Source organism: Pristiophorus japonicus, chromosome 4 (assembly GCF_044704955.1).
Source record: "Pristiophorus japonicus isolate sPriJap1 chromosome 4, sPriJap1.hap1, whole genome shotgun sequence".
Classification (NCBI taxonomy): domain Eukaryota; kingdom Metazoa; phylum Chordata; class Chondrichthyes; family Pristiophoridae; genus Pristiophorus; species Pristiophorus japonicus.
Genome location: NC_091980.1, coordinates 194849742 through 194920122, shown reverse-complemented (window position 1 = coordinate 194920122; position 70381 = coordinate 194849742). Strand labels below are relative to the sequence as shown.

Here is a 70381-nt window from a genome sequence, read left to right as displayed (position 1 = left end):
CTGCCTATGATGGTAATGGCAGTAAATACAAAATTTCCGGGCAGCATCCATGATGCTCACATCTTGCTTGAGAGCGCTGTATCTGACATGTTTACCAGTCAGCCACAAGGTCAATGCTGGATGCTTCGTGACAAACGATATGGCCTCGCCACCTGGCTGATGATCCCCTGCGTAACACCCAGACAGAAGCCGAGAACCGATACAATGAGAGCCACAGAGCCACATGCAATATCGTCAATAATATTTTTAGAGTGCTTAAGCAGCGCTTTAGATGCCTGGACCACTCAGGAGACGAGTTACAATACCACCCTGAGCAGGTAGCTCAATTCATGGTGGTGTGCTGCATGCTGCATATCTTGGCTAAGAGGAGGGGACAAGGATTGCCAGAAGGGACTGCCAGTCCACCTCAGGAGAGGGAGGAAGAGGAAGATGAGAAGGTGGATGCTGACCTCAGGCCAGACAATCAGGCTGGCGATGAAACCATGCCCCACCTCTCTCTAGACCGCAGGAAAGGGCCCATGATGGCTACATAGCTACAAGACTCTTACATCAGCAGCTCATAAATGAGTGCTTTGCTTGAAATAACATTGGTCGTATTTACAAAGCTGCAACACTGCTGTGTCTGCAGCTCGTACATGAATGGTGTGCATTTGGTGACAGTTAAAGTTTTTGGTGATTCAAGTGACGTTGAATTATCCCCTTTCATGTTAAGGAATCACCAGTGTGTAACGGTGCAGCTATCTGAGACAATGCGCAACAAGGTTATGTGAAATACAAAACATTTAATGAGAACATTTGTATAAAATCATAATTATACTGTAAAAAAACACCCCACCCCACCCCACAACAAATGTATAACATTTATATCATTCATTAAATGTTTAACATTTCTAACAACACTTCATAAACATAGAACACAAATGCAAAAAAACAAGGTACCCTCCTCCCCACTTCCCCCAAATCTCCCAATAAAATAGCAGAAAAAAAACAACATAAAAATACTGAGACCAAGACAACACCTGCGGCCATGCACCTCACTTTCCTCCCCCACTTCTCCCTGCCCCCCTTCCCACCTCTACCCCTTCCCCTGCCCCTCCTAACTCCAATCCGCCTGGCAGAGGAGCTCCTCAGACGCTGCTTCATTGGGGGGGATGACGGCAGAACCGCTGGTTGGATGGATACGGGAGAGGACGGTCCCGAGGTGGGAATGTGCTCTGAGCCAGAAGCAAGATCTTCCTCCTGGCTCTCATGTGTCGTTGGCAATGGGAGTGCAGCACCTTAGGGTCCAGTGCCGCCCTCCGGGACTACTGGGAGGCCACTGCCACCAGTGTTCCTGGCTATCACCTCCAGGGCCCCCGCCATCCGGCATGTAAACTCGCTCATGGTGGCAGACATGCTGGCCAACCTGGTGGGATATGCCCTTCATTGTCTGTAGGATCTGCTGACCGATGTCAACACTCTTCCTGGACAAGTGTACCATGTCCCCGCTCTGGTCTGACGCTCGTGGTGCAGACCTGGTGCGTCGAACCAACCTCCGCATGGTCGGCGCTGTCTTGGAGACACCTCGGGCGCCCTATGGTAAGGTGCTTGGGCCCGGTACCTCCACAGCGGAGGTGGGAATGGCCACAGGAGCACTAGATGTAATGGGTGTTGACTGCATTATGGAGCTTAGCGAAGTCCATACTCTCATCCGTGAAGAGGGCACCTTGCAGCTCCATGGGCGAGAATCTGGACTCGGTGGTGTTGCATGGAGCCACGCTGTTGGCTGAGCTACAAAACATAAATGAGGTTATTAGAGGAGAAGTGGGTACTTGGGTCACAAGGTGATTCCAGCGCTACACACAGCATAGGCACAACAAAATCACCACCGCTATCAAAATCATCATAGACATCACATTTCATGACCATCACCAAATTCTGCATTGCAATGATTCTCATGAGGTCATCATTATTTATATTACTCTTTTATCAATCATCTATCATATATTATTGGTTGGATATGAGTGGGTGTGGCATCTATTGACTTTACATCACGCAATGGTGTATACTTTACTCACCTGGCATCACATCAGGTTCTGCTGCTGCTTGCGTGGCCAACCTGGGGTGGCTCCCCACTAGTGCCAGCACCCACTCCTCGATGTCGGTGAGCTTGATGATGACTGGTGACCCCTCACCCGTTCATCTCTGCTCGGCACTATTCCTCGAAAGCTTCTTCTGTAAAAGATAACACCAGCACGACATGGCATGAGATCATTGCGTGAGATCATTGCTAGGTACTGTCACAGTAGAACACATAACCGACAGATGTAATCATAATTATCATTCTTTACCTAAAGATATACACCATCAATGCGGGTTTTGAGTAAAACATTCCCGGTATAAGTGCAAGACATCACATCTAATTTTAATCAATCATTACACTTACAATTCAAATTATATAAATATATAAGAACATGTAAATAAATGTAATACTTACTCTGGCGGATCCGACAAGGTCTTTCCAGCACTTGCGGCATTGGTTGCCCTCACGCACCTCGTTGGTCGCTGATGAGACCACCTCGGCTATGTCGGCCCATATCCTCTGGTAGACCTTTGGCGTGGGCTTCCCATGCCCACCCCGGGTCAATTGACCCCAGCATGACTCCACCTCCTGCAGGAGGGAGGCATTTGCCTCGTTGGAGAATCTCCTCACTCGCTTGTGATCTCCCAATTGTTCCTCTCCCATCTCACTGCTTTCGCCAGCATCCTCAGTCTCCACAGCGTGCTCTGTCGCCTTCTCCATCTCTTCCATTTTAAATTTTTTTTTGCCAAAAACTCGGTGGGAGCAACATTCTTTGTGCTCAGCAGTCTTTTTGCTGCTGGTAATCTCCCTCCTACCTCCCACAACAGCCAAACAACCACACAACACACCCACACACCCTTTCAGTTCTTCAATGCTCTCCCTCTCTCTCTCTCGCCTCTTCTGCACATGTATTGATGACCCCTGACCTCCTGAAACATGGGAAATGACCGTTGCCATGCCGCTGCGATGGACGCCGACACTTTACGGCAGAAGGTCAAAAAATTTAACACTAACGCCCATTTCAGATCGCTCGCGGTAATGCCCATTTTATAAAATGGAAAGTTGAGGTTTTGAAAATGGGCGATAATCTTGCCACCTCAAAACCCATATTTACTGCCAACGCTGGAAATACCGCCCATTTTTGGATGATCTGCACAAAAGTGGAAAGTCTAGCCCATGAACCTTGTGCAGAATGAAGAGATATATAAAAACAGAAGAACACCTGAAATATGGGGGCAGTTCCATCAACATCTTAGTAAGGTTTCCATTCCAAAATGGTGACTATCTTTTCACTTTTAGATGCTATGTTTTTCCAGAGCTTTCTGTTTTATTTCAGATTTACAGCATTTTTTCTCAGGAAATTTCTTGCTTCCACTTCTGAAGGCTTTGACTGTTTGTTGGGGTATGGTTCCACACATGACTGTACCTGAACAGTCTTCATGTGTGACCAGTCTTCACACAAGTCTCCACTGTAAGTGTTGGCAGAATATGCAACTGCCTGATGCCTCGCAGCCAAGCACAATCCCAACCCCAGGATCTGACATCCACACATAAGCACTTTCAGAAGAGGTCACTGGATAGCATTAGGAGCAGGTCTCTGGAAGACTTTCCTCAAACTCAGGGGCACTGAGGTCAAGTGTAATGTCACTATCACGGCCCCTACTGAGATCATCTATATCAGCACAGAGATCAAACTGAGCATTATTATTGTTGCTATGGTCAACTGCTCACTGGATCAATTTGTGAAACTATCAAGAAGACAATAACACCCCTTTGGGGCCTTTTGGAGTTAAAATTCGCTTGCGACTATGTTCGGGCCCAGATTTGGTGCTGCACAAACAACACGCTCCCAAACGAAGAGGCCCAAAGAACAATGGAAATCGGTCCTGGGACCTCATCGACATATTCGGGGTGAGCTGCTGGCACTAGTCACATCTCCACTGGCAGCTCACCCGAGGGAAGACATTCAATGTCCGGCTACCTGCCTCACCAGCAGCGTCTCTCAGAAAGTCCCTGAGGGGATTAGAACGGACCACAGGGCTTCCCACTGCTAAATTGGTATGCTTTCCACCCATTTTATGCCCGAAAAACAGGCCTATCATTTTTTTACCCCTTTATACTGTCTTTAAACTGTTTGGATTGGCTAAAGTGTAACAATTGAAAACAGACTAATTTTATGGGTAATACTAAGAGTTATGCCATTTTCAGATTTATTTCAGTCTATTATTGAGTGACAAGGTTTAAAAAAGAATCTACCACAAAAATAAGAACAGTTTGTAAGTTCTTACTTTGTCAAATAAAGTGGCCTGCAGATCAGTGAGAAGCAATGTTTGCACTTCATTTGTGATGAGTCTAATTTTAATATGTTGGGGACAATGTGGCATGAAGATAAATGTTGTTAAATTAAGGCAATTGCTGCCTGGTATGCAAAATATGTGCCAGTTATTTTTTTCAGCAGCCTTATCTGTCACAAAGTATTGCAAAGTAATTATCTATGACCTATACCAAACTTGACCTGAAGCCTCATTTACACAGACTTAAAAATATCCATCAGGAATCCAAATGACAGGACTGAAAAGGTTATAGCCTTCCGAACACAAACCTTTAAAGGGGCCACTGATAATCACATAAAGGTGTTTGTTAAATCCTTTGGCTTTCGTTTGTCAAACACACAATGCGGTGATACCATGTGCATTGCTACACATCATTGCGTTCTGAATTCATCTGTAAACAGCACATAATGTCATCGTGATTAAAATGATGATTGCTCTTTCCACACCCTGGTGACAACAGTGGCCCTTTAAGCAGAATATTTTAAAAGAAGCACTAACCACCTCTGGTATATCCGCACCAAACACAACACTTCATTGTCATTCTAAAAAAAGCATAATTATCAGCCACTGTGGCACATGTCACATAAAGAGGAAACCCTATATTCAGATTATAACCACAGAGAAATAAAAGCAGCCTGGTTTAAATTGTTTTTACCCTATTTGTGGTCTTTTCATGTAACAAAAAGCATGTCTGACAGCAAACAATGCACTTTCAATTTAAAGGTGTATACAATAGTCAAAATATTTTTAAATTGATTTTCATGATATGAGCATCATGAGCAAGGCCAACATTTATTACCCATCCCTAGTTGCCCTAGAGAATGTGGTGGTGGGCCACCAGTTCCAGGATTTTGACCCAGTGGCGATGAAGAAATGGCGATATATGTCCAAGACAGGATGGTATGTGACTTGGAGGGGAACTTGGAGGTGATGGTGTTCCCATGCACCTGCTGCCCTTGTCCTTCAAGCTGATAGAGGTCACTGGTTTGGGAGGTGCTGTCAAATTTAGTATTGATTGTTCTTTTGTACAAGATCTCTTTGAACACTCGCAGCATCCCAGGGGCTAAAGTGAGAGGCAGTAACATTGGTCTGAAGAGATCCTGTTCAAAAGAATAATTTGTAACTAATAACCACAGACATCAATCTGAAGACGCCCTGGTCAATACAGCTCATTACCAGCTCAAAGACTGGTGACCTGCAACAGGCATACGATGCAGCCAGGAGCTATATTTTCCCCCTTCTCTAATTACAGCAAAAAAGTAGGCATGCCTAAAAGTGATGAATGTCGGGAGAAAGTGTTGAAGGACTTTGTCCATGTTTAGTACTCAGCTGAGATACCTACTCCATCAAAAATTAATCCATGAAATTTAATGAAAATTAGTTATTTGTTGAGGCATTCGGCACCTGCACAGTGAGGTGATAATGGCCATGACCATAAGAGGGAACAGCGTGTGGCAGTGGTGTTCCTGCCTGCAAGACCATCAGCAGGCCGGGGTCATCAGAGGGAGTATCGTGCGGCGGCATACCACTGCAGGAGGGCGACGGCTGCGAAGTCAGGTCGCTGATTGAAGTGTGGGCAGGCACAGCAGGAGGAACATAAGAACATAAGAATTAGAAACAGGAGTAGGCCATCTAGCCCCTCGAGCCTGCTCGGCCACTCAACAAGATCATGGCTGATCTGGCCGTGGACTCAGCTCCACTTACCCGCCCGCTCCCCATAACCCTTAATTCCCTTATTGGTTAAAAATCTATCTATCTGTGATTTGAATACATTCAATGAGCTAGCCTCAACTGCTTCCTTGGGCAGAACATTCCACAGATTCACAACCCTCTGGGAGAAGAAATTCCTTCTCAACTCGGTTTTAAATTGGCTCCCCCGTATTTTGAGGCTGTGCCCCCTAGTTCTAGTCTCCCCGACCAGTGGAAACAACCTCTCTGCCTCTATCTTGTCTTTACCTTTCATTATTTTAAATGTTTCTATAAGATCACCCCTCATCCTTCTGAACTCCAACGAGTAAAGACTCAGTCTACTCAATCTATCATCATAAGGTAACCCCCTCATCTCCAGAATCAGCCTGGTGAATCGTCTCTGTACCCCCTCCAAAGCTACTATATCCTTCCTTAAGTAAGATGACCAAAACTGCACGCAGTACTCCAGGTGTGGCCTCACCAATACCCTGTACAGTTGCAGCAGGACCTTCCTGCTTTTGTACTCCATCCCTCTCGCAATGAAGGCCAACATTCCATTCGCCTTCCTGATTACCTGCTGCACCTGCAAACAAACTTTTTGGGATTCATGCACAAGGACCCCCAGGTCCCTCTGCACCGCAGCATGTTGTAATTTCTCCCCATTCAAATAATATTCCCTTTTACTGTTTTTTTTTCCAAGGTGGATGACCTCACATTTTCCGACATTGTATTCCATCTACTAAACCTTAGCCCATTCGCTTAACCTATCTAAATCTCTTTGCAGCCTCTCTGTGTCCTCTACACAACCCGCTTTCCCACTAATTTTTGTGTCATCTGCAAATTTTGTTACACTACATTCTGTCCCCTCTTCCAGGTCATCTATGTATATTGTAAACAGTTGTGGTCCCAGCACCGATCTCTGTGGCACACCACTAACCACCGATTTCCAACCCGAAAAGGACCCATTTATCCCGACTCTCTGCTTTCTGTTAGCCAGCCAATTCTCGATCCATGTTAATACATTTCCTCTGACTCCGTGTACCTTTATCTTCTGTAGTAACCTTTTGTGTGGCACCTTATCGAATGCCTTTTGGAAATCTAAATACACCACATCCATCGGTACACCTCTATCCACCATGCTCATTATATCCTCAAAGAATTCCAGTAAATTAGTTAAACATGATTTCCCCTTCATGAATCCATGTTGCGTCTGCTTGATTGCACTATTCCTATCTAGATGTCCCGCTATTTCTTCCTTAATGATAGCTTCAAGCATTTTCCCCACTACAGATGTTAAACTAACCGGCCTATAGTTACCTGCCTTTTGTCTGCCCCCTTTTTTAAACAGAGGCGTTACATTAGCTGCTTTCCAATCTGCTGGTACCTCCCCAGAGTCCAGAGAATTTTGGTAGATTATAATGAATGCAAGTGCTATAACTTCCGCCATCTCTTTTAATACCCTGGGATGCATTTCATCAGGACCAGGGGACTTGTCTACCTTGAGATCCATTAGCCTGTCCAGCACTACCCCCCTAGTGATAGTGATAGTGATTGTCTCAAGGTCCTCCCTTCCCACATTCCCGTGACCAGCAATTTTTGGCATGGTTTTTGTGTCTTCCACTGCGAAGACCGAAGCAAAATAATTGTTTAAGGTCTCAGCCATTTCCACATTTCCCATTATTAAATCCCCGTTCTCATCTTCTAAGGGACCAATGTTTACTGGGACGAAGGAGCGGCAAGAGTTTGTAGAAGGAAGTGACTGGGGCCCAGAAGAGGCGAGGGCCCAGGGGCAGCACGGGCCCGGCCCACACTGCGATATGTGTGCGCACCGTCCGTGCAGCAGAGCTGGTCTCCAGTCGTCTTGGTTAATCCTTGCCACTGGACCAAGACCTAGCTCTGTCAAGCCCGTGTGGTGGCTGGTGTGCAACGGCCACCACACATTAAAAAAATCCAAGCACAGGCATCTTCCACCTTCCAAGATGTAGTTCGGGACCTGGAATATCAGGTCCTTCATTGAAACACCTGTGAACTCATTCCTTTTTGGCGTGGAAGCAAGTCATCCTCGTTTCGAGGGACTGCCTATCATCTTGATGATGATGATGATGATGATGATGATGAATGTACAAATTGGGCGATAGTGTAAAACTGCCGATGTCGGATCAGCCACCCATTACACAACTCTCCCGATTTTCACTTTATTTGACTTCAATGGAAATGAAAATCGGGAGAGATGTATAACAGGAGGCTGATCCGATATTGGTCCTTTTGCACTGTCGCCCGAAGTCTAATGTAGCCCCTAAAATCAAACTGTGCATACTTTACTCCAGGTCAGAGCAGGCATTAGAGAGGTTAACAAAGGGGACAGCAATTAAAGAGGTGATTAGTACAGAGTAATTTTCCGCCCGAGAGCATAGGTGCAGACCCCCTTGGCAGATAAGTCATAGCAGAGTGGAGGATGAGGAGAAGAAGGTCCAGGGGCAGAGACAGCATAAAAAGCACCAACTAACAGTTACTAACTAAGGCAATGGCCCATCTGCAACCAAGTGAGCCACCTGGGAGTGGCAGATGAGGGTGTGTTTAAGGAATCTCCAGCTCACCAGAAAGGCAGTGACTCAGGTGTGCCACCTGTTCTGTGTTTTTGTTAGTAGTCCACAAATGATTTTTTCAAGCAGAAAAAAACAGGGCCTCGGGTGACAAAGGCATGCGTCAGAAATGAACACTCAGGGCAGCTGATGAGCTGTCAAATACATCTGGCTATTTACTGGAAACACAGCCAGAAGCTGAGGAGGGCAAAGCAGCCAACTGAATGTGCTGGAAACATTCCCACATCGTACTAAAGCTAGAAATGAAGCAGAAACTCAAGGTACACGTACGCACATGCATTAGACATCTAAGAGGTTATAAGTTCACACACGCAGCAGCAAGCCTTGCCCACTGGAAGTGCGTGTTGGGTACTCCGGCACATTCTACCCAGGATTATGGTCGTAAAATTGTGGGCAACACACTCCCAAATTGCCAATATGCACTGCCAGCAGGTGGGACTCCTGCCAGCAGCACAGGCTTGTAACATTACTCTATATATTTTACTCGATATATCATAGGGAGAATGGAAGCGAGGGTGGGGGGGGCGGTGGTGTGGAGGGGGGAAACATCTTTCAAATGTTTGAAACACATGAAGGAGTTCATCTCACATCATAAACAAGAGTGAAGCTTGAGCAATTTATCAACGTCGCCTGAAATAAAAATGTATGAAACATACTGCGCTGTATTGGTTAACCTTTATAAAGTATATAGGCAAAATATAAAATGCCTGATAAAGATACCTGAGGTAAGAGTTGAGTAGCAAGTGGATACTTTTGTGAGTGCACCATGTGAATCTAACTGCAACGATAAAGGTTTTTTTATTGATTGAGTAGGAGAAATAAACTAAAGAAGGATAAATGGATTGCTCGGGTGGGAGGGTAAGCACCGGCATGGACTAGTTGGGCCAACTGGCCTGTTTCCATGTTGTAACTTCTATGTAAATAGAGACTTATTCCCTCCAGGATACTCCTGAACTGATTTAAATATTTTTCTCTTTCTTTCTCTATGGAAACTGTAAGTGCCAGCCACTAAATTATTATTTTAACAACTACAGTAGTTGCAGGAGACATTTTTTCCATATAAGTCTCCCTGGGTATCTGTTGGTATTTCCACAGAAGCCCTTTGACTATCTTTTTATTAGTTCCAAATAAGTGCTCTTAGACATCTGCTGTAGTGTGCCAGCTAAAAACCCGCACAGACTTTGTGAGCAGCTCGTTACACAGCAAACCTCACGGTTTACAGAAACAACAGTAGCGCTGTTGACTATGAAGTTTCCTTTGCCACAGTCACCTCCAAGGGCTTAGAACTCTCCCTAAGGCAATGGCTCAATTCAAAAATGATTGTTTATAGGGGACAAAAATACTTCCTAAAGTAATGCAAGATTTACTAGACAATTGTTTTCCAAACTGAGACACAAAGTGTCAGAACACGTTAGCCTGTGATGAATGAATGCGATCTTCCCCCAAACAAGTCTGGCCTATTATCCAAAATAAAGCAGTGACTCATGACTGTATAGGCATGCCTGTTGAAAAATAAATAAAACGCTAACTTACTTGAGGACCTATTCTCCAGGTGAAGAATGAAAACTAAATTGAATTTTATACATTTATTATATCAGAAGAGACAATTTTCTTTAACAGGTTAAGTACAGTACACTTTTTATTTCTTTGTAATAATTGAATTTATAAAAGATCTATCAAACTATGTTACTCCTGTTTACTATCACCTGATGAAAAACATTCAGGAGAAAATTAAGGCATTCTGCCATTAACTTTGTAAGTGCTTTAACAACCTATAATTAGGCTTAATTAATCTTTATTTTAGTGATAGGTCATAAATATATGTTTAATACAGAGATGGAAAATCTTTAAAATGGCACACCAGTGAGTAATTTGCATAAGCGGAAAAGAATTCCGTGTTTCCATGCCTGCATGCTTGCTTTTTGGTTAAACAGATAGCCACAAAGAATCCAGAAGCCAAGAAATAAACATACTTCATCTTTCTCTCTTATGGGTGAAGGAAAGATCAGAAAAATATTTGATGAAACATGGGAGACGACATTCTAAAATTAAGTGAACATAAATACACTTTGTGCATAAGATCCTCTCAGTCAAGTGTATTTATATTTTTCATTTTCCACCTGAATTAGATTAACTAAAATCTTAGATTAAGTAATCTTCACATTATGTAAGCAAATTCCAGTGAGTCAGGCAACACTTTGTTTGGGCAAGACTTAAAGTAAAGCTCTAACCTAAAATTATTAACAGAAGAGTCTAGTTCTGGATTTCTATTAAATTTATAAACATTCCACCATTTCAAATGCTGAATATATCAAATTTATTGCCAAACATATGTTGCTGTCCCTGTTCTCAATTCTCTAACCCACTGATTGTGTCATGGGTTGAAACACAGCTGTATTCTTTGTATCTGTTCCACCTAATGTCCTGTGTCCTGGCCAAGATTTATCTCTCAACCAACATCACAAAAACAGATTATCTGGTCATCATCACATTGCTGTTTGTGGGAACTTGCTGTGTACAAATTGGCTTCCATGTTTCTTACATTACAACAGTGACTACACTTCAAAAGTACTTCATTGACTGTAAAGCGCTTTGGGATATCCTGTGGTTGTGAAAGATGCTATATAAATGCAAGTTCTTTCTTTCTATATCATCCCCTAGAATGTTGGATAGCAAACCAGAGGAGCGACATCATTTTGGAACTTAAGTTGCAAGTATAGATTCGGGGCTAAGGACATTTGGTTTGATAGATCAAGTAGATACAAGGATAAAAAGAAATTACGATTGCACACACTTTAACTTCAGAAATCTGAAATGTGCTCGATCCTGTCAATATATGTCAAATATATAAAAAAAAAACAAGCTGCTCTATTACAATATGCCCCAAGAAGGCTGGCAAAATTACATGCTACATAATGTTGCCTTAGACAGAGATTTAACGATAGGCTTCATTGAGGAGCAGGTACAAAACCTGGAGGGCAATGATGCAAACAGCCACCAGTAGCAGACTAGCAGCTGCAGCCAGGAAGTTAGATAGTTGAAGATCCCCATGTCCACACCTCCGACAGAGCAGCACACCCTCAGTACTGCATGGGAGTATCAGCCTAGATTTTTATGCTCAAGTTTCTGGCATGGGACAACCTTCTGATTTAGAGGTTAGAGTGCTACCCACTGAGCCAAGGCTGACACATGTGGAACTCACTACCACATGGAGTAGTTGAGACGAATAGGGTAGATGCATTTAGGGGGAAGCAAGATAAGTACATGAGGAAGAAAGGAATAGGAGGATATGTTGCTGGGTTAGATAAGGTAAGGTGGAAGGGTGATCATCTGGAGCATAAACACTGGCATGGACCTGTGGGGCAGAATGGCCTGTTTCAGGGCTATAAATTCTAATTCTATGCTGTCTCTATGTAGCCAACACATCTGGTGAAATGGCTTCTACTCCTGGAACCAACCAAATCAACTCCGGCATGCTTCAAAGTTCCATTCTTACCCTCTCCTGTTCCTCACGAATATGCTGCCTCAGAAACATTATTTGTAAGCATGAGGTCAGATTCCAGTTGTATAATGCAAAACTCCATGATTAGCTCTTCACAACCACCCTCAACGTCACAAGTGTTGTCTGATTGCCTCTCTGAAATGAAGTCATATATAAGCCAGAATCTTTTATACCAGATTTCATTCCCACCTGTTTGCTTGCACAGAATGAACTTCAGAGATTTGACAGCCGATGTCTTGGCCAATCATGTGCCATGCACGTTCAGCCTTAAGGGATTTAAGGGAGATTTTTACAAGGGAGGATGACTGGGTGAAGAGTTTGGTGGAGACAAAAGCTTTGAAAGTGGAAACAAGGGAGGTATTAAACAGGTCAACGGAGGCCGCGATGTCATGCTAGGTGGTCAGTTTGGGTTTCACCAGGACCACTTGGCTCCAAACCTCATTACAGCCTTGGTCCAAACCTGGACAAAAGGGCTGAATTCCAAAGATGTGATAGAGAATTCAAACAGGCTGCATTTAGACAGGCTGTGAAAATTCACAGACAACAAGTCAGTGAGTGGTAGCGTGTTGCATTAAGCCATCAATCAACTTGACATTTTAGGACCCTTGGGTAGTGAGCCAATAAGGTCAAAGAAGGCGAGTTCTTTTCTGTAAATTGAACCCAGTATAAATACAGCCATTTTGACCATGTGGTGCCAGAAGAACAAAGACCTGGCTTAAAGCCAAGAACTTGTTATTGCTCTCTGGCAAGATTAAAAAGTTAAAACTACAATCGGAGTTCGTATTTCATTGGAAATTAAGAGATCTAACAATTTTGGCGCTGCGAACAGGATCGCTGAGGAAAGAAACTGAATTTTGGACATCGGACCTACATATTGAGGTAAGGAATCCTCTTTTTAAAAAGTCCTCGGTCAAAAGTCTAAATTCGCCTCTCCTTCTACGCGATTCCGAAAGCCTCTGGTTTGCGAACCCTCCGGTTGGTAGTCGGCTCGAGGTCCCATAGACGTCTAAACTTCGGCGGTGTGTTAGTTAATTAATCACCGACCTATTGATCGGCTAGCAAGCCTACGACTCGATACCCCAGTAAAGAACTCAGTATAATGGCAGCAGGAGATAAGAGCAAAGAATTGCCTACAACTGTTAAAGGTGGGCAGGCACCACCTGAGGTTTCGATAGATGAAATCCTCGAACAGTTGAAAGAATACATAGAGCAACAATTCAACTTATCTAAAATCTGTATTAAGATCGAACAAAAGTACGGAACCTCCAAAGGACAATGGTCCTTGGACAAGATTAAAAGGGTCTGGGGAAAAACGACCCGTATGAAAAATAAAGAGCGAACTAGATGGTCCCTAGCGGTTATGGGCCAGATTCGAAACCGGAATGAAATTATAATGCGTTCCCAACATGATCGAGAACTGACCAGTACAAAGGATCAATTGCAAGCAGTTTGTGCACAGCTGCAACAGAAAAAGCTTGAACTTGAAAAGCTGGAAGCGGAAGTTAAAGATCTTAAAGGTGAAATTGAAGAATGGAAAAAATCATTAGGTCAAGAGTCAGTAACAGGAAAAGGAAAATGTATTGATCAATTCCCAGGGTACCCATGTTTGGATAAATTAAAAGCGCAAACCCGAAGACACGACCGAGGAATAGATACGGATTCCGAATCCTCCGACAATACAGTGTCGGAGGATGACGAATTAGGGGTGCGCTTTGCCCCGTTTAAAAAAAGAGGAGTTGTAGTCAAATCAGAAGAGACTGCGGATGAGGGCGGAACCAAAAAAACAAAGAGAAGGGTGTATGCAGAATACTTAGTTCATGCTCCGGCAGACCCAGAGAAAATTGATAAATGGTCCAAGGAATTGCCCAATCCAAAGAAAGGGGGAGTTAAAAACGTGGGACCAATTGGACCGCTTAAGAAATATATATCAACTTCATCCCTGGAACGGAGTGCAAATTTTGACCATAATGGTGCCAAAAACACAGGGAAGAAAATTGCACGACAAGGTAGATGAAGCTTTGGGGCAGAATGAGCAAGAATTAGACGCAGGATGGGAGGCGATTAAACACTGGCTGCAAGCCTTCAGTCCAGCTAAGACAGATTAGGGAAAAATTGCAGCCTGCCAACAGAAAGGAACAGAGGAGGTCCTGGAGTATGACGAGCGGTTTAGATGCACGTGGCTAGAACATTCGGGTATGAATAATACGGATGAGGAAATGGATGAACAAGTGTTTGGACCCCTGAAAGCAGCTTTCGTGGCAGGTCTAAAGCCAGGACTGTCCAAAATGCTTAAGGTAGTGTTACCGAACTGGGAAGGTAGAGGAACTACCTTTGCAGCATTGGTGGATCGATGTAACCAGTTAGATCGGGATATGGGAGCTAAAGTCCGAGCTGTACAGGCTATGAGATGGAAATCCCAGGATTCCGATAACCAGTTATTAGGAAAATTACCCGGAAAATGTCATTATTGTGGGAAAGAAGGTCACTGGGCCAAGACGTGCAGGGCAAAACAGCAAGGTCGTGGCTGGGGAAGAGGACGCAGCCAGGAATACAATTTAGCCAACAAGCCAGGCTTGTCACAAGATAACGACCTCATAGAAGCATTTAAGCGACTGACAATACAACAACAGAAGGAGTTACTTGGGATAGCAAAAAACGATTAGAGCCCACCCTGGCCCCCCTCCTCGCACTAATACAACAAAGGGGAGATGGGCTATATATAACTGTGAGGGTGGGCGATAAGGATGTGGACTGTCTTTTAGACACAGGGGCGGAATTAACATGCTTACCCCTACAATATGGAGACTTTTTGCCGTTGGATGGTAGGGCACGTACAGCCTATAGAGTTGGAGGCCATAAAATGGAAATTAAAAGGACAACACTGGTACTTATAGGGCTGGGTCCACATGAACTAACCACGCCGGTCTGGATAGGCCCAGTAGATCAACCCCTTTTGGGAATGGACGTTCTAATCCAAGTAGATTCATCATTGCATTTCGAGGATGGTCGGGTGACATGGTCAATTAGAACTTTGAAGAAAGAAGAATTGAAGGAACACCCGATATGGGCTAAAGATAAGAACGATTGTGGCCTACTCCAGATGGAGCCTGCGTCATTTACATTATGTGGGATTTACACTGTCCTTATCATCCACAATCATCAGGACAAGTAGAGCGAATGAATCGAACTCTGAAACAACGGCTTGCCAAATATCACCAAGAAGGAACACCATTGCCCCAGGCACTACCAATAGTGCTATGTAGCATTAGAGCAACCCCGAACAGAACTACAGGTCTAAGCCCATTTGAAATGATAACAGGAAGACCCATGTCGCTGCCAGGAACTATCGATTTACGGAAAGCTGATGTCCACTTAATGAGTGACACTTTGTTATCATACTGTCAGAACTTAACCAATGCTATTAGTTCTGTTTCCCGACAGGTATCGGCAGCTTGGGGTAATCCACCCGAAGGAGGACACGACATCATCCCGGGAGTCTGGGTGTATGTGAAAAAGTTGCATAAAGAACCTTTGGGTGCCAAGTGGGAGGGATCTTATCAAGTGTTATTGACCACCCAGGCAGCTGTTAAAGTCCAAGGAAAGAAAGCCTGGATCCACGCTTCACACGTTAAACGAACACCCGTAACTGAAGCTGAAATCTAATAAGGACAATTACTTTTCGCGAAAATGTATACATTTACTGTATTATTGATTTTAGGTATTATAGGCATAGGTCTACTTCTTACTAGCCGACCCTCTGCACCAAAGGGAAATAGTAGGGTAGAAAGGGAATTACATGTAAATACCTTTTTATATATGTCATACATTTATGCCAAACAAGGTAACATTTCTAGTTGTTGGGTGTGTGGCCACAAGGCCTACCCTTGGCTGCCCCAGAATTGTGCCTTATATGTATCATATAAAGTCACTGTCGGAACATTTACACCGGCCTAAGAGAGCTATCACAGAAACAGAGAGGTTGTTTGCCATTCTGATCCCTGGGTATGGGACCGCCAAACTGGCAAGGGAATCCATTAACATGGCATCCGTTGTGGAACGAGTAACCAATGATACCTCAGAGGCCCTAGTTAAAATCAATGCAGAAATGGTAGCAATCCGCACAGTAGCCCTACAGAATAGATGGGCCCTTGATTACATCCTGGCTGAAAAGGGAGGTACTTGCACCCTACTCAGAACTGAGTGTTGCACATATATCCCAGATAGCTCTGAAGAAATTACCCACTTAGCGGAGCATATCCAAAAGGAGGTAGAAAAACTTAAGCAACCCCCATCATTCACTTTGTGGAGTGGAGCCACTGAATGGCTAGGTTCAATAGGAACTTCATTGGTGGAAGGTTTAATTCTATTTGTTGTAATTGTTTTACTTTTATATTGTTTGTTTATGTTGATTAAAGGTTGTTGCGACCAGGCGGCTGTAGCTGCTGTCCCGCAGGTGAGACACCTTGCAGGTCCCAGCAGACTGTCTGTACGTGGCACAGGGGTATATTATGCTTAAGGAAAGGTTGTTTACTGGTTGAATTAAGATATTGATTTGGATTAAATTGGAATAAGGTTAATTAACCTACTAAAACCAGACTTCCATTGTGGCCACGATGGAACTCGGGTTGGTGTAAATTTGTGTGGAAGCTACTAGTCCGGACATGTGGCGAAACACATCAACAAATTTTAGAAGGAAACTCTATTAACATGTCTGAAATTATTTTGTAGAATGTTTAACCAGTGACACTTGATGTTTTATGATTCAGTTTGTGAAAGAATCAAAGGGGGGATTGATAGAGAATTCAAACAGGCTGCATTTAGACAGGCTGTGAAAATTCACAGACAACAAGTCAGTGAGTGGTAACATGTTGCATTAAGCCATCAATCAACTTGACATTTTAGGACCCTTGGGTAGTGAGCCAATAAGGTCAAAGAAGGCGAGTTATTTTCTGTAAATTGAACCCGGTATAAATACAGCCATTTTGACCATGTGGTGCCAGAAGAACAAAGACCTGGCTTAAAGCCAAGAACTTGTTATTGCTCTCTGGCAAGATTAAAAAGTTAAAACTACAATCGGAGTTCATATTTCATTGGAAATTAAGAGATCTAACAGATGAAATGAGAGTGACTGCCGTTGACATTAAGGCAGCATTTGACTAAGTGTGGCATCAAGGAGCCCTAGTAAAACTGAAGTCAATGGGAATCAGGGGGGAAACTTTCCACTGGCTGGAGTCATACCTAGCACAAAGGAAGATGGCTGTGGTTGTTGGAAGTCAATCATCTCAGCCCCAGGACATCACTCAGGGCAGTGTTCTAGGCCCAACCATCTTCAGCTGCTTCATCAATTACCTTCCCTCCATCATAAGATCAGAAGTAAGGACGTTTGCTGATGATTGCTCAGTGTTCAGTTCCATTTACAATTCCTCAGAAAAGGAAGCAGTCCATGCCCACATGCAGCAAGATCCGGGTGACATTCAGGCTTGGGCTGATACGTGGCAAGTAACATTCACACCACACAAGTGCCAGGGAATGACTATCTCCAACAAACGAGAGTCTAACCACTGGCCCCTTGTCATTCAACAGCATTACCTTTGCCAAATCCCCCACCATCAACATCTTGGGGGTCACTGTTGACCGGAAACTTAACTGGACCAGCCACATAAATACTGTAGCTACAAGAGCAGGTCAGAAGCTGGGTATTTTGCGGCAAGTGTCTCACCTCCTGACTCCCCAAAGTCTTCCCACCATCTACAAGGCACAAGTCAGGAGTGTGATGAAATACTCTCCACTTGCCTGGATGAGTGCAGCTCCAACAACACTCAAGAAGCTCGACATCATCCAGGACAAAGCAGCCCTCTTGATTGGCACCACATATGCCATCAGGTTGGCACCTTCAACATTCACTCTGTCCACAACCGGCGCATCGTGGCTGCAATGTGTACCATCTACAAGATGCACTGCAGCAACTCACCAAGGCTTCTTCGGCAGCACCTCACAAACCCATGACGTCTATCATCTAGAAGTACAAGGGCAGCAGGCACATGGGAACACCATCACATGCAAGTTCCCCTCCAAGTTACACATCATCCTGACTTGGAAGTATATCACCATTCATGCATCGTCGCCGGGTCAAAATACTGGAACTCCATCCGGAACAGCACTGTGGGAGTACCTTCACCACGCAGACTGCAGCGATTCAAGGGCAATTAGGGATGGGCAATAAATGCTGACATTGCCAGCGATGCCCACATCCCAGAACAAAATGTTTTTAAATGAAAGGAAGGCAGTTGGGAGTTAGAGAGTGACGGAGAAGGGGCTGTGAATCATTTGTCCAGGGTCAGAGGCAGGCAGAGAGATGTGGATGGGAACGGAGCAGAATTGACCAGAGATAGCCCTTCCAGTATATGAGCTTGGGTCTGGCAGGGCCAAAGATGTTGAGTGAGTGATTGAATGAGTTGAAGTATGGGGTGGGGTTGAGTGTGAACAGGAGGCCAGAGAAGACAAAGGAGATGGATGAAATTTAGACACACCGCAATAGCATTGATAAATCTCATCAATAGAACCGCTTCCCAGTCATTTTATACGAGGAATTTTATAAAGGGAATTCTGTTATGACCAAATACTTATTTTTTATTCTATGAAGGCATTTTGGAGTTAACTGATCTGATTCTTGCACTAAGTAGTGAAAAACAAAATTCAGTCCGCGTTCCTACTCCTGCTCGCTATGCAGCAACCTTTGCTGTAAAATGCCCATGTGCGGGCGTCGCGTGAACACGGAGCAAGCTGTGCTGATAGCATGTGTAGTCAACCAGGCTGCCACTCACTGTCAACGTTCATTCGTGAAGAATCGCCACTTCAGCCAAGTTCGCGGGGGATAACCAATATGTCAGTGTGAGTCACCACCCTCAGCAGGAGAGCAAAGAAAAAGTGCTGCACCTTCATAAAATGACTTCATGGTGGATTTGTACAGTTGTCTGAATATCGCGTGATATTTTCGCTATTAATTGCAGGTTTCGGTACAATAAGCTGGCAGTGCAGAATGGTGAAGTGTGTGCTGAGACCTGCACTTCCAACAGCAGGAACATACATTGACTGATGCTCCTGTCCAGACACAACCGGCTTCTACACATGCCAAACTAATTAGTGTCTGGATTGGTGAAGGTTTAGTCGGCGTGATGTTCCCCAGCTGACCTTTAGCACATTTGATCAACTGTAGAGTTGAAGCTCTTTTATTTTTGAGAGAAAAAGCACTTAACAGCAATTAGCCATAACTAGAACATCCAAAATGGATCTGACATGATTTTTGTTATCTCCGGCTGCAGATTTATTTAGGATACCAATCTTACACTATCTGTTGAGTATGATGGTTCGCCGCATGTCTTGAATTAAACTACCAGCTGCCTCCTTGTTCTTTGTGTTACATTGAATAGCAAGGAATCTGCACATATATATTTGGATGTATGTGCAAAGCTGCACTCCGATGGCTAATTTTAATGCTATCAGAACATGGGCAGGAGTGCGATTTTTTTGAAATATCCAAAACATTGAAGATAATAGGGGATGGGGAAGAGGGGTAGGGGAGAGGGAGAGAGGTTTGGGAGAGAACAGGGGAGAGAGCGGGGAGGGGAGGTGTGGGAGAGGACGGGGAGTGAGAGGGAGGTGAGGGAGAGAGAGGGGAGGGGAGGTGTGGGAGAGGACGGGGAGAGAGAGGGAGGTGAGGGAGAGAGAGGGGAGGGGAGGTGTGGGAGAGGACGGGGAGAGAGAGGGAGGTGAGGGAGAGAGAGGGGAGGGGAGGTGTGGGAGAGGACGGGGAGAGAGAGGGGAGGGGAGGGAGAGGAGAGAGAGTGGAGGGGAGGTGAGGGGGAGGAGAAAGAGGGGAGGGGAGGTGAGGGAGAGGACAAGGGGGGGGAGATGGGGAAAAAGAGGGAGAGGGGTTTGAAGTAGAGGACTGAGTGGGGTAGGGGAAGGGGGGTTGAGGAAGGAGGGGACAGGTTCTAACTAAGGTGTCGGTATGGTTGCATAAGCCCGGGATCGAATAAAGCGGAGGAACTGAGGCCGAACCCACGCACAGTGGTTTACGTGCGGTGTGGGTGAAAGTCTCTGTCGGCTCTGTCTGTGCGGTGAGGAGCCGCCCACAGGAACTCGGCACAGATCCTATTCACCTTTGGCCGTGACAGAGACACAGACCCGAACAGGAAGAGGTCTCTCCCGGAACCCAGACACTCGCCGCGGCCCCAGGAATGCCCGGAATCCTGTCCCCCACGTCGCGTCTCTGCCGTTCTCCGCTCCACTTTACCCGCTATGGTGGCACAGGCCGGGCACTGAGGCATTACCCTGGGGGTGGCCACGGGTCTATTTATTGTTCCTCCCTCCTACACCCACCGGCCAAGTGTCAGTCCCACAGTGATGGACAAACTGAAGCACCACTTATTTTAAGGCTAATTTTTAAATTGGCTCCATGGATTAGCATTTGTGGGGGGAGGGTTAAATACCAAGTGGGCGAAGGCGCTGTTTTGAAATGTGGGGATTTGTTGATTAAAGAGGTTGAATGTTCCCTGGTGTGGCAGAGATACGAGTCATTGGTGTGGGATGCGTGGCGGTTGTGAAAGAGGCGTCATTGCGTGTTGCTGCCCTTAAACTCCCCCTTTTCATTTTCTCCACCCTGGATTTTCCTTTCACAAAGCAAGACCTTTTAACAAAGAACAGTAGAAGCTACACAATAGGTCGGTCAAAATCTATAAAGTGAAAAGCCGTGTTTAAATTTTGGATGTAACTATATATGATTTTTCAGACCTGTTCTGGTGAAGGGGGTTAACACTTGACAAATGTTAATTCAGCCTTTCTCTTTACAGATGTTGATAGATCTGCTGTGTTTTTTCAGTATTTTCTGTTCTTATTTCAGATTTTCAGAATTTCGGTCACTCTTCCTATTCACAAACGTCATTTCCAACACTTGCCTTAAGTTGATAGGTCTACCTTAATGGTGGGTCTATGTCTACCTCCACCCCGCCCCCCCCCCCAATTATTTCTTCTTACTGCTGTGCTTCTAGAAGTAATGAGTCAACTGGATATTGCTACATTCCAGCATCCAAAGGAGAACCTTAATGGAGAGAAGTCAGCAAGCTATTTGACACGTGGGTGTATCTCGGGAGCCTCTTATCAACAAAGGCAGACATTGATGAGGAGATTCAACTTCGCCTCCAGTGCGCTAGGGCAACCTTCGGCCATCTGAGGAAAAGAGTGTTTGAAGACCAGGCCTTCAAATCTACCACCAAGTCATGGTCTACAGGGCTGAAGTAATACCCGCCCTCCTGTATGGATCAGAGGCATGGACGATATATAGAAGGCACCCCAAGTCGCTGGAGATATATCACCAACGATGTCTCCACAAGATCCTGCAAATCCCCTGGGAGGACAGGCGCACCAACATCACTGTCCTCGTCCAGGCTAACATCCCCAGTATTGAAGCACTGACCACACTCCATCAGCTTCGCTGGGCAGGCCACATAGTTCACATGCCAGATACGAGACTTCCTATGTAAATGCTTTATGTGGAGCTCCTTCATGGTAAACGAGCCAAAGGACGGCAGCGGATGCGTTACAAGGACACCCTCAAAGCCTCCCTGGTAAAGTGCGACATCACCACTGACACCTGGGAGACCCTGGCCGAAGACCGCCCAAGATGGAGAAAGTGCATCCGGGAGGGCGTTGAGCTCTTCGAATCTCAACGCAAAGAGCGCGAAGACGTCAAGCGCAGGTAGCGGAAGGAGCACGTGGCAAACCAGCCCCACCGACCCCTTCCCTCGACTAATGCCTGTCCCACCTGTAACAGTCCGATACGAGAGCCACAGACCCTGTGGCTCTCGTATCGGACTGTTCAGCCATCAAAGAACTCACTTTGAGAGTGGAAGTAAGTCTTCCTCGATTCCGAGGGACTGCCTATGATGATGATGATGTAACACAGCTGAGCACCTTCACCAGGCACTCATCTCCACATCTGCACTTTGCAGCTGAGGGCACTGGAGAGTGATTTCCCCCTCCCTAGACTCAGGGTAAATGACCACCAAAGCTGAAATTGGGTCATGCAGCACAGATCAAAGGACAGAACCAGGAACCTTTCTGCTCTGGATGGCTCAGTAGCATAACACAAGGTGCATTAACTATGTTTTATATATTTATTCTCGGGATGTGGATGTCACTGGCAAGGCTGGCATTTATTGCTCATCCCGAGATCCTCTGAGAAGGTGCTGGTGGGCCACCTTCTTGAACTGCTGCAGTCTACTTTGCAGCAGCTTTATACAACTGATTGGCTATTTAGGTCACTTCAGAGGGCAGTCAAGATTTAACCATGTTGGTATGGGACTGGAGTCACGTATAAGCCAGACCGGGTCAGGATGGCAGGTTTTATTCCGTAAAGGATATTAGTGAACTGGTTGGGTTTCTTAAAGAAAAACTTGAAATAGCTTGCATTTATATAACGCCTTTCACAACCTCAGGCTGTCCCAAAGTGTTTACAGCCAATGAAGTATTTTTGAAGTGTAGTCACTGTTGTAATGTAGGAAACAATCTGGCAGCCTCATAGTCATGTTTACTGATTCCAGCTCTGCATTTCCAGATTTAAAAAAAACTGAATTCATATCCTCAAACTGCCATGGTGGGAGTAGAGCTATTGGAGCAAGAGATGTGTCTCTGTTCTTACATAGGAACATAGGAATTGCTGGATGAAAAAGGAGCAAAGTCTATCTATTGTGCCTTCTACCATCCTGGTAGTCACATAATACAACAACAATAGAATTGTTGACTAATCACAGCAATCAATCTTTAGTCTACAATCTTTAGACCCAGACATACGGCAAGGAAAACTCCAGTGGTGGAGAGCCACAGGCTCAGAGTCACCTGTTCCTTCTAAGCAGGCTGCACTTAATTCATGTCATATCTTGAATTGTTGATATACTGTGACACAAAATATTATTTCCTGAAAGAAATGTATCAAATTTGCATTTGAACGAATCAACACTATCTGCTTTTATCGTCACTCGAGGTAGCCTGTTCCATAAATTCACCATTCAGTCACTGAAATAATATTGCCACAGATTAGATGAAAATTTATTCCATTCCAAGTGCAGGCTGTGTTCTCTGGTTCTACTGTTCTGGACAAGATGAAATAGCTTGTCATGGTCTACAATATCTCGTCGCTTTAGAATCTTAAAAACAGCAACCATATCACCGCTCAACCTTTTCTCAATGAGAACTTTATGTAATTGCTTCTCTTAATCCAATCTCTCCAACCCCTCAATCATTGTGGTTGCATCTTCCCAATAGTTGTAATATCCTTTTCGTAATATACTGTACACAGTATTCTAAGTGCAATCACATCAATGATTTATAAAGTGCCAATTGTTCCTCACTATGTCAGCTCAATATTGACCTTTCAATACATGCCAACATCTGATTGGGTATATTCACTGCCACCTAATATTGTTGCAATAGCTTCAATTTATTGTCAATCAGGAACACCCAGATCTCTTTCATTTTCCATACACATTTTCTTTCTATTTAAATAATAGGCCCTTACTTCATCTACTACAGCAGTCAGTGTGTCTCTAATTGTTCCTGTCCAAAAATATATCTGTCTGTCCCACTTGCGCTGTCTGTTACCCATCACTGGCCAAGGCTATGAGTGTATCATAACTTCTTCTTAGGCAGGCCCTCGGAGTCGAGGATGACTTGCTTCCACTCAAACATGAGTTCTAAGGTGACTGATGAGTCCAGTGTGGGGTCGACAGACTCTGTCACAGGTGGGGCAGGTGGTGGTTGAAGGGACGGATGGGTGGGGTGCTTGGTTTGTCGTACGTTCCTTCTGTTGTTTGTACTTGACTTCCGCATGTTCCCGACGAAGAGATTCAATGTGTTCGGTGCCTTCCCGAATGCTTCTTTTGCACTTTGAGCGGTCATGGGCCAGGGATTCCCAAGAGTTGTTGGGGATGTTACATTTTTTCAAGAGGGCTTTGAAGGTGTCCTTGAAGCATTTTCTCTGCCCTCCTGGTGCTCACTTGCCATGACGGAGCTAGAGTAGAGTGCCTGTTTCTGGAGTCTTGTATCAGGCATGTGGTCTACGTGGCCCATCCATCAGAGCTGATTGAGCATGGTCAATGCTTCGATGCTGGGGATGTTGGCCTGACAGAGAACACAGACGTTGGTACGCCAATCCTGCCAATGGATTTGCAGGACTTTGTGGAGGCAGCATTGGTGGTACTTCTCCAGTGCTTTGAGATGCCTAATGTACATTGTCCATGGCTTTGAAGCATAAAGGAGGGTGGGAATCACTACTGCTCTGTAGATCATGAGCTTGGTGTCAAGTTTGAGATCTTGGTCTTCAAACACTTTTTTCCTCAGACCGAAGGCTGCACTGGCACACTGAAGGTGGTGTTGGGTTTCGTCATCGATGTCTGTCCTCGCTCACAGGAGGCTCCCAAGATATGGAAAGTGGTCCTCGCTGTCCAAGGTCTTGTCGTGGGTCTTAATGATCTAGGGGCAGTACTGTGAGATGGGGGCAGGTTGGTAGAGACATCTGTATCGCATAACTAATACTGTGTCTGTATATTTTCCATAATTCTCTATAACAAGCTGTTTAACTAGCCTTAGAGATTGTTCCCTCCAGGGTAGAATTAATGTGAGGCTCGGCTCGAATGCACATGCTGAAAGGCAGAATTCTTGTTCATCTCAGGGCAGGATCAGTTTAGGGCTGTGCATATTTAGAGGGGGCAATATTACTCACCCCAGAATAAGACCAACAGAGGATGTAAGAACATAAGAACATAAGAATTAGGAACAGGAGTAGGCCATCTAGCCCCTCGAGCCTGCTCCGCCATTCAATAAGATCATGGCTGATCTGGCCGTGGACTCAGCTCCACTTACCCGCCCGCTCCCTGTAACCCATAATTTCCTTATTGGTTAAAAATCTATCTATCTGTGACTTGAATACATTCAATGAGCTAGCCTCAACTGCTTCCTTGGGCAGATAATTCCACAGATTCACAACCCTCTGGGAGAAGAAATTCCTTCTCAACTCGGTTTTAAATTGGCTCCCCCATATTTTGAGGCTGTGCCCCCTACTTCTGCAAGTTTAGGCAGTGAAAACATACTCCAAACTAACTTAGAATGGAGTAAGTGTAGATTTTTGTACACTCAGTGATGTATACCCCACCACACGCACAATCAGGGCAGGGGCTATTCACTTCAGAGTGCATCAAGCTCAGATGTGCACAAATCCAAGCTGTTAACCCCAGGGTAAGTCATTGTGGAAATGGGCATACAAATGTTATGTAAAGGAGATACATTTCAGGCCTGTCGAGGGGTAGTATGGGATATGCATCCATCTGGAGAGATTGAGAAGGGGGTTACTTGAGGACAGTGTTGTGCACTATGAGCCCTCTACTTTCTCCCCACCCCTCCCCATCTGCCGCACTAACACTTGGCTAGAAAGTGAAACCTCAGAGTTTCAATTGAGATTTTCAACCTTTTGACAAGGTTAAGTAGGACAAGACACTTGCAGAAACTACAGCAAATGTATTTGGCTTAGGTAAACATTGCACGTTGTTTGCTAATCCTTCTTTAAACCCGTTGACGACTGCGTAACAGTCTCAGATATCATTAAAATCGAGCAAATGTGACCAATTATCAAAGGAAGAAATTACGTTGGTATAAGTATTTGTCTGTGCGGAAGACTTAGAGATGAGTGTTCATATGTGCAAAGATATAGAGCCAGACATTCATGCTATTCCAACAAAATCTCGATGAAGCAAATCTCCGACTCTGTCTCTATCGCAACAGCCAAAATACACCGACGTCAAAAACTATTTCCTGGATCAGATTTTTCTCCAATGACGTAAAGCACTAATGGAAAACCAAATAAGTAGAATAGCAAAGAAATATATTTTCTGCATAAATATATATCAATGAGTTGCTTTGTTACATACTTTTTTGAAATATAGTACTTCCATCTTGAAAACAAAATTACAATAACTATAAGGTTGCTTTATGATTAAGAACTGCAATAAATACATTCTCGACTCTTTTGTATAGCATTAAATAAACGAAAGTTTACATGTTTCTGTTTGCACGACTAATATATCAAGCATATGTATTCGGAAGGCAAGTTGTGGTGTGAGACTGATGAAGTGTAGTTTGGACTATCGGTGTGAAATGCTCGCACTGTCTGTCTCGAAGGTGAGACACTGAGAGTGGAGACTCCATTCAGACACTGCTCCGCTCGAAATAAGACGACACACTTCCCCCTAGTGGAGGATTTGATAACAGCCCGCAAACTCTGGATCTATTCATAACTGTTTGCAAACTAAATTCTTGAAGTATTAAACACATATTTAATTTACTCGAGACACATAATTTCATGGAAATGCTTTTTAAAAATTATTTTCTTAAACCACGCATCACATCCCTATTATAGAAGACTTCAAATATATTTTAGCACATGTTTCTAAAGTTTTGTTAAATGAAGTCTGTGTTTGTGTGCTGAACACGACTGTCTGGGTTAAGGCGAAAATAGGGATCAATTGTGCAGGGGCTGAGCCTAGCTCGTATCTCTCGGTAATATTATTTGAGTATTTTGGCTCATATCCACTGGAATTCGCCTAATTGCTTTCCTCGCTGCGGTCTGACTGCTTTGGAACTGTATCCCTCTTGTTGTGAGGTAACTGAACAAACACAAGCTCGCTTCCTCCCAGGCAGCCGGTGATTGGCAGAGGCTGAATGCGAGGAATGTGAGAGGGTATTTAAAGGAGCCACACTCCGGCTCCACCGTAGTATCGATCTCCGGCACCCACAGCTTCAGGGGGCCGCTTCTACAGTGAGTGGGGGGGGAAAGAGACAAGTACCATTTCGAGTCTTTGGGAAACCAAGTTACCAGATCGGCAGAAGGACTTGCTCCATTTAGGATTTGTCACTGGCACCTTTTACCTTAGGCGGAGCTATTACTGTTACACCGTTCATTTCGTTATCTGGAGACTGAGAGGCTTCTGTACCGGTCAGTGAAAGTGTGCTTTTATCTCTTGATTGTAATAATCATAGCTAGCACGTTAATTTTACTGTTTTCAAATCATTTTATTGTTGGAAATTATATGCAGCTAAAATAAAGTTTTCCCTCTCATCTTTTTTATGTCAGGTTTTAAGCCCTTTTTCTAAAATGAAATTACTACAAGGACTCTTTCTCCTGCTAATGATCGCTCCCTTCTTGACCAAGCACATCCAAGGTGAGTTGTTTGCTTACTGCACACAGTTAGTTCTGTGTTTGGTGGGACGGGCGGGCAGATGTCTCCTCGGAGCTCTGCTGCTGTTGCGATGCGTTGATTTAAGGGTGATTCTGTCGGTAAAATCTGTGTCCCCTCCCTGCTCCTCTACCCCACAGATTCCGGAGTGGATGGGGTGTTCGATCTGTTCGACATCACTGGGCTAACTCGTAAAAATGATGGAGTGCACATGGTCAAGGGACCCGAGCCCAGCAGCCCGGCGTACAGGATCCTGAACCCCGATATCATCGCCCCGGCTTCAGATAACAGCTTCCGGGACCTGGTCGACCACATACAGCAGGAGAAGGGATTCATCTTCCTCGCCACCCTGCGCCAGATGAAGAAGACCCGGGGGACCTTGGTGGCCATCGACACGCCGAAGGGGGGACGAATCTTCGAGATCCTGTCCAACGGGAAAGCAAACACGCTCGATCTGACCATCACCATCGAAGGCAAGCAGAGCATGGTGTCCATCACCGATGCCCATCTCGCCAATGGCCACTGGAAGAACCTCACCCTGTTCGTGCAGGAGGATGTGGCCACTCTCTATGTGGGATGTGAGAAGGTCAACCAGGTGGAGCTGGAGGAAGTCATCCACAAAGTGCTGAAGAATGGCGATTACAAATTGAGACTGGCCAAAGGAGGATTGGGTCTCAGGAGCAACTTCCAGGTATGGGAGAGACAGCGACACACACACGCACACAGATAGACGGAGAGACGAGCAGGCAGACAGAGCAAGACAAAGGCAGAGAAGGAGGTGTGGATAGAGGGGCAGACAGATTGAGACAGAGACGGACAGAGAGACACAGACAGACAGAGAAGGGGCAGAGACAGAGATAGAGGGCAGAGAGAGAGACACAGACAGATAGAGAGGGGGACAGAGACAGGGATAGAGGGCAGAGAGAAACACAGAGACAGAGGGCAGAGACAGGGATAGAGGGCAGAGAGACACAGAGACAGAGAAGGGGGCAGAGACAGGGATAGAGGACAGACAGCGATAGAGGGCAGAGAGAGACAGAGGGAGGGGGCAGAGACAGAGATAGAGGGCAGAGAGAAACACAGAGACAGAGAGGGGGAACAGACAGACAGGGATAGAGGGCAGAGAGAGACAGACAAGGAGGGAGAGATGGCATCTGAATGGGTGTTTGTATGTTAACAAAAAGTGATTGGAAACAGCAGAAAGCTGAATGAAAGTGGCTTTAATGTTGATTGTGGTCCATTGAAATAGTTTGAAAATGTTTATCAGAATCCTTATTTTAAATGAATTAGGAACGGAGAGATAACATTATATAATGATGGAGCAGTAGAGGTGGTGGGATTTCTCATATTTACGCGAGCGTGTTAAAACGGAGTACAGTTGAAAAAGCCGTGTGGTTTATGGCTTGGGCTTTAAAGCGGCTCCAATGGTGTTTCTTCCTTCTCTCTGACACAGGGAGTCCTGCAGAATGTGCGTTTTGTGTTTGGGACCAATATGAAAACCATCCTGTTGAACAAGGGTTGCTACAGCTGTAAGTATTTCATACGGATCTGTCCAGGGCCATCCTCAATGAATGCCGCCAATACAAGCGCCGCCAACATCACTGCAGCACATAGGTGCTATTTAGCCCCACGGTTCAACATGAACTGGCATTCTGCAAACAAAGCTATAGCGGCAAGTCAGTGAGCCGCATCAAAGATTGTCTCAACCATTCAGCTATGGGTTGGCGTTTAATGACTAGTCAGCGATCGCAAGGGGGATTTTATTCATGAAGGGGTAGTCACCTAGCCATGCGTTTTATTTGGGAAACTGCTTTGGGATTGAATCACAACTGATCCAGCAACACCCACTGTCTAAATGCGTGACTGAAGCACAGGTTTAGCTGCCATATTATATGAGTTGGGAGGACTAACGTTTGCATTCCACGCCGGGTTTTCTGTTAGTGTTTTAAAAAAGTATTCCTGTGCGTTGAAGCAAGTATAACTCCCATCAGTTTGCTTACCCACTGTCTTGTTGAAACATTTGGGAATGTGTTGCATTGGATGGTGGCCTCATGAACCGGCTCCTCTTTTCCAGCCACCCGTGGGATTGTCTCTTTACCTGTTGGGGGCTCTGAAAGACCAGCGATCAGGACCAATTTTTACGGTCACAAAACCAAGGATCTCCAGACGGTCTGTGGCATCTCCTGCGAGGAACTGTCCAACATGTTCAGTGAACTCCAAGCTCTCAGGACTATGGTCACTCAGCTGGTTGACAACGTCCAAAAAGTGGTAAGGAAATTAAAACAATTAAGCGTTGTGTAAGCTACCTTTTTAAGTTTGCGTGTGCTATAATCAACTGTCATTGCCTCCTCCTCTAGACTGAAAAAAATGAACTGATTGCAAAAAGGATTGGAATCAAATATATAGGAGGATGTGTTCACAACGGCATGACCTACAAAAACAAGGACCAATGGAAAGTGGACAACTGCACAGACTGCACTTGTCAGGTAAAATGGTGCAACACTTGATCTATTCCGAAGTTTAACTTGCTTTTCTAAATACAACTATAGTAAATATTTTAGGAGATGTAACATTGTAACAGCCACTTGACAAGTTGTATCACTTAAAAACAAATCTTACATTGTTGGGAGGCAGCATTGAGATTGCAATCTGCTGGTCTGGCAGTAGTTAATTGTTGCTCCAAAGTAACAGCTGGAACCATTGCCAATGCTGCAAAAAACTGTTTTTAAAAATCGATAACTTCCGGTATTAGGACTATGTATAGTAGTGAACAGACTATTGTTAGTTTTAATGCTCTGTAATATTTCAGTATCTGTAGGGAAACACTGTCTCAGGCAATATTCTCAGGCCTGTGCCAAATATGAGCTGGATCAAATTTGAAGAAACTGACTGTTTGGAACGACATTAAAAGCTCTTTCCAAAAAAAAGTGAATGCCATAATCTTTGTAATTCTATCTGGGAGTAAATCTGACCACAATGGAAGGGTTCCTGTGTGTTACCGAATAATGCAATAAATCACCAAAATATGTTGCATGGACACATAAAATTGAAATAATCTGACACATGATTTCCAAGCTATCTATTAGTAAGTTCTACACATCCTGACTCTGAACTGTTAAAAAGACTTCCACCGCACTTCCTAAAGTAATGGGTTTTCTGTTTCCTCGCTGTGACATTATTTGCCTCCAGCACTTTCTAGTTGCAGGCCAAAGTGAACATACAGGTTTGGAAAAATAAAAATTATTTAACCAGTTGCTATTATTTTGGTTCTGCCAGAGTGCTCTGCAAATGGCATTGTTGTCAGACACATGTTCACTAATTTATGGTATCCCAAAGGTTGCTTGCTCACCTTTATTTTTTTTCTCCTTTTCAGTCATCAGTCACCTTTTGCCAAAGGATTTCCTGCCCTACTGTATCCTGTGCAGATGCTGTAGTTCCGGATGGGGAATGCTGTGCCCGATGTCCATGTACGTCCTAGTGACACTAATCTAAATTATATGAAACTTATAACTGAAAAGCTGATAGGTATGAGTAGGTAGCTGATAGGGAACAGGGGGACTATAGTGAGAGGCACCTTCAAAGGCAAACTACTGAGTGATTAATGATGTCATGCAGGTGATAGATTGCCAATTTATACATCACTGATTTATACATCCAGTGGAAAGAGCGGCGCTTTGAGGAGATGAACAGTTCTAATAAAGATGTAAGATTTCTATAAACGGTCAGACTAGGCAACACATAACAAGCATTGAAATTCCCATTAAATGAAAGTTATTTTTGTTTCCTTGTTGTGGAATTTATTGGATAGAGTTGGGAACTATTTATGAAATGTTGCCCAGAAGTATTTGTACAGTGGCATCCCTGGAAACCCCCATCAGAAATCAGGTCTAGAACCTGCAGTGGTTTGAAACATCGAAAGCAAAATAACTGGAGTTAAAAATTATTTTTGGAATAATGCCCACATTTTGCGGAACCATACTAAGTCTGGATGATCCCCTATTTATCCAGCCAAGGTGAGAAGGGATCATCCATTGCTTGATGTTTTGATGTGGATTAGTCTTTTGTCACAATCTAAGAACAATGAGGGTTAAAAGTCTTAGTGGTGAGTTAGAAAGGTAGCAGGCTTCACCCAAGGACTGTCTGTTGACAAAGAAACATGTACAGACTTTATCATATGGTTAGTTTACATTTTAAGCATTGTTTGAGGACATTCCATCGCACAAGGTGCAATAAACCTCTTTCATTCCGAGACTGCTGCTCACATGCACTTAATTTCCTACAGCGATTCTAAATGAATCTGAGGCTGGCTGGTCTCCGTGGTCTGAATGGACACATTGTTCTGTCACCTGTGGAATTGGAACTCAGCAGCGAGGCCGCTCCTGTGATCGGATTAATAACGACTGTCATGGGACCTCTGTTCAGACTCGCAGTTGCCATTTAGAAGAATGTGACAAGAGATGTGAGTTTTTTCCCCCCACTCCCTCCCCCTTTGCTTGCATGTGCCAAGGCAATAAGATAATGACATTTAATTATAAATATCAGCACACCTGCCCTTGCAGGTGCATAGTTACCTTTCTTCCATTTCACACAAAAGCATGAACCTCAGCTAACCAAGCGGTGCCAGTTCAGGGAAATTACTGTTTCACAAAGTAAACCGAGTCCACTCCAGTCATGTCTCCACTGTGCAAAATATCAACTGACAATCTCACAGCTAAAGAGCGCTGGAATAAAAATGATTAAAACCAGGGAAATATGATTACATAAAATAGATAGCAAAAGTATTACTATGGTGACACACATCTAAGCTTGCTTAACTTACACCTACTTAAAATGCTGGTTTAATTCTTGAATTTAGTCCACTTGCCATTGAACTGAGTAAAAGCGAGTAGTCTATTTGTCCAACAATGTTCCACAAAACAATAGTTCCTAATATTTTCTTCTTGTTTCAGTCAAGCAAGATGGTGGTTGGAGTTATTGGTCCCCTTGGTCGTCGTGCTCGGTGAGCTGTGGAGCTGGAGTGATCACTCGAATTCGCCTGTGTAACTCACCAATGCCACAAATGGGTGGCAAGGAGTGCGTAGGAAAGAAAAGGGAAACTGAAAAATGTGTACAGGTCCCATGCCCAAGTGAGTATTTGTTTAGGGTGCAGGATCTTGCACATGCATATTTATTTATTAAGCCGTATTCTTAGCAAAAGCTGAAAACAAAATCTTAAAACATGTGGCTGCTGCAAGGTCCTCAAAGCATTTCATTCTATTTTTCAGTTGATGGAAAGTGGGGTGTCTGGTCACCATGGAACTCTTGTACCGTCACCTGTGGGGGAGGAATACAGAAACGTAATCGTCTTTGTGACAGTCCAGCACCTAAGCATGAAGGCAAAAACTGCGTGGGTGAGTCACGGGAGACTCAGCTGTGCAGCAAACTGGATTGCCCAATTGGTAAGCTTACATGCTTTCATAGTGTCTACAGTTTAATAACCGTTATAATGGAGCAGTTTTTTCTTGTTGCAACTATGTGCCTTTAGTGTACAACCTACAACACTTTAATCAGCACAAAGTCAATGGCTCATGCATAAATCACCTATATTACAGATGGATGTCTATCAAATCCATGCTTTGCTCACAGCAAATGTACCAGCTTCCCAGATGGCAGCTGGAAGTGTGGTTCCTGCCCTCGTGGTTACACAGGAGATGGTATTCACTGCGAGGACATTAATGAGGTGAGTATTTACTGATAGACGATTAGTACTGTTTGTGGAATGAACTGTACATTTTTGTACATTGTAGATTCTCGTTCTATATATCAATATTTTTTTAAATCTCTTAAAAAGTGCACAGAGGTGCCTGACACCTGCTTTCAAGTCAATGGCGAGCACAGGTGTGAAAATACAGAGCCAGGTTACAACTGTCTGCCCTGCCCACTACGGTACACTGGCAATCAACCATTTGGCAGAGGCATCGAGGAAGCTACAAAGAATAAGCAGGTGAGGTTTAATTATTAACTGGTCCACACACTTGTTGCCAAAAAAAAGGTTAATTGCAATTGATCAGTGACCCATTTTTTTGAATCCGGCAAGTCGCACAACAATATAAATCTGTCTATAAGGCGAGATGCTGCCTGAAATATTGGATAATAAAGATGTGATTAATAGTTTACTCGAAATTCAAGTGATCAAATTAATGTGTTTTTTTGATATAGGTCTGTGAGCCACGTAACCCCTGCAAAGATGGGACACACGACTGCAATAAGTACGCCAAATGTATTTACCTTGGTATCTTCAGTGACCAGTTGTTCCGCTGTGAATGTAGGCCTGGGTTTGCTGGCAATGGCATCATCTGTGGAGAAGATACAGACCTGGACGGTTGGCCAAATGAAGCCCTTACCTGCGTAGCCAATGCTACTTACCACTGTAAAAAGGTAAGCTCTCATTGCTTCTAAATTAGGAGCTGCCTTACATTTCTTTAACCATCTTAAATCCATTATCTAGTGAGCGTAGTCTTGGATTAATGATAATGTTTTAGTTGAAATATTTGATGGGTTGCTGCCATTTAACATAGGGCCTTTACAATAAAGACAATGTTTTATATCCTTGGGACAAATGGCATATTGATGGCCACTACAAACAAAACATATTGATGTACTGAATGCGCACAAAACAAGTTGAGTAGTAAAATATCATATATGGAATTAACTTGTCAGTTTATGGTGTAGTAAATCTGTATTATGACAGGAAAAAGACCGGGTGTGGTTTGTATAAGAAATTTCTGTCAGACTTTCCATTACTATTAGATATAAAAGTCTGTTCCGCTTGGGTGCGCGAACCAAACATTTCTTGTTAGACAGCTGGCTTTTAAGGTGGAATCAAAGAGAAAATGTCTTAAAGCACGATCCTTGCAGCAGCTTCATTCCGTGACATTAAATTGACAGGCCTTTGAACATTCTTATAATACACGGCTAAAAGACAATCTATCCCTTTTACATTTGTAGGACAACTGCCCATTCCTCCCCAACTCTGGACAAGAAGACCACGATAAAGACGGAACCGGTGATGCCTGTGATAATGATGATGATAATGATGGCATTCCAGATGAGAGAGTAAGTTGCAAGAGAAAGATATTCTACTCCACACCGTTCTGCAAGTGTAGACAATGCTAGCAGAAAGCACATTCCGACCTATGACATTAATTCGGAGAGGGAAAAACCTCTCTGTCGCAGAATGAAGGCGAGATTCATTGGGAGCTCTGTAACCTATACACATAGCATGCAACTGGCAAAACCGTCTGGGCCTTGTTTCGAGTACCTGAGAAACCTACTTGCAGAGTGCAATACCATTCAAAGGGAACCTTCCTCTGACTCTACCCTTTGTGTTTTCATATCCACATGCACATAAGAAGATTCTGTGAGACAGAATGAGCTTCAGCAAGCAAACACCAGCTTCTGAGATTCTGTTCCAGCAATCTAACACCCAAGTGTCCAGAACTGTCCCACTAGGTTTCAGTTGAATAATAGGGGAGTTTGAAAGAACATCTTTCCAAATTAAATACAGTCCACTTCATAAATTTAAGTGAACATTGTCCTTTCTTTCATTTTATTTAAAACTTGTATTTCCATCTAATTGTCTGACAACTTATTCTTCAGGACAACTGCCCATTCCTGTTTAATCCTCGCCAATATGACTATGATCGGGATGAAGTTGGAGATCGCTGTGACAACTGCCCTTACAACCATAACACTGATCAGACAGACACTGACGCAAATGGGGAGGGAGATGCCTGTGCCATAGATATTGATGGCGATGGTAAGAATGCTCTACATGTCAAAGACAGCAAATAATCATATTTTGACACTGGTATAAAGGCTTCGAATCATAGACTCTTACAGCACAGAAGGGGTCCATTTTGCCCATCATGTCTGTGCTGGCTCTTTGAAAGAACTATCGAATTAGTCACACTCTCCTGCCCTTTCCCCATTACCCCAGGATATTTTTCTGTTTCAAGTATTTATCCAATTCCCTTTGAAAGTTATTATTAAATATGCTTCCACCACCCTTTCAAGTAGTGCATTCCAGATCATAACTTGCTGCATAAATTAAATTCTCCTCAGTTCCCTTTTGGTTCTTTTCCAAATTATTTTGCATCGTGTCCTCTGGCTATCACCCTCCTGCCAGCAGAAATTATTTCTCCTTATTTACTTTATCAAAACCATTCATATATTTTGAACATCTATTAAATCTCTCCTTAACTTGCTCTGCTCTAAGGAGAACAATCCCAGCTTTTCTAGTCTCTTCGCCTAATTTATTACTTTTCAATTAGTGTTTCAATGCAAAGTTCAGGATGTTCCTGGATTGAAGTTTTTTTATAATAGCAGAAACTGAGTGAAACCACGTTTATTCAAAAATCCCACATTTTTCTGAATAATAATACAACAAATGTTTTTGCTTTCCAGGCATTCTAAATGAGAAGGACAACTGTCCCTATGTGTACAATGTTGACCAGAGGGATACCGATTTAGATGGGGTTGGTGATCAGTGTGATAACTGCCCACTAGAACACAATCCAGATCAAGTAAGTCTTTCCTATTTTTAAAATAATGTATACCATCAAAAACATCACTGTAATATTAGCTTAAGTGTATCTTTTTTAAAAACCTATCTTTCAAAATTGCACTACAAGTGCTTGCTATTACCTTGGATATCTAAGAAGCACAGACACTATGGTAAATAATGAATATTTGAAATCTGCAGTGTTTATAGTTAATACGTTCTGCCTATAATCAGTGATGATATCTAAGTAACCTGAACTAAAGTTGTTCATGGAATGTACGAAAAAGTGGTTTATCAAGCAATGCATTACCAGTAAATATGTAATTATTAAATTCCTGTCATTTAGCCTCTGTTTTTGTAAAGATAATTGTAATTCGACCTGTTGATGGGTTAACTTCTACTCTCTGTCTGAATTAATAGTGAATAAATATGGTAATACGATTTTGATTAGAATAAATCCCACCCCTGAGAATAAAAGATTAATTTGTAACATACTGTCAGCCTCTGTCTGGAGAGCTTTCAATGATAGCTATGTAATCACCACAAATCTGAGCTTTAAATTATTTAGCTTTTACACACCAATCTATTGCATCTTCCACCAGATCAAAGAAGCTAGTACTTTAATGTTTTGCATTGCAGAGTTCAAGTATTTTTTTTGCAGCACATGTGACTCTTTAATTAAAAAGCTAATTGTTATGATGTGGCATGAGAGATTTAAAAGAAACTCTGTTCATTTTACAGCAGTTAAGGTTGGCGATGGTCACCGAACAGAGTTTAACTGGGCAAAATCATTTTAGGGAGTTTGCAGACTAGACTGGAGTGAGCATCAGACAAATGTTTTCTGTTTAAATGTGCGGTATTCTGATGGCCTACCCTAATAATCCATCATTTACTGCTTCACTCCACTTAATGTAGCCAAAAGAACCAAACTCTACACACCACACTGCAATCAACATTGTTATATAATACCAATTGTAAAATAAGGAGCAGGAATGATTGTCATTTCAATGTCACAACTTCTGCAGCATAATAATGTTGCCAGGAATATGAGCAGTATAAAAGGCAAAATCTAATGGGCTCCAGTCAATTTAATTGTGGCAGTATAGTGGCACCAGCTTGTAGAGTCAGTAGTCAGCCTAACAGACTTTGTGTATCCAGCTGCACAGATGTTGCAGCAAGATCAGAGCAGCACAATGCTGTACCAGTATAGTGTACTGTTCCAAATACACGTGGATTCGGTTTGGGCTTGTAAAAAGGAATGTTTAATATGTAATTCATTGTTATCTTTGGTGATATCTATATTTGATTATTCAGAACACTGATAATCCAGACTGTCTAATATGGGCATGTTATCTAATTTCAGGCTGATTCAGACTCTGATCTTGTGGGAGATAAATGTGACAGCAACCAGGATATCGATGAGGATGGTCACCAGAACAATCTGGATAACTGCCCCTACATCCCCAATTCCAACCAAGCAGATCACGACCAGGATGGGAAAGGCGATGCCTGCGATCACGATGATGATAATGATGGTATTCCCGATGAGAAGGACAACTGTAGATTGAAATCCAACCCCGACCAACTTGATTCTGATGGTAAGAAAATAAGAATTCTATGTTAGTGCCACGATTATTAGGTACTTTAATATAAACTGGAACCAAAGAACAAATAATGACAAACTAATAGAAAAAATATTCAGTTAAGTTTTGAGAAACTTTACTTTAACTGAAGACACTTCTCTTTTAATCAGGTGATGGCCGAGGTGACGCTTGTAAGGATGATTTTGATGGGGACAATATCCTGGATATCTATGATGTTTGCCCTGAAAATTTTGAAATCACCGAGACCGATTTCCGCAAATTCCAGATGGTACCATTGGATCCAAAGGGAACATCCCAAATTGACCCCAACTGGGTGGTCAGACATAAAGGCAAAGAATTGCTCCAGACTGTTAATTGTGATCCTGGCATTGCTGTAGGTGAGTGGGTGTATACGGTACACAAATATAAAAGTGTTAAATCATCAGACTATGGCTGTGATATTCAACTTGCTCCTAAAACATGTGAAAAGTCGGCAGAGCAATGGCTCCACGCACTGAACCGTGCCGGCCTGAGGCCCGAGCCAAATTCAGCTTAAATGCCGTCAGCATGCTGTGGGTGCCAAATGGACGCCCCCTGAGTAGCACTGGAGATCGGAGAGCGTGGACAATCAGCCGGCTCTCTTGCAGAGTCAGTTGCTAGGGGTCCCGCGCGGGGAAGGTGGAGGGGGGAGCGGGGGCCCTCAATAGAATCAGCAGCAGGTCCGAGTTTTGCTTTTGTGGGCTCGCAGTCCCATAAAAATTAAAACTTTCTTGGGTCTTCCTTTAAGTGCTGCGAGTTAGGCCACTCAATACCTGGTGGAGCTTGCACGGTGTGAGCACCACCGATTTGTACCCGAATTGTGCAATCCAGCTCCTACAACTGGCCTTGGTTGCCTCTTTGCATATTTAAGCAGCTTTGTTTGCGTTTCAGGCAACCAGGTTGCTCAGCTATTTAGAGGCCGGCCTGAATGTGGCATCAGGCGGGCCTTGGGCAGCAAAAGGGCAGCCAAGTTCCCCTGCACCCCTATTTTCGTCCCCCCCCCGCGCCCCCATTTTCAACTGCTGACCTCCCATTTCTCAAAATGGGCCGCTGTGAGTTGAATTTCTCCTCTATATATTTTATCTATTTTGCTAAGAATTGCAATAAGCCAGCTTACTTTGGTGACATGGGTTCACAAAAGGCAGTGATGTCACAGCCATCGTTCTCAAGTAGTTCCTTTATAGCTCCAGTCAAATTTTCTACCCATGTCTATTGAGGTCTTCAGCTTATAATGCTTAAAAGCCCAAGTGTAAAATTAGGTATTGCTCTTTATTGGTGCTCAATATTTAATTGATTAGTACAGAAGTCATGTAAAATCTGTTTACAAAAAAAGGATCTTAATATTATTCATAACTTGTACACTTAAGTTATTTAAAAATACCCATGATTTTTTTTTTGTTGATAGGATATGATGAATTCAATGCCGTGGACTTCAGTGGCACATTCTTCATCAATACTGAACGAGATGATGACTATGCTGGATTTGTATTTGGGTACCAGTCCAGCAGTCGCTTCTATGTGGTAATGTGGAAGCAGATCACACAGACTTACTGGCATGAATCACCAACCAAAGCACAGGGATATGCTGGACTCTCTATCAAAGTGGTGAACTCTACAACTGGTCCAGGAGAGCACTTGCGTAATGCACTTTGGCACACTGGGAATACATCAGGACAAGTACGAAAACTTACTGTGCAGATCTTAAGTGTTGTACTGACACAAAATACATGTTTTGCACCACACATGGTACAGACAGATTACATTTGGGTCGCGTATCATTAGATAAAGCTTATAGTAAAGCTACCGTGAAAATCAATTATCCTTCCAAGAGATGTTTTGAAACAGAAGCAGGGAAATGTAACATGATGAAAGGATAAGAATTAGAACAGTCAATATAAAGTATCTATCAATACAGAATAAATTATCTTTACCTGACTAGTGAAACCTTTTGTTAGGAACAGGCATAGGCCATTCAGCCCCTTGAGGCTGTTCCACCATTCAATTAGATCATGATGGATCTGTTAGGAACATATGAATTGCTAGACGAAAAAAGACTACGGTCCATCTAGTTTGCTTTCTACAATTCTGGTAGTCTAATGCTCGTGGAGTTGTTGACTAATTATAGCAATCAATCTACCAATTAGTCTACAACAGACCCAGAAATGACATAAGGTAAACCCCAGTGGGCTTTGGGACCCATAGCTCCAAAGTTATCTTCCTCCTCCCAAGCATGCTAGACTTACCACTCTCTGCTGTTCAACTCTAATACTTGTTATTGATTAAGTGAGCACTAAATAACTTTAAATGTATTGATATTTGCTGTTAGAAATGGCCCAAACAGAGAATGTCAGTTTACCCAGAGAATGCTTTTGGAGATACATTAAACCTCTGTACACAGTACAAGTAAAACTACTGTTACACCAGCTCTTTGTATTTTGCCATTCTAAGGAAACAATTAAGTGTTGAATTTATTGTCTTTGTCTGTTAGGTTCAAACTTTGTGGCATGATCCTCGTAACATTGGTTGGAAGGACAGGGCTGCTTACAGATGGCAGTTAACCCACAGACCCAAACTGGATTCATCAGGTAATAATTTTACAGCCTATGCTTTGTTAGTCTATTACATTACTGAGAATACACCATTTTACTTTAATCATATAAAGGACTTGGGAAGAGATTGACTGTTGAATCACAACAATAAATTGCAGATTGAGTTACTTTGGATGGTGAAGAACTCTACAGTTAAGTTTTCTTACATCAGATAGCTGATTATTTGTTCTTATTACAGAGTTGTAATGTATGAGGGGAGAACGATCATGGCAGACTCTGGGGCCATCTATGACAAAACCTATGCAGGTGGACGATTGGGTCTCTTTGTCTTCTCTCAAGAAATGGTTTATTTCTCTGATCTCAAATATGAATGTAGAGGTAAGGGTTGTACTATTACCATTTGAAAAACAAATTGCCGTTCACTACCAGATTTCATAAAGAGTATTAATCTTTAATGTGCTAATCATGTGTACATGTTCCTTGCTAATTCAGCATGGCAAAAGTTAACCGAGAATAGGTATCTCCTGTAAAAGTTGATATTAATAAATCCCTTTTTTGTGAATGAGAGCACTTTGTTATTTTAGTAAAATTACATGAAAACTAGAGAGCCATGCAGAACTGATGATATTGCACTAGAACTAAAGTCTTCCTGATTTAGACTGTTACTGACTTTGCTGTCTTCTTTTTACAGATTCATAATGTCAGCATTCCTGGATGTGGAAATATTTAAAAGCTGGTGTTGCACCTTTCTATTTTCTTGGAACAAATCCTGGGACCATTGTTTCCTTCTTCCTTGTTTTCCCTTTTAGTCGTGGAATTAAAAGCACACGGCATTGGCTGATAAAACTCACTGGATGTTATCAACATAAAGTACAGCAATAAGTCTGCAAGGAAATTACACCCTATATCACAACTGACTATAGTCACTTGTTTTTGCTTCTGACAAATGCAAATCGCAATCACATAAAAATACCTCTGTTACATCTGGAAAGAGCTTTACTCAGCAAGTCGTTAGTCATTCCAGTCCTACTACATCTCATAGCTGGAGGTCCCATGGAAGGAGATTGCACACTGTTAATGAGACTATCTCTGCTGTGGACTGTTATTAAAAACAAGAAATGAGAGCCATATATGGTGAAAAGATAACTATCTGAGGTTTAAATGAACAACATAAAGAATTTACAAAAGGGTGGGAAGAAGAACTGTAGGATTTTCTTGTATGTGAAAACTATCTGGAAGAAACCATGGAGGAACTGTTACTTGTTTTTTGTACTGGACCTTATTTGTTTTTTTTGTCAATAAATTAATATTACTCACATAAAAGTGCAAATACTAGCAGCATTAGCTAGTTGATTCCATGTAAAATGAACATCTAATTCCCCCTCCCACCCAGCCCCCCCCATCAAGCCAGCACTCTAGATATATGCTGACCAAAGTAAGCCAGAGGCCGTATAATGTATCTTCAGGTCCTGTTGCCAAGAAGAATAGTGGAAGATCACACATAGCCATGGTTCCCATAGGACAGCACTGCTATCAACTGATGCTTTTATTTTAAGTGAAGCTAGTCTGATAGTGGCAAGTAAATTAGAAGAGCAGTCAGAGCACTCTCTTCAGTGCCTATGCTGGCCTCCATGGAAAGGGCATTTGCTTTGAATACTATGGTTAAAAAAGGCACAAGCAGACAGTTGAAAGAGACTGCATCTTCTCTTTAACTAATCTTTGCCAAAGTGGCAAATTGTTCTGCCTGTAGATAAAAAAAAAACAATTTTTAATGTCATAAATTATTTATTTTCTTATCCTGGATGAAATAAGATTGAAGGTCACTTTAAAAAGAAAAGGCGGCAGACTATCCATGAGAATTTATCACTAGTCTTTGTGTGCAGTGTAAGATTGTAAATACAGTGATTATTTATTAACATTGTTCTATATTGATGCTAGCTAGTTTAGGATTTTTTTTGGTTTGTTTGAAAGTTGTGTCCTACCTGTTGTTTGTAAAGGGCAGCCCATGGTGAAGCTGAAAGTGGGGGACTCTTGGAGTCTGTAATCAGTGCGTTTCTTGCCGGCCAGTGGGCCTTAGGATGCAGTTCTCTTCATTCTGCTTAACAAGAGTAGCCCTTTTAGAAGAGCCTAGAAGCTGTTTTTTTTCTTCAACCACTTGTGCACTTGGTACACGTGGATCTATATCTTTTCCAAAAAGTGAAAAAGGTGAAACTTCTCTATGTACAAATATTACCTCATTGTTGTATGATCGATAAGAACCTTTGGATCAAGCAGCAGAAAACCTTGCTCACGTGTCTAAAGTCTCTCGAAGCTACTGTAGTATAAAAAGGCTGTGTACATAGTCAAAAATTTATTTTTGCAGAAGAAAAATGTATTGCCCCAGTAAGGAAACGGCATTGAAAACAACATGTTTTCTCATGCTGCCGGGTGTAGTTTTTTCTCCCCAAACTTCTTGTATGTCATTGCTCTTTTTTAAAATAAAAGTTTGTATAAATTATTGAGTTTCTCAGTTGCAACTTGTAACATTAAGCAGGTAAACAAATCTCATTATTTTGTAGATATGCTATTTAAGTAATTTATCGGGAAATGCTACCTAGAGTTAGTGTTTCTGTCTGTATGAAACCTTTTGCACACTGAATTGAAGATGTTGCTTTTTTACATACTGTTTTTATCATTAGCAGTTGCTTCTTTTTGTACACCTCTCTAACCATTTTACATTTAAAGCTGTTCAAGTCATACAATGCTGTTTGTAACAAACATGAAATGACAATAAAACGTATAGAAACCTATTCCAACCTGGCCGCAGCTTTCATTCCTTCTGTAATAATTGACACGCCATTCAAGGCTGAAGGCACTTCATGAGCTAGCCACTGGCTGAATGCATCCACAGGTCGACATTCCAGTTCCCATTACATCAGAATTTAATGTGATTATCTCAATGCTAGTTCGTAAATTAAAAATACATTTTTCATCTGGCACCCAATTATTTACTTAATGAGGTTCATCACATGTAATGTGTCTGAAAATAGATATTTAATTTCTTTAGTTAAAGTTCCAGTATAAATATATTGCTAAAAGCATTCTTAAAAATCCTATGTTTAACTACTTCCCACCCCTTAATGGTCTCCCACATAACACTTAGTATTCCCCATTTGGAAGGGAGGACTAGCTATCCTGCTCACAGGCGTTTGTCAGTGCTACTTGAGCTGCCTACTAGGAGAGGAAAGATTAAACTCGCTGTTTAGTTCTTCTCTGGAAACTACAGGCATGGCCAACGTCCTACCACTAACTGGTGAAAAATACATTTCTTGAGACAACAGTAATCTTGCATCTTTCCAGATTGATGCATCAGTTCTTTCCTTCCCCCTCTTCTCGACTTCCATGCCAACCACATGTAAAATAATGCTTCTGCTTCACGTTCTAACAAGAAAATATATTTCTTTAAGTGATAAGTCTTTAGACGTCTTAATGTCTGTCAACACACCTGGCATCCAACACCTGACCTTCCGTATTAGATTTCTATTCCCTTTAAACACCAATCCCATCTTGCTCATGTGCCTCACAAATCAAATATATATCCCTAAATATCAACATAGTTCTTCAACTGGGAAAGTAGATGAGGTATTTTAATGATCATCTCCATTCGATTATGTTGATGGTGAAGTCTCCAATACTGATTTCAGTTTGGCAATCAGCCACTACTGCTTACTGCCAAACCATGTATACTCTCAGATTGTGTGTTGTTACATCTCTTCTGTTTATCATATGAAGAACAATACCTGAATCCATGTGACGAACCAAGGGCCCAAAGTGATTTAACATTTGCCCAGTAAAAACCTACATCGCAACATGACACAGTTCACTTTATTTATACACATATTTATGCCTCGTGTTTGTGGCCTTTGGAATCACAGCATCTTATCCAAGACTATGCCTGAATGCCCACAAATGCAGCATTGTCACCATCACGCATTGTCCGCCTGGTACCACAGACCATCCCCCTTAATGTCCTCACTTGACTATCTCAACTATTCTGAATTGCCCCACCAGTCCTTCCCACTGTAACATATAGCTGACACAGAACCTCATCAAAACATTGAAAAATTATCAATAAAACAGGCTTATTATGTAAGCACTAAAAACATACTTACCTAAACATAAGTAATCACTCATTCTCAGGTTCATGTGTGCTCATTACTGTTCCTTAGCAATCTCCATGATAAATCCTCTTCCACACCTCATGTTGCTGCCTCTTGCTTTCCATACATTATGCTGCATAGTTCAAATCCAACCAAGAGCCTCCCACTCAATCCACACTAACTCACTGCCACACTAGTGTGACTAATAGAACAAGCAACAAATTTAAATCATATCACCAGGTAATGTTAGATACATCACTCAGGTGGAGGTACGAATGCCTGTCTCGATATACCCGAGGTGGGTAAGGCCTCCTGCCCAGCAGCCTACGGACTCTGATGTTCCTGATGCGATGAAGTCGAATCAATTGTCTTCTACGTAGCACCATGATGCAGAAGGCTCACACAAGTTTTGGCATTGTCAATATTGTCCCCATACTTAAATGTAACCTTTGAAAGAAGCTCAAAACAGCAGGAAAACAGGCAGGCAGGATAGATTCGCAGTTCTCTCTCTCCAGGTCTGTATGGATGGACCACACCCAAAGATCTTGTTACTTATCCTCTCTCTCTCCCCCCTTAACTAATTGAAGTCTTGTGACTTCTCCTCTCTCCTCCCCACCCCCCTTTACTAATTGGAATCTTGTGACCTCTCTCTCTCTCCTCCCCCCGCCCCCACTCATTGCAGTCTTCAGTGTAGAAGGCACTTTGCTCCTCGGGCTCGAAACCTTCCGATTGGCACCTCGCTCTCTCTCCTCCCCACCCCCTCCACCCCTAACGGCTTGTTTTGTAGCTGAGCCCCGAGCCGCTGTGTCCGGGCATGAGGCTGATTCTGCCGGCCAGAACTACGACCCGCCAGCCCTGCTTCAAGACGTTTGGTGGTGGCGTGTGAGTGAGTAAAAAAATGAGAGAACTTCTGTAATCCAACAAATTTACACTTCTATGTTGACAGGTAAAAAAAGTTGAACTTTATTATTGATTTTGACAGTGTTCTTGACTCCCTCCAAAATCTTCGATTTAAGAACAATGGCGTCTTTCAGCACCAATTTGTGAATGGGCACTGATTTTCTTAACTGCCCAGAAGGTTTTTCAGGAGTGGCCGGAACTTCCGTATCCGGAACCACCCCTCATCCAGAACCATTCCCAACCACCGGCTGGCACATGCGCAGAACTCTAACATGAACAAATTGAAGTCCTTTCTCGCTGCCGACTGCCACAATCGCTGGCCTAAGCCCGCAATTCACTATCCCTGCCCCCCACCCAACCCCCCGCCATGCTCTCCCTGCCGCACTCCCAGCCCCAAGCTAGCCAGCCCCAATATCCCCCTTGCTTGGTACCTATACCATCCAATTTAACGTGACCACCCTCATCCAGAAAAATCCCTTATCCAGAACAGGCCAGGTCCTGAGGGTTCCGGATAAGGGAGGTTCAACCTGTACTAACACGTCTTCTGCACAAAAAGACATTTTGGTAAAAACGACTTTAAGACAACTACCTCGAAGTATTATACAAAAGCTCTCACACTTGGCATAATTCGAATATTGTATGTTAATCTCAAGACATACAAAATATTCCATTCTAGATCTGACCTGCTTGTCCCTTTGATCCTTCCCTTGAGGATTATAAGAAATAGGAGCAGGAGGAGGCCATTTGACCCCTCGAGCTCGCTCCACCATTTAATAAGATCATGGACTCAGCTCCATGTCCCTGCCCACTCCCCATAACCCTTCACTCCCTTATCGCTCAAAAATCTGTATTTCCACCTTAAATATGTTCATTGACCCAGCCTCCACAGCTCTCCAGGGCAGAGAATTCCACAGATTCACGACTCTCTCAGAGAAGAAATTCCTCCTTACCTCAGTTCTAAATGAGCAACTCCTTATTCTTAAACTAAGCCCCCTAGTTCTGTTATGAATGCAAAATCATTTGTGCAATGCATGAACAAGGAAATAATATCCTACCATGTATAAGAATTTAAAGGCCTTTTTAGATACAGAAAAAGCACATTCACCCATAAGTCCATCTCCAATTCTACCAATGCTGCCAATTCTTTCCTTGTACTGTCTGTTTCAATGGTGTCGCTTGGTATTCTACAAGTATATTACCCTTTGCCTAAAATGTTCAGCCCTAGTTCCTTTCTGTTTCTAATTTCCACATTTTTAATAATAATTGAATCCTTTATCACAATTAACAATTAGCCCAAATTTCCTTCAAAAGCTTAATCTCTTCTCAAAATTTAATACAGTCAACTTCAGGTGCAGTTACAACCTGCTATGCAACAAGAACATTGATGGCCATTCCGCAAAGGAATGGGCATGACAGTTATTTGCTATTATTAGTTTGGGTAAAAATACATTTCGTCAAATAGCCTGGAGTCTTTGGTCTAGAAATTCAGTTGCCTTTTGTTTGGGTGCTACGGGTTCTGAATTAGGACTAAAATGGTGTCTGAGAGCCCATGCACATCTCTGGTGCGGGCTGCATTGAACACCATCTTGGTGAGGGCAGTGTTAGGAGTGCGCGCTAGAACTATGGTAAGTAGGCAGATTGTGACGTTGTCCACGTGCAATGCTGATTTGACACCAGCACTGCAATTTTTGTCATCATTGCTGGAGCTAACGCCCTGTGTTAAGCTCGCACAGCTGAACATGCGTTCAGCAGCAGGAAAGACCCCCGCCCCCTCCACCAGTGCTATTTAAAGGGATCATCAATAACTTTCAGGTAACTTGGTTGTTGATTTCTACTGGCTCTGTGTACGTCTGTAGAACTGTTTGGTGCTTTCTACAGTTCTTTAAAGTTGGTGAGGTGACAGGGAGTAGTGCTGCAAATGGAGAAGGCCTTGTTTTTGACTTCAAGGGTTCTGGTCACCACCACTTGCTCCCAGTCATGGGTGATCTAGTTGTCATCCCCTTGGCCTGCAGCATGACAGGGAGATGGAGCAGAAGACAAGCTGTTCAGAGGGAAGAGGAGGAGAGAAAGAAGGGAGAGGCTTTACCCACCTAGGGTCTTCCGAAAGCAAATCTCTTACCTCAACCTGAGCCTGGAGCAGTGTGTGAGGTGTCTATGCTTTATGAAGGAGGTGCTCACAGAACTCTGTCATCCCTTCCAACCAGACCTACAGCCTCGCTCCAGGGCAAGGCCAGTGCTGCCAGTGGCTGTGAAGGTGACTGTGGGATCCTTCCAGGCTGAATATCTGTAACATCTCCCAGTTCACCGTAAACTGCTGCATAAGAGAGGTGACAGATGCTCTTTATGCCGGGAGAGGGGACTTCGTTGTCTTCTCTCTAAACAGAGAGAAGCAGATGGCACGTGGCTTTGCCAGGATAGCAGAGTTTCCCATGATGCCATGTGCCATCGACTGCATGCATGTGGTTTTGCAGGCACCGTATATAAATGCTGAGATGTACTGCAACCGCAAAAATTACAATTCGCTGAATGTGCAATTGGTGTACGACCATGCTCAGCACAGCATGATGGTGAATGCCTACATTCCTGGCAGCAGTTATGATGCTTATTTCTGTGCCAGTCCTCTGTTCCCTCAGTTTTTGAGCCACCAAGACAAACCAGAGAGTAGCTCCTAGGCGACAAGGGCTATCCCTCGAACACCTGGCTCACGACTCCACTCTGCAACCAAACCACATGTGGGCAGCATGCGTAGAACGAGAACCGTGCTGCCACACCAAACATCATCGAGTGACTCCTGGGGTGCTCAGGCAACGGTTCCGCTGCCTACACTGCTCTGGAAGAGCCCTACAAGACTCACAGGCATGTGTCCCAATTCGTCATGATCTGCTGTATCCTCCACAACCTGGCCATCATGAGGGCACAACCCTTGCCACCAGGGATACAGCCATCAGCTCAGGAGCAGGAGGAGGAAGAGGAGGAGGAGTATAATTTTATACACCTCAATAAGGTCTCCCCTCAGTCTCCTCTGTTCCAAAGAAATCAACCCCAGCCTATCCAATCTTTCCTCATAGCTAAAATGCTGCAGTCCAGACAACATCCTTGTAAATCTCCTCTGTACCCTCTCTAGTGCAATCCCATCTTTACTGTAATGTGGTGACCAGAATTGCACGCAGTACTCTGGCTGTGGCCTAACTAGTGCTTTATACAGTTAAAGCATAACCTCCCTGCTCTTATATTCTATGCCTCGGCTAATACAGGGAAATATCCCATATGTTCTGGAGTTCGAGAGTTCAGGAATTCTGGGGGTTTGAGCGTTCGAGAGTTCGGGAGTTCGAGAGTTCGAGAGTTCGAGAGTTCGGGAGTTCGGGGGGTTCGAGCGTTCGATGGTTCGAGAGTTCGGGAGGTTCGAGCGTTCGATGGATCGGGAGTTCGAGAGTTCGAGAGTTCGAGAGTTCGAGAGTTCGAGAGTTCGGGAGTTCGGGAGTTCGGGAGGTTCGAGCGTTCGAGAGTACGGGTGTTCGAGAGTTCGAGAGTTCGGGAGTTCGGGAGTTCGAGAATTCGGGGGGTTTGAGCGTTCAAGAGTTCGAGAGTTCGGGAGGTTCGAGCGTTCGAAGGTTCGGGAGTTCGAGAGTTCGGGTGTTCGAGAGTTCGGGAGGTCCGAGAGTTCGGGAGGTCCGAGAGTTCGGGAGTGCGGGAGTTCGCGAGTTCGAGAGTTCGAGAGTTCGGGAGGTCCGAGAGTTCGGGAGTTCGGGAGTGCGGGAGTTCGGGAGTTCGAGAGTTCGGGAGTTCGGGAGTTCGAGAGTTCGGGAGATCGGGAGGTCCGAGAGTTCGAGAGTTCGGGAGTTCGAGGGTTCGGGAGTACGAGAGTTCGAGAGTTCGGGAGTTCGGGAGTTCGGGAGTTCAGTTCGGGAGTTCGAGAGGTTCGAGAGTTCAGGAGTTCAGGAGTTCAGGAGTTCGAGAGTTCGAGAGTTCGAGAGTTCGAGAGTTTGAGAGTTTGAGAGTTTGAGAGTTCGGGAGTTCGGGAGTTCGGGAGTTCGGTTCGGGAGTTCGAGAGGTTCGAGAGTTCAGGAGTTCAGGAGTTCAGGAGTTCGAGAGTTCGAGAGTTCGAGAGTTCGAGAGTTCGAGAGTTCGAGAGTTTGAGAGTTTGAGAGTTTGAGAGTTCGAGAGTTCGGGAGTTCGAGAGTTCGGGAGTTCGGGAGTTCAAGACTTCGGGAGGTTCGGGAGGTTCGGGAGGTCGGGAGTTAGGGAGTTCGAGAGTTCGAGGGATTCGAGAGTTCGAGAATTCAGGAGTTCGGGAGGTCCGAGAGGTCCGAGAGTGCGGGAGTTCGAGAGTTCGATAATTCGGGAGTTCGGGAGTTTGGGAGAACATAAGAACATAAGAACATAAGAATTAGGAACAAGAGTAGGCCATCTAGCCCCTCGAGCCTGCTCCGCCATTCAACAAGATCATGGCTGATCTGGCATTCAAAAAAAAAGGGGTTGCCTCAACTGCTTCCTTGGGCAGAGAATTCCACAGATTCACAACCCTCTGGGAGAAGAAATTCCTTCTCAACTCTGTTTTAAATTGGCTCCCCCATATTTTGAGACTGTGCCCCCTAGTTCTAGTCTCCCCGACCAGTGAAAACAACCTCTCTGCCTCTATCTTGTCTATCCCTTTCATGATTTTAAATGTTTCTATAAGATCACCCCTCATCCTTCTGAACTCCAACGAGTAAAGACCCAGTCTACTCAATCTATCATCATAAGGTGACCCCCTCATCTCCGGAATCAGCCTATTGAATCGTCTCTGTACCTGCTCCAAAGCTAGTATATCCTTCCTTAAGTAAGGTGACCAAAACTGCACGCAGTACTCCAGGTGCGGCCTCACCAATACCCTATACAGTTGCAGCAGGACCTCCCTGCTTTTGTACTCCATCCCTCTCGCAATGAAGGCCAACATTCCATTCGCCTTCCTGATTACCTGCTGCACCTGCAAACTAACTTTTTGGGATTCATGCACCGCAGCATGTTGTAATTTCTCCCCATTCAAATAATATTCCCTTTTCTGTTTTTTTTCCCCAAGGTGGATGACCTTACACTTTCCGACATTGTATTCCATCTGCCAAACCTTAGCCCATTCGCTTAACCTATCTAAATCTCTTTGCAGCCTCTCTGTGTCCTCTACACAACCCGTTTACCCACTAATCTTTGTGTCATCTGCAAATTTTGTTACACTACACTCTGTCCCCTCTCCCAGGTCATCTATGTATATTGTAAACAGTTGTGGTCCCAGCACCGATTCCTGTGGCACACCACTAACCACCGATTTCCAACCCGAAATGGACCCATTTATCCCGACTCTCTGCTTTCTGTTAGCCAGCCAATTCTCTATCCATGCTAATACATTTCCTCTGACTCCGCGAACCTTTATTCGGGAGTTCTGGAGTTCGGGAGTTCGGGAGATCTGAGAGTTCGGAAGATCCGAGAGTTCTGGAGTTCGAGAGTTCTGGAGTTCGAGAGTTCGGGAGTTCGGGAGTTCGGTTCGGGAGTTCAGGAGGTTCGGGAGTTCGAGAATTCGAGAGTTCGAGAGGTCCGAGAGTTCGGGAGTTCCGAGAGTTCGGGAGGTCGGAGAGTTCGGGAGGTCTGAGAGTTCGGGATTTCGGGAGTTCGAGAGTTCGGGAGTTCGAGAGTTCAAGAGTTCGATAGTTCAGGAGTTCGGGGGTTCTGGAGTTCGGGAGTTCGGGAGGTCCGAGAGTTCGGGAGTTCTGGAGGTCTGAGAGTTCGGGAGTTGAAGAGGTCCGAGAGTTCGGGAGTTCGGGAGGTCCGAGATTTCGGGAGTTTGGGAGTTCGGGAGTTCGAGAGTTCAGGAGTTCAGGAGTTCAGGAGTTCTGGAGTTCGGGGGTTCTGGAGTTCGGGAGTTCGGGAGGTCCGGGAGTTTGGGAGGTCCGAGAGTTCGGGAGGTCCGAGAGGTCCGAGAGTTCGTGAGTTCGGGAGGTCCGAGAGTTCGGGAGTTCGAGAGTTCGGGAGTTCGGGAGTTCAAAAGTTCGGGAGTTCAGGGCTTCTGGAGTTCGGGAGGTCCAAGAGTTCGGGAGTTCGAGAGGCCCGAGAGTTCGGGAGTTCGGGAGGTCCGAGAGTTCAGGAGTTTGAGAGTTCTGGAGTTCGGGAGTTCGGGAGGTCCGAAAGTTCGGGAGTTCCGAGAGTTCGGGAGGTCTGAGAGGTCTGAGAGCTCGGGATTTCGGGAGTTCGAGAGTTCGGGAGTTCGAGAGTTCTGGAGTTCGGGAGTTCAGGAGTTCAGGAGTTCAGGAGTTGAGGAGTTCGGGAGTTCGAGAGTTCGGGAGTTCGGGAGTTCGAGAGTTCAGGAGTTCGGAAGTTCAGGAGTTCAGGAGTTCTGGAGTTCGAGAGTTCTGGAGTTCGAGAGTTCGAGAGTTCGGGAGTTCGAGAGTTCGAGAGTTCGGGGGTTCAGGAGTTCGAGAGTTCGGGAGTTCGAGAGTTCAAGAGTTCGAGAGTTCGAAAGTTCGGGGGTTCAGGAGTTCGGGAGGTCCGAGAGTTCGGGAGTTCGAGAGTTCGGGGGTTCAGGAGTTCAGGAGTTCAGGAGTTCGAGAGTTCGAGAGTTCAAGAGTTCGAGAGTTCGGGAGTTCTGGAGTTCGGGAGGTCCGAGAGTTCGGGAGTTCGGGAGGACCAAGAGTTTGGAAGTTTGGTTCGAGAGTTCGAGAGTTCGAGAGTTCAAGAATTCGGGTGTTCGTGAGTTCGAAAGTTCGGGAGTTCGGGAGGTTCGAGGGTTCAGGAGTTTGGGAGTTCGGGAGGTCCGAGAGTTCGGGAGGTCCGAGAGTTCGGGAGTTCGAGAATTCGGGAGTTCGGCAGTTCGGTTCGGGAGTTCGGGAGGTTCGAGGGTTCGGGAGTTCGGGAGTTCGGGAGTTCGAGAGTTCGAGAGTTCGAGAGTTCGGGAGTTCGAGAGTTCGAGAGTTCGGGAGGTCCGAGAGTTCGGGAGGGCCGAGAGTGCAGGAGATCGAGAGTTCGGGAGTTCGGGAGTTCGAGAGTTCTAGAGTTCAGATGTTCGGGAGTTCGTGGGTTCGGGAGTTCGAGAGTTCAGGAGTTCGAGGGTTCGGGAGTACGAGAGTTCGAGAGTTCGGGACTTCGGGAGTTCGGTTCGGGAGTTCGGGAGGTTCGAGAGTTCAGGAGTTCAGGAGTTCAGGAGTTTGAGAGTTCAGGAGTTCGGGAGGTCCGAGAGTTCGGGAGTTCGGGAGTTCGAGAGTTCAGGAGTTCGAGAGTTCGGGAGTTCGGTTCGGGAGTTCGGGAGGTTCGAGAGTTCGAGAGTTCGAGAGTTCGGGAGGTTCGAGCGTTCGAGAGTTCGAGAGTTCGAGAGTTCGGGAGGTTCGAGCGTTCGCGCGTTCGAGAGTTCGAGAGTTCAAGAGTTCGTGAGTTCAGGCGGTTCGAGCGTTCGAAGGTTCGGGAGTTCGAGAGTTCGAGAGTTCGAGAGTTCGGGAGGTTCGAGCGTTCGCGCGTTCGAGAGTTCGAGAGTTCAAGAGTTCGTGAGTTCAGGCGGTTCGAGCGTTCGAAGGTTCGGGAGTTCGAGAGTTCGAGAGTTCGGGAGTTCGAGAGTTCGAGAGTTCGGGAGTTTGAGAGTTCGGGAGTGCGGGAGTTCGGGAGTTCGAGAGTTCGGGAGTTCGGGAGGTCTGAGAGTTCGGGAGGTCCGAGAGTTCGAGAGTTCGGGAGTTCGGGAGTTCGAGAGTTCGAGAGTTCGAGAGTTCGAGAGTTCGAGAGTTCAGATGTTCGGGAGTTCGAGGGTTCGGGAGTTCGAGAGTTCGGGAGTTCGGCAGTTCGGGAGTTCGGTTCGGGAGTTTGGGAGGATCGAGAGTTCAGGAGTTCGAGAGTTTGAGTGTTCGGGAGGTCCGAGAGTTCGGGAGTGCGGGAGTTCGGGAGTTCGAGAGTTCGGGAGTTCGAGAGTTCGGGAGTTCGGAAGGTCCGCGGGTTCGGGAGGTCCGAGAGTTCGAGAGTTCGGGAGTTCGGGAGTTCGAGAGTTCGAGAGTTCAGATGTTCGGGATTCCGAGGGTTCGGGAGTTCGAGAGTTCGGCAGTTCGGGAGTTCGGTTCGGGAGTTCGGGAGGATCGAGAGTTCAGGAGTTTAGGAGTTCGGGAGTTCGGGAGGTCCGAGAGTTCGCGAGTTCGAGAGTTCAGGAGTTCGAGAGTTCGGGAGATCGGTTCGGGAGTTCGGGAGGTTCGAGAGTTCGAGAGTTCGGGAGTTCGAGAGTTCATGCGTTCGGGCGGTTCGAGCGTTCGAAGGTTCGGGAGTTCAAGAGTTCGAGAGTTCAGGAGTTCGAGAGTTTGGGAGTGCGGGAGTTCGGGAGTTCGAGAGTTCGGGAGTTCGGGAGGTCTGAGAGTTCGGGAGGTCCGAGTGTTCGAGAGTTCGGGAGTTCGGGAGTTCGAGAGTTCGAGAGTTCGAGAGTTCAGATGTTTGGGAGTTCGAGGGTTCGGGAGTTCGAGAGTTCAAGAGTTCGGCAGTTCGGGAGTTCAGTTCGGGAGTTCGGGAGGATCGAGAGTTCAGAGTTCAGGAGTTCGGGAGTGCGGTAGTTCGGGAGGTCCGAGAGTTCGGGAGTTCAAGAATTCGAGAGTTCGGGAGTTTGGTTCGAGAGTTTGAGAGTTCGAGAGTTCAAGAATTCGGGTGTTCGTGAGTTCGAAAGTTCGGGAGTTCGGGAGGTTTGAGGGTTCAGGAGTTCGAGAGTTCGAGAGTTCGAGAGTTCGGGAGGTTCGAGCGTTCTAGAGTTCGAGAGTTCGGGAGGTTCGAGCGTTCGAGCGTTCGAGAGTTCGAGAGTTCGAGAGTTCAAGAGTTCGTGAGTTCAGGCGGTTCGAGCGTTCGAAGGTTCGGGAGTTCGAGAGTTCGAGAGATCGGGAGTTCGAGAGTTCGGGAGTGCGGGAGTTCGGGAGTTCGAGAGTTCGGGAGTTCGAGAGTTCGGGAGTTCAGATGTTCGGGAGTTCGAGGGTTCGGGAGTTCGAGAGTTCGGGAGTTCGGCAGTTCGGGAGTTCGGTTCGGGAGTTTGGGAGGATCGAGAGTTCAGGAGTTCAGGAGTTCAGGAGTTCGAGAGTTCGAGAGTTCGAGAGTTCGGGAGGTCCGAGAGTTCGGGAGTGCGGGAGTTCGGGAGTTCGAGAGTTCGGGAGTTCGAGAGTTCGGGAGTTCGGGAGGACCGCGGGATTGGGAGGTCCGAGAGTTCGAGAGTTCGGGAGTTCGGGAGTTCGAGAGTTCGAGAGTTCAGATGTTCGGGATTCCGAGGGTTCGGGAGTTCGAGAGTTCGGCAGTTCGGGAGTTCGGTTCGGGAGTTCGGGAGGATCGAGAGTTCAGGAGTTTAGGAGTTCGGGAGTTCGGGAGGTCCGAGAGTTCGGGAGTTCAGGAGTTCGCGAGTTCGAGAGTTCAGGAGTTCGAGAGTTCGGGAGATCGGTTCGGGAGTTCGGGAGATTTGAGAGTTCGAGAGTTCGGGAGTTCGGGAGGTTCGAGCGTTCGAAGGTTCGGGAGTTCAAGAGTTCGAGAGTTCAGGAGTTCGAGAGTTTGGGAGTGCGGGAGTTCGGGAGTTCGAGAGTTCGGGAGTTCGGGAGGTCTGAGAGTTCGGGAGGTCCGAGAGTTCGAGAGTTCGGGAGTTCGGGAGTTCGAGAGTTCGAGAGTTCGAGAGTTCAGATGTTTGGGAGTTCGAGGGTTCGGGAGTTCGAGAGTTCAAGAGTTCGGCAGTTCGGGAGTTCAGTTCAGGAGTTCGGGAGGATCGAGAGTTCAGAGTTCGGGAGTTCGGGAGTGCGGGAGTTCGGGAGTTCGAGAGTTCGAGAGTTCGGGAAGTCCGAGAGTTCGGGAGTTCGGGAGTGCGGGAGTTCGGGAGTTCGAGAGTTCGGGAGTTCGAGAGTTCGGGAGTTCGGGAGGTCCGAGAGTTCGGGAGGTCCGAGAGTTCGAGAGTTCGGGAGTTCGGGTGATCGAGAGTTCGAGAGTTCGAGATTTCAGATGTTCGGGAGTCCGAGGGTTCGGGAGTTCGGTTCGGGAGTTCGGGAGGATCGAGAGTTCAGGAGTTTAGGAGTTCGGGAGTTCGGGAGGTCCGAGAGTTCGCGAGTTCGAGAGTTCAGGAGTTCGAGAGTTCGGGAGATCGGTTCGGGAGTTCAGGAGGTTCGAGAGTTCGAGAGTTCGGGAGTTCGAGAGTTCATGAGTTCGGGCGGTTCGAGCGTTCGAAGGTTCGGGAGTTCAAGAGTTCGAGAGTTCAGGAGTTCGAGAGTTTGGGAGTGCGGGAGTTCGGGAGTTCGAGAGTTCGGGAGTTCGGGATGTCTGAGAGTTCGGGAGGTCCGAGTGTTCGAGAGTTCGGGAGTTCGGGAGTTCGAGAGTTCGAGAGTTCGAGAGTTCAGATGTTTGGGAGTTCGAGGGTTCGGGAGTTCGAGAGTTCAAGAGTTCGGCAGTTCGGGAGTTCAGTTCGGGAGTTCGGGAGGATCGAGAGTTCAGAGTTCAGGAGTTCGGGAGTGCGGTAGTTCGGGAGTTCGAGAGTTCGAGAGTTCGGGGGTTCAGGAGTTCAGGAGTTCAGGAGTTCGAGAGTTCGAGAGTTCAAGAGTTCGAGAGTTCGGGAGTTCGGGAGTTCTGGAGTTCGGGAGGTCCGAGAGTTCGGGAGTTCGGGAGGACCAAGAGTTTGGGAGTTTGGTTCGAGAGTTCGAGAGTTCGAGAGTTCAAGAATTCGGGTGTTCGTGAGTTCGAAAGTTCGGGAGTTCGGGAGGTTTGAGGGTTCAGGAGTTCGGGAGTTCGGGAGGTCCGAGAGTTCGGGAGGTCCGAGAGTTCGGGAGTTCGAGAATTCGAGAGTTCGGGAGTTTGGTTCGAGAGTTCGAGAGTTCGAGAGTTCAAGAATTCGGGTGTTCGTGAGTTCGAAAGTTCGGGAGTTCGGGAGGTTTGAGGGTTCAGGAGTTCGAGAGTTCGAGAGTTCGAGAGTTCGGGAGGTTCGAGCGTTCTAGAGTTCGAGAGTTCGGGAGGTTCGAGCGTTCGAGAGTTCGAGAGTTCGAGAGTTCGGGAGGTTCGAGCGTTCGCGCGTTCGAGAGTTCGAGAGTTCAAGAGTTCGTGAGTTCAGGCGGTTCGAGCGTTCGAAGGTTCGGGAGTTCGAGAGTTCGAGAGTTCGAGAGTTCGGGAGGTTCGAGCGTTCGCGCATTCGAGAGTTCGAGAGTTCAAGAGTTCGTGAGTTCAGGCGGTTCGAGCGTTCGAAGGTTCGGGAGTTCGAGAGTTCGAGAGTTCGGGAGTTCGAGAGTTCGAGAGTTCGGGAGTTTGAGAGTTCGGGAGTGCGGGAGTTCGGGAGTTCGAGAGTTCGGGAGTTCGGGAGGTCTGAGAGTTCGGGAGGTCCGAGAGTTCGAGAGTTCGGGAGTTCGGGAGTTCGAGAGTTCGAGAGTTCGAGAGTTCGAGAGTTCGAGAGTTCAGATGTTCGGGAGTTCGAGGGTTCGGGAGTTCGAGAGTTCGGGAGTTCGGCAGTTCGGGAGTTTGGTTCGGGAGTTTGGGAGGATCGAGAGTTCAGGAGTTCGAGAGTTTGAGTGTTCGGGAGGTCCGAGAGTTCGGGAGTGCGGGAGTTCGGGAGTTCGAGAGTTCGGGAGTTCGAGAGTTCGGGAGTTCGGAAGGTCCGCGGGTTCGGGAGGTCCGAGAGTTCGAGAGTTCGGGAGTTCGGGAGTTCGAGAGTTCGAGAGTTCAGATGTTCGGGATTCCGAGGGTTCGGGAGTTCGAGAGTTCGGCAGTTCGGGAGTTCGGTTCGGGAGTTCGGGAGGATCGAGAGTTCAGGAGTTTAGGAGTTCGGGAGTTCGGGAGGTCCGAGAGTTCGCGAGTTCGAGAGTTCAGGAGTTCGAGAGTTCGGGAGATCGGTTCGGGAGTTCGGGAGGTTCGAGAGTTCGAGAGTTCGGGAGTTCGAGAGTTCATGAGTTCGGGCGGTTCGAGCGTTCGAAGGTTCGGGAGTTCAAGAGTTCGAGAGTTCAGGAGTTCGAGAGTTTGGGAGTGCGGGAGTTCGGGAGTTCGAGAGTTCGGGAGTTCGGGAGGTCTGAGAGTTCGGGAGGTCCGAGTGTTCGAGAGTTCGGGAGTTCGGGAGTTCGAGAGTTCGAGAGTTCGAGAGTTCAGATGTTTGGGAGTTCGAGGGTTCGGGAGTTCGAGAGTTCAAGAGTTCGGCAGTTCGGGAGTTCAGTTCGGGAGTTCGGGAGGATCGAGAGTTCAGAGTTCAGGAGTTCGGGAGTGCGGTAGTTCGGGAGTTCGAGAGTTCGAGAGTTCGGGGGTTCAGGAGTTCAGGAGTTCAGGAGTTCGAGAGTTCGAGAGTTCAAGAGTTCGAGAGTTCGGGAGTTCGGGAGTTCTGGAGTTCGGGAGGTCCGAGAGTTCGGGAGTTCGGGAGGACCAAGAGTTTGGGAGTTTGGTTCGAGAGTTCGAGAGTTCGAGAGTTCAAGAATTCGGGTGTTCGTGAGTTCGAAAGTTCGGGAGTTCGGGAGGTTTGAGGGTTCAGGAGTTCGGGAGTTCGGGAGGTCCGAGAGTTCGGGAGGTCCGAGAGTTCGGGAGTTCAAGAATTCGAGAGTTCGGGAGTTTGGTTCGAGAGTTCGAGAGTTCGAGAGTTCAAGAATTCGGGTGTTCGTGAGTTCGAAAGTTCGGGAGTTCGGGAGGTTTGAGGGTTCAGGAGTTCGAGAGTTCGAGAGTTCGAGAGTTCGGGAGGTTCGAGCGTTCTAGAGTTCGAGAGTTCGGGAGGTTCGAGCGTTCGAGCGTTCGAGAGTTCGAGAGTTCGAGAGTTCAAGAGTTCGTGAGTTCAGGCGGTTCGAGCGTTCGAAGGTTCGGGAGTTCGAGAGTTCGAGAGATCGGGAGTTCGAGAGTTCGGGAGTGCGGGAGTTCGGGAGTTCGAGAGTTCGGGAGTTCGAGAGTTCGGGAGTTCAGATGTTCGGGAGTTCGAGGGTTCGGGAGTTCGAGAGTTCGGGAGTTCGGCAGTTCGGGAGTTCGGTTCGGGAGTTTGGGAGGATCGAGAGTTCAGGAGTTCAGGAGTTCAGGAGTTCGAGAGTTCGAGAGTTCGAGAGTTCGGGAGGTCCGAGAGTTCGGGAGTGCGGGAGTTCGGGAGTTCGAGAGTTCGGGAGTTCGAGAGTTCGGGAGTTCGGGAGGACCGCGGGATTGGGAGGTCCGAGAGTTCGAGAGTTCGGGAGTTCGGGAGTTCGAGAGTTCGAGAGTTCAGATGTTCGGGATTCCGAGGGTTCGGGAGTTCGAGAGTTCGGCAGTTCGGGAGTTCGGTTCGGGAGTTCGGGAGGATCGAGAGTTCAGGAGTTTAGGAGTTCGGGAGTTCGGGAGGTCCGAGAGTTCGGGAGTTCAGGAGTTCGCGAGTTCGAGAGTTCAGGAGTTCGAGAGTTCGGGAGATCGGTTCGGGAGTTCGGGAGATTCGAGAGTTCGAGAGTTCGGGAGTTCGGGAGGTTCGAGCGTTCGAAGGTTCGGGAGTTCAAGAGTTCGAGAGTTCAGGAGTTCGAGAGTTTGGGAGTGCGGGAGTTCGGGAGTTCGAGAGTTCGGGAGTTCGGGAGGTCTGAGAGTTCGGGAGGTCCGAGAGTTCGAGAGTTCGGGAGTTCGGGAGTTCGAGAGTTCGAGAGTTCGAGAGTTCAGATGTTTGGGAGTTCGAGGGTTCGGGAGTTCGAGAGTTCAAGAGTTCGGCAGTTCGGGAGTTCAGTTCAGGAGTTCGGGAGGATCGAGAGTTCAGAGTTCGGGAGTTCGGGAGTGCGGGAGTTCGGGAGTTCGAGAGTTCGAGAGTTCGGGAAGTCCGAGAGTTCGGGAGTTCGGGAGTGCGGGAGTTCGGGAGTTCGAGAGTTCGGGAGTTCGAGAGTTCGGGAGTTCGGGAGGTCCGAGAGTTCGGGAGGTCCGAGAGTTCGAGAGTTCGGGAGTTCGGGTGATCGAGAGTTCGAGAGTTCGAGATTTCAGATGTTCGGGAGTCCGAGGGTTCGGGAGTTCGGTTCGGGAGTTCGGGAGGATCGAGAGTTCAGGAGTTTAGGAGTTCGGGAGTTCGGGAGGTCCGAGAGTTCGCGAGTTCGAGAGTTCAGGAGTTCGAGAGTTCGGGAGATCGGTTCGGGAGTTCAGGAGGTTCGAGAGTTCGAGAGTTCGGGAGTTCGAGAGTTCATGAGTTCGGGCGGTTCGAGCGTTCGAAGGTTCGGGAGTTCAAGAGTTCGAGAGTTCAGGAGTTCGAGAGTTTGGGAGTGCGGGAGTTCGGGAGTTCGAGAGTTCGGGAGTTCGGGAGGTCTGAGAGTTCGGGAGGTCCGAGTGTTCGAGAGTTCGGGAGTTCGGGAGTTCGAGAGTTCGAGAGTTCGAGAGTTCAGATGTTTGGGAGTTCGAGGGTTCGGGAGTTCGAGAGTTCAAGAGTTCGGCAGTTCGGGAGTTCAGTTCGGGAGTTCGGGAGGATCGAGAGTTCAGAGTTCAGGAGTTCGGGAGTGCGGTAGTTCGGGAGTTCGAGAGTTCGAGAGTTCGGGGGTTCAGGAGTTCAGGAGTTCAGGAGTTCGAGAGTTCGAGAGTTCAAGAGTTCAAGAGTTCGAGAGTTCGGGAGTTCAGGAGTTCTGGAGTTCGGGAGGTCCGAGAGTTCGGGAGTTCGGGAGGACCAAGAGTTTGGGAGTTTGGTTCGAGAGTTCGAGAGTTCGAGAGTTCAAGAATTCGGGTGTTCGTGAGTTCGAAAGTTCGGGAGTTCGGGAGGTTTGAGGGTTCAGGAGTTCGGGAGTTCGGGAGGTCCGAGAGTTCGGGAGGTCCGAGAGTTCGGGAGTTCGAGAATTCGAGAGTTCGGGAGTTTGGTTCGAGAGTTCGAGAGTTCGAGAGTTCAAGAATTCGGGTGTTCGTGAGTTCGAAAGTTCGGGAGTTCGGGAGGTTTGAGGGTTCAGGAGTTCGAGAGTTCGAGAGTTCGAGAGTTCGGGAGGTTCGAGCGTTCTAGAGTTCGAGAGTTCGGGAGGTTCGAGCGTTCGAGCGTTCGAGAGTTCGAGAGTTCGAGAGTTCAAGAGTTCGTGAGTTCAGGCGGTTCGAGCGTTCGAAGGTTCGGGAGTTCGAGAGTTCGAGAGATCGGGAGTTCGAGAGTTCGGGAGTTCAGATGTTCGGGAGTTCGAGGGTTCGGGAGTTCGAGAGTTCGGGAGTTCGGCAGTTCGGGAGTTCGGTTCGGGAGTTTGGGAGGATCGAGAGTTCAGGAGTTCGAGAGTTCGAGAGTTCGAGAGTTCGGGAGGTCCGAGAGTTCGGGAGTGCGGGAGTTCGGGAGTTCGAGAGTTCGGGAGTTCGAGAGTTCGGGAGTTCGGGAGGACCGCGGGATTGGGAGGTCCGAGAGTTCGAGAGTTCGGGAGTTCGGGAGTTCGAGAGTTCGAGAGTTCAGATGTTCGGGATTCCGAGGGTTCGGGAGTTCGAGAGTTCGGCAGTTCGGGAGTTCGGTTCGGGAGTTCGGGAGGATCGAGAGTTCAGGAGTTTAGGAGTTCGGGAGTTCGGGAGGTCCGAGAGTTCGGGAGTTCAGGAGTTCGCGAGTTCGAGAGTTCAGGAGTTCGAGAGTTCGGGAGATCGGTTCGGGAGTTCGGGAGATTCGAGAGTTCGAGAGTTCGGGAGTTCGGGAGGTTCGAGCGTTCGAAGGTTCGGGAGTTCAAGAGTTCGAGAGTTCAGGAGTTCGAGAGTTTGGGAGTGCGGGAGTTCGGGAGTTCGAGAGTTCGGGAGTTCGGGAGGTCTGAGAGTTCGGGAGGTCCGAGAGTTCGAGAGTTCGGGAGTTCGGGAGTTCGAGAGTTCGAGAGTTCGAGAGTTCAGATGTTTGGGAGTTCGAGGGTTCGGGAGTTCGAGAGTTCAAGAGTTCGGCAGTTCGGGAGTTCAGTTCAGGAGTTCGGGAGGATCGAGAGTTCAGAGTTCAGGAGTTCGGGAGTGCGGGAGTTCGGGAGTTCGAGAGTTCGAGAGTTCGGGAAGTCCGAGAGTTCGGGAGTTCGGGAGTGCGGGAGTTCGGGAGTTCGAGAGTTCGGGAGTTCGAGAATTCGGGAGTTCGGGAGGTCCGAGAGTTCGGGAGTTCCGAGAGTTCGAGAGTTCGGGAGTTCGGGTGATCGAGAGTTCGAGAGTTCGAGATTTCAGATGTTCGGGAGTCCGAGGGTTCGGGAGTTCGTGAGTTCGGCAGTTCGGGATTTCGGTTCGGGAGTTCGGGAGGATCGAGAGTTCAGGAGTTCAGGAGTTCGGGAGTTCGGGAGGTCCGAGAGTTCGGGAGTTCGGGAGTTCGCGAGTTCGGGAGGTCCGAGAGTTCGGGAGTTCTGGAGTTCGCGAGTTCGAGAGTTCAGGAGCTCGAGAGTTCGGGAGATCGGTTCGGGAGTTCGGGAGGTTCGAGAGTTCGAGAGTTCGGGAGTTTGGTTCGGGAGTTCGGGAGGTTCGAGAGTTCGAGAGTTCGAGAGTTCGAGAATTCAGGAGTTCGAGAGTTCGGGAGGTTCGAGAGTTCGAGAGTTCGAGAGTTCGGTTCAGGAGTTCGGTTCAGGAGTTCGGGAGGTTCGAGATTTCGAGAGTTCGGTTCAGGAGTTCGGTTCAGGAGTTCGGGAGGTTCGAGATTTCGAGAGTTCGCGAGTTCAGGAGTTCGAGAGTTTGGGAGTTCGGGAGTTCGGTTCGGGAGTTCGGGAGGTCCGAGAGTTCGAGAGTTCGAGAGTTCGGGAGTTCGAGAGTTCGGGAGTTCGGTTCGGGAGTTCGAGAGTTCGGGAGTTCGAGAGGTCGAGACTTTGGGAGGTTCGGGAGGTCGGGAGTTAGGGAGTTCGAGAGTTCGAGGGGCTCGAGAGTTCGAGAGTTCGGGAGTTCGGGAGGACCAAGAGTTTGGGAGTTTGGTTCGAGAGTTCGAGAGGTCCGAAAGTTTGGGAGTTCATGAGTTCGAGAGTTCGAGAGTTCGAGAATTCGAGTGTTCGTGAGTTCGAAAGTTCGGGAGTTTGGGAGTTCGGGAGGTTCGAGGGTTCAGGAGTTCGGGAGTTCGGGAGTTCGAGAGTTCGAGAGTTCGAGAGTTCGAGAGTTCGAGAGGGCCGAGAGTGCAGGAGATCGAGAGTTCGGGAGTTCGAGAGTTCGGGAGTTCGAGAGTTCAAGAGTTCGGGAGTTCGGGAGTTCGAGAGTTCGAGAGTTCGAGAGTTCGAGAGTTCTGGAGGTCCGAGAGTTCGGGAGGGCCGCGAGTGCGGGAGATCGAGAGTTCGGGAGTTCGTGGGTTCGGGAGTTCGAGAGTTCAGGAGTTCGAGGGTTCGGGAGTACGAGAGTTCGAGAGTTCGGGAGTTCGGTTCGGGAGTTCGGGAGGCTCGAGAGTTCAGGAGTTCAGGAGTTTGAGAGTTAAGGAGTTCGGGAGTTTGGGAGGTCCGAGAGTTCGGGAGTTCGGTTCGGGAGTTCGGGAGGCTCGAGAGTTCAGGAGTTCAGGAGTTTGAGAGTTAAGGAGTTCGGGAGTTTGGGAGGTCCGAGAGTTCGGGAGTTCGGTTCGGGAGTTCGGGAGGTTCGAGAGTTCGAGAGTTCGAGAGTTCGGGAGGTTCGAGCGTTCGAGAGTTCGAGAGTTCGAGAGTTCGGGAGGTTCGAGCGTTCGAAGGTTCGGGAATTCGAGAGTTCGAGAGTTCGGGAGTTCGAGAGTTCGGGAGTGCGGGAGTTCAGGAGTTCGAGAGTTCGGGAGTTCGGGAGTTCGGGAGTTCGGGAGGTCCGAGAGTTCGGGAGGTCCGAGAGTTCGAGAGTTCGGGAGTTCGGGAGTTCCAGAGTTCGAGAGTTCGAGAGTTCAGATGTTCGGGAGTTCGAGGGTTCGGGAGATCGAGAGTTCAGGAGTTCGGGAGTGCGGGAGTTCGGGAGTTCGAGAGTTCGAGAGTTCGGGAGTTCGAGTGTTCGGGAGTTCGGGAGTTCGAGAGTTCGGGAGTTCGGGGGTTCTGGAGTTCGGGAGGTCCAAGAGTTCGGGAGTTCGGGAGGTCCGAGAGTTCGGGAGTTCGCGAGGCCCGAGAGTTCGGGAGTTCGGGAGATCCGAGAGTTCAGGAGTTCGAGAGTTCTGGAGTTCGGGAGTTCGGGAGGTCCGAGAGTTCGGGAGTTCCGAGAGTTCGGGAGGTCCGAGAGTTCGGGAGGTCTGAGAGCTCGGGATTTCGGGAGTTCGAGAGTTCAGGAGTTCGGGAGTTCAGGAGTTCAGGAGTTCAGGAGTTTGAGAGTTCAGGAGTTCAGGAGTTCAGGAGTTCGGGAGATCGAGGGTTCTGGAGTTCGAGAGTTCGGGAGTTCGAGAGTTCGAGAGTTCGAGAGTTCGAAAGTTCGGGGGTTCAGGAGTTCGGGAGGTCCGAGAGTTCGGGAGTTCGAGAGTTCGGGTGTTCAGGAGTTCAGGAGTTCAGGAGTTCGAGAGTTCGAGAGTTCGAGAGGTCTGGAGTTCGGGAGTTCGGGAGTTCGGTTCGGGAGTGCGGGAGGTCCGAGAGTTCGAGAGTTCAGGAGTTCGAGAGTTCGAGAGTTCGGGAGTTTGAGAGGTCGAGACTTCGGGAGTTCGGGAATTCGGTTCGGGAGTGCGGGAGGTCCGAGAGTTCGAGAGTTCGGGAGTTCGGGAGTTCGAGAGTTCGAGAATTCGGGAGTTCGAGAGGTCGAGACTTCGGGAGGTTCGGGAGGTCGGGAGTTAGGGAGTTCGAGAGTTCGAGGGGTTCGAGAGTTCGAGAGTTCGGGAGTTCGGGAGGACCAAGAATTTGGGAGTTTGGCTCGAGAGTTCGAGAGGTCCGAAAGTTCGGGAGTTCCTGAGTTCGAGAGTTCGAGAGTTCGGGAGTTCGGGAGTTCTGGAGGTTCGAGGGTTCAGGAGTTCGGGAGTTCAGGAGGTCCGAGAGTTCGGGAGGTCCGAGAGTTCGGGAGTTCGAGAATTCAGGAGTTCGGTTCGGGAGTTCGGGAGGTTCGAGGGTTCGGGAGTTCGGGAGTTCGGGAGTTCGAGAGTTCGAGAGTTCGAGAGTTCGAGAGTTCGAGAGTTCGAGAGTTCGAGAGTTCGAGAGTTCGAGAGTTCGAGAGTTCGAGAGTTCGAGAGTTCGAGATTTCGAGAGTTCGAGAGTTCGAGAGTTCGGGAGTTCGAGAGTTCGAGAGTTCGGGAGGTCCGAGAGTTCCGGAGGGCCGAGAGTGCGGGAGATCGAGAGTTCGAGAGTTCGGGAGTTCGGGAGTTCGAGAATTCGAGAGTTCGAGAGTTCGGGAGGTCCGAGAGTTCGGGAGGGCCGAGAGTGCGGGAGACCGAGAGTTCGGGAGTTCGTGGGTTCGGGAGTTCGAGAGTTCAGGAGTTCGAGGGTTCGGGAGTACGAGAGTTCGAGAGTTCGGGAGTTCGGGAGTTCGGTTCGGGAGTTCGGGAGGTTCGAGAGTTCAGGAGTTCAGGAGTTTGAGAGTTCAGGAGTTCGGGAGTTCGGGAGGTCCGAGCGTTCGAGAGTTCGAGAGTTCGAGAGTTCAAGAGTTCGTGAGTTCGGTCGGTTCGAGCGTTCGAAGGTTCGGGAGTTCGAGAGTTGGAGAGTTCGGGAGTTCGAGAGTTCGGGAGTTCGTGAGTTCGGTTCGGGAGTTCGGGAGGTTTGAGAGTTCAGGAGTTCAGGAGTTTGAGAGTTCAGGAGTTCAGGAGTTCGGGAGGTCCGAGAGTTCGGGAGTTCGGGAGTTCGAGAGTTCAGGAGTTCGAGAGTTCGGGAGTTCGGTTCGGGAGTTCGGGAGGTTCGAGAGTTCGAGAGTTCGAGAGTTCGGGAGGTTCGAGCGTTCGAGAGTTCGAGAGTTCGAGAGTTCGGGAGTTCGAGAGTTCGGGAGTGCGGGAGTTCGGGAGTTCGAGAGTTCGGGAGTTCGAGAGTTCGGGAGTTCGGGAGGTCCGAGAGTTCGGGAGGTCCGAGAGTTCGAGAGTTCGGGAGTTCGGGAGTTCGAGAGTTCGAGAGTTCGAGAGTTCGGATGTTCGGGAGTGCGGGAGTTCGGGAGTTCGAGAGTTCGGGAGTTCGAGAGTTCGGGAGTTCGGGAGGTCCGAGAGTTCGGGAGGTCCGAGAGTTCGAGAGTTCGGGAGTTCGGGAGTTCGAGAGTTCGAGAGTTCGAGAGTTCGAGAGTTCGAGAGTTCGGATGTTCGGGAGTTCGAGAGTTCGAGAGTTCGGGTGTTCGGGAGTTCGAGAGTTCGAGAGTTCGAGAGTTCGAGAGTTCGAGAGTTCGAGAGTTCGAGAGTTCGAGAGTTCGAGAGTTCGAGAGTTTGAGAGTTTGAGAGTTTGAGAGTTTGAGAGTTTGAGAGTTTGAGAGTTCGGATGTTCGGGAGTGCGGGAGTTCGGGAGTTCGAGAGTTCGGGAGTTCGGGAGGTCCGAGAGTTCGGGAGGTCCGAGAGTTCGAGAGTTCGGGAGTTCGGGAGTTCGGGAGTTCGAGAGTTCGAGAGTTCGAGAGTTCGGATGTTCGGGAGTTTGAGAGTTTGAGAGTTCGAGAGTTCGAGAGTTCGGATGTTCGGGAGTTTGAGAGTTTGAGAGTTTGAGAGTTTGAGAGTTTGAGAGTTTGAGAGTTTGAGAGTTTGAGAGTTTGAGAGTTTGAGAGTTTGAGAGTTTGAGAGTTTGAGAGTTCGAGAGTTCGAGAGTTCGAGAGTTCGGATGTTCGGGAGTTTGAGAGTTTGAGAGTTCGAGAGTTCGAGAGTTCGGATGTTCGGGAGTTTGAGAGTTTGAGAGTTTGAGAGTTTGAGAGTTTGAGAGTTTGAGAGTTTGAGAGTTTGAGAGTTTGAGAGTTTGAGAGTTTGAGAGTTTGAGAGTTTGAGAGTTTGAGAGTTTGAGAGTTTGAGAGTTTGAGAGTTCGGGAGTTCGGGAGTTCGGGGGTTCTGGAGTTCGGGAGGTCCAAGAGTTCGGGAGTTCGCGAGGCCCGAGAGTTCGGAAGTTCGGGAGGTCCGAGAGTTCAGGAGTTCGAGAGTTCTGGAGTTCGGGAGTTCGGGAGGTCCGAGAGTTCGGGAGTTCCGAGAGTTCGGGAGGTCCGAGAGTTCGGGAGGTCTGAGAGCTCGGGATTTCGGGAGTTCGAGAGTTCAGGAGTTCGGGAGTTCAGGAGTTCAGGAGTTCAGGAGTTCGGGAGTTCAGGAGTTCGGGAGTTCGAGAGTTCTGGAGTTCGAGAGTTCGGGAGTTCGGGAGTTCGGTTCGGGAGTTCGGGAGGTTCGAGAGTTCAGGAGTTCGGGAGTTCAGGAGTTCGGGAGTTCGAGAGTTCTGGAGTTCGAGAGTTCGGGAGTTCGGGAGTTCGGGAGTTCAGTTCGAGAGTTCGGGAGTTCGTGAGTTCGGTTCGGGAGTTCGGGAGGTTCGAGAGTTCAGGAGTTCAGGAGTTCAGGAGTTTGAGAGTTCAGGAGTTCAGGAGTTCGGGAGGTCCGAGAGTTCGGGAGTTCGGGAGTTCGAGAGTTCAGGAGTTCGAGAGTTCGGGAGTTCGGTTCGGGAGTTCGGGAGGTTCGAGAGTTCGAGAGTTCGAGAGTTCGGGAGGTTCGAGCGTTCGAGAGTTCGAGAGTTCGAGAGTTCGGGAGGTTCGAGCGTTCGAAGGTTCGGGAGTTCGAGAGTTCGAGAGTTCGGGAGTTCGAGAGTTCGGGAGTGCGGGAGTTCGGGAGTTCGAGAGTTCGGGAGTTCGAGAGTTCGGGAGTTCGGGAGGTCCGAGAGTTCGGGAGGTCCGAGAGTTCGAGAGTTCGGGAGTTCGGGAGTTCGAGAGTTCGAGAGTTCGAGAGTTCGGATGTTCGGGAGTGCGGGAGTTCGGGAGTTCGAGAGTTCGGGAGTTCGAGAGTTCGGGAGTTCGGGAGGTCCGAGAGTTCGGGAGGTCCGAGAGTTCGAGAGTTCGAGAGTTCGAGAGTTCGGAAGTTCGGGAGTTCGAGAGTTCGAGAGTTCGAGAGTTCGAGAGTTCGGATGTTCGGGAGTTCGAGAGTTCGAGAGTTCGAGAGTTCGGGTGTTCGGGAGTTCGAGAGTTCGAGAGTTTGAGAGTTTGAGAGTTTGAGAGTTTGAGAGTTTGAGAGTTTGAGAGTTTGAGAGTTTGAGAGTTTGAGAGTTTGAGAGTTTGAGAGTTTGAGAGTTCGGGAGTTCGGGGGTTCTGGAGTTCGGGAGGTCCAAGAGTTCGGGAGTTCGGGAGGTCCGAGAGTTCGGGAGTTCGCGAGGCCCGAGAGTTCGGGAGTTCGGGAGGTCCGAGAGTTCAGGAGTTCGAGAGTTCTGGAGTTCGGGAGTTCGGGAGGTCCGAGAGTTCGGGAGTTCCGAGAGTTCGGGAGGTCCGAGAGTTCGGGAGGTCTGAGAGCTCGGGATTTCGGGAGTTCGAGAGTTCAGGAGTTCGGGAGTTCAGGAGTTCAGGAGTTCAGGAGTTCGGGAGTTCAGGAGTTCGGGAGTTCGAGAGTTCTGGAGTTCGAGAGTTCGAGAGTTCGAAAGTTCGGGGGTTCAGGAGTTCGGGAGGTCCGAGAGTTCGGGAGTTCGAGAGTTCGGGGGTTCAGGAGTTCAGGAGTTCAGGAATTCGAGAGTTCGAGAGTTCGAGAGTTCGAGAGGTCTGGAGTTCGGGAGTTCGGGAGTTCGGTTCGGGAGTGCGGGAGGTCCGAGAGTTCGAGAGTTCGGGAGTTCGAGAGTTCGAGAGTTCGGGAGTTTGAGAGGTCGAGACTTCGGGAGTTCGAGAGTTCGAGAATTCGGGAGTTCGAGAGGTCGAGACTTCGGGAGGTTCGGGAGGTCGGTAGTTAGGTAGTTCGAGAGTTCGAGGGGTTCGAGAGTTCGGGAGTTCGGGAGGACCAAGAGTTTGGGAGTTTGGCTCGAGAGTTCGAGAGGTCCGATAGTTCGGGAGTTCCTGAGTTCGAGAGTTCGAGAGTTCGGGAGTTCGGGAGTTCGGGAGGTTCGAGGGTTCAGGAGTTCGGGAGTTCAGGAGGTCCGAGAGTTCGGGAGGTCCGAGAGTTCGGGAGTTCGAGAATTCGGGAGTTCGGGAGTTCGGTTCGGGAGTTCGGGAGGTTCGAGGGTTCGGGAGTTCGGGAGTTCGGGAGTTCGAGAGTTCGAGAGTTCGCGAGTTCGAGATTTTGAGAGTTTGAGAGTTTGAGAATTTGAGAGTTCGGGAGTTCGGGAGGTCCGAGAGTTCGGGAGGTCCGAGAGTTTGAGAGTTTGAGAGTTCGGGAGTTCGGGAGGTCCGAGAGTTCGGGAGGTCCGAGAGTTTGAGAGTTCGAGAGTTCGGGAGTTCGGGAGTTCGGGAGTTCGAGTGTTCGAGAGTTCGAGAGTTCGGGAGGTCCGAGAGTTCGGGAGGGCCGAGAGTTCGGGAGGGCCGAGAGTGCGGGAGATCGAGAGTTCGGGAGTTCGTGGGTTCGGGAGTTCGAGAGTTCAGGAGTTCGAGGGTTCGGGAGTACGAGAGTTCGAGAGTTCGGGAGTTCGGGAGTTCGGTTCGGGAGTTCAGGAGGTTCGAGAGTTCAGGAGTTCAGGAGTTTGAGAGTTCAGGAGTTCGGGAGTTCGGGAGTTCGGGAGGTCCGAACGTTCGAGAGTTCGAGAGTTCGAGAGTTCAAAAGTTCGTGAGTTCGGTCGGTTCGAGCGTTCGAAGGTTCGGGAGTTCGAGAGTTGGAGAGTTCGGGAGTTCGGGAGTTCGTGAGTTCGGTTCGGGAGTTCGGGAGGTTCGAGAGTTCAGGAGTTCAGGAGTTCAGGAGTTTGAGAGTTCAGGAGTTCAGGAGTTCGGGAGGTCCGAGAGTTCTGGAGTTCGGGAGTTCGAGAGTTCAGGAGTTCGAGAGTTCGGGAGTTCGGTTCGGGAGTTCGGGAGGTTCGAGAGTTCGAGAGTTCGAGAGTTCGGGAGGTTCGAGCGTTCTAGAGTTCGAGAGTTCGAGAGTTCAGGAGGTTCGAGCGTTCGAAGGTTCGGGAAATTCGAGAGTTCGAGAGTTCGGGAGTTCGAGAGTTCGGGAGTGCGGGAGTTCGAGAGTTCGAGAGTTCGGGAGGTCCAAGAGTTCGAGAGTTCGGGAGTTCGGGAGTTCGAGAGTTTGAGAGTTCGGGAGTTCGGGAGGTCCGAGAGTTCGGGAGGTCCGAGAGTTCGAGAGTTCGGGGGTTCGAGAGTTCGAGAGTTTGAGAGTTTGAGAGTTCGGGAGTTCGGGAGTTCGGGAGGTCCGAGAGTTCGGGAGGTCCGAGAGTTCGAGAGTTCGGGAGTTCGGGAGTTCGAGAGTTTGAGAGTTCGGGAGTTCGGGAGGTCCGAGAGTTCGGGAGGTCCGAGAGTTTGAGAGTTCGGGAGTTCGAGAGTTCGAGAGTTCGAGAGTTCGAGAGTTCGAGAGTTTGAGAGTTCGGGAGGTCCGAGAGTTCGAGAGTTCGGGAGTTCGGGAGTTCGGGAGTTCGGGAGTTCGAGAGTTCGAGAGTTCGAGAGTTCGAGAGTTCGAGAGTTCGAGAGTTCGAGAGTTCGAGAGTTCGAGAGTTCGAGAGTTCGAGAGTTCGGGAGGTCCGAGAGTTCGAGAGTTCGGGAGTTCGGGAGTTCGAGAGTTCGAGAGTTCGAGAGTTCGAGAGTTCGAGAGTTCGAGAGTTCGAGAGTTCGAGAGTTCGAGAGTTCGAGAGTTCGAGAGTTTGAGAGTTTGAGAGTTTGAGAGTTTGAGAGTTTGAGAGTTTGAGAGTTCGGGAGTTCGGGAGGTCCGAGAGTTCGGGAGGTCCGAGAGTTCGAGAGTTCGGGAGTTCGAGAGTTCGAGAGTTCGAGAGTTCGAGAGTTCGAGAGTTCGAGAGTTCGAGAGTTCGAGAGTTCGAGAGTTCGAGAGTTTGAGAGTTTGAGAGTTTGAGAGTTCGAGAGTTCAGATGTTCGGGAGTTCGAGGGTTCGGGAGTTCGAGAGTTCGAGAGTTCGGCAGTTCGGGAGTTCGGTTCGGGAGTTCGGGAGGATCGAGAGTTCAGGAGTTCAGGAGTTCGGGAGTTCTGGAGTTCGGGAGTGCGGGAGTTCGAGAGTTCGGGAGTTCGAGAGTTCGAGAGTTCGGGAGGTCCGAGAGTTCGGGAGTGCGGGAGTTCGGGAGTTCGAGAGTTCGGGAGTTCGAGAGTTCGGGAGTTCGGGAGGTCCGAGAGTTTGAGAGTTTGAGAGTTTGAGAGTTTGAGAGTTTGAGAGTATGAGAGTTCGGGAGTTCGGGAGTTCGGGAGGTCCGAGAGTTCGGGAGGTCCGAGAGTTCGAGAGTTCGAGAGTTCGAGAGTTCGAGAGTTCGAGAGTTCGAGAGTTCGAGAGTTTGAGAGTTTGAGAGTTTGAGAGTTTGAGAGTTTGAGAGTTCGAGAGTTCGAGAGTTCGAGAGTTCGAGAGTTTGAGAGTATGAGAGTATGAGAGTTCGGGAGTTCGGGAGGTCCGAGAGTTCGGGAGGTCCGAGAGTTCGAGAGTTCG

General features: G+C 47.0%; 1 protein-coding gene across 1 annotated transcript; it reads left to right on the top strand.

Annotated features, from left to right (window-relative positions):
* The first annotated feature begins 27008 nt into the window (after nt 1-27008).
* On the top strand, nt 27009-42975 carry thbs1b (thrombospondin 1b). The gene is made up of 22 exons (XM_070878979.1): nt 27009-27232; nt 27371-27458; nt 27614-28164; nt 28927-29002; nt 29548-29741; nt 29831-29959; nt 30847-30940; nt 31756-31932; nt 32423-32599; nt 32738-32911; nt 33065-33192; nt 33304-33456; nt 33672-33890; nt 34461-34568; nt 35112-35271; nt 35919-36037; nt 37379-37613; nt 37769-37996; nt 39043-39314; nt 40126-40247; nt 40425-40564; nt 40878-42975. Exons 2-22 carry the CDS (start codon nt 27392-27394, stop codon nt 40883-40885), a joined length of 3531 nt encoding a protein of 1176 aa, XP_070735080.1. The 5' UTR covers nt 27009-27232; nt 27371-27391; the 3' UTR covers nt 40886-42975.
* Nucleotides 42976-70381: the final 27406 nt, after the last annotated feature.

What these genes read in the sequence shown, in the direction of transcription:
- thbs1b (XM_070878979.1), top strand. Translation starts at nt 27,392, where the DNA reads ATGAAATTACTACAAGGACTCTTTCTCCTGCTAATGATCGCTCCCTTC. An exon ending in GCACAGACTGCACTTGTCAG is followed by an intron (nt 29,960 to 30,846) that starts GTAAAATGGTGC and finishes TCTCCTTTTCAG; the next exon opens with TCATCAGTCACCTTTTGCCA. An exon ending in CGACCAACTTGATTCTGATG is followed by an intron (nt 37,614 to 37,768) that starts GTAAGAAAATAA and finishes TCTTTTAATCAG; the next exon opens with GTGATGGCCGAGGTGACGCT.